Source organism: Sus scrofa, chromosome 2 (assembly GCF_000003025.6).
Source record: "Sus scrofa isolate TJ Tabasco breed Duroc chromosome 2, Sscrofa11.1, whole genome shotgun sequence".
Taxonomy (NCBI): domain Eukaryota; kingdom Metazoa; phylum Chordata; class Mammalia; order Artiodactyla; family Suidae; genus Sus; species Sus scrofa.
This window is the reverse complement of record NC_010444.4, coordinates 72,431,027-72,501,539: the sequence shown is the minus strand read 5'-3', so window position 1 is coordinate 72,501,539 and position 70,513 is coordinate 72,431,027. Positions and strand designations below refer to the sequence as shown.

At 47.2% G+C, this 70,513-nt stretch overlaps 3 protein-coding genes across 5 annotated transcripts; 1 reads left to right on the top strand and 2 right to left on the bottom strand.

The window, feature by feature from the left end:
• On the top strand, positions 1,077–1,391 carry LOC100519295 (cytochrome c-like). The gene has a single exon (XM_003123121.1). The coding sequence runs from the start codon at positions 1,077–1,079 to the stop codon at positions 1,389–1,391; it is 315 nt and encodes a 104-aa protein (XP_003123169.1).
• On the bottom strand, positions 17,655–23,362 carry TNFSF14 (TNF superfamily member 14). Of its 2 annotated transcripts, NM_001260482.1 has the most exons (4): positions 21,992–22,210; positions 20,429–20,465; positions 20,123–20,164; positions 18,604–19,031 (listed from the first exon to the last, which is right to left on the bottom strand). In NM_001260482.1, the coding sequence occupies exons 1-4, from the start codon at positions 22,208–22,210 to the stop codon at positions 18,604–18,606; spliced, it is 726 nt and encodes a 241-aa protein (NP_001247411.1). The 2 variants fall into 2 exon arrangements, with proteins under 2 accessions (XP_013850166.1, NP_001247411.1); XM_013994712.2 differs by lacking the exon at positions 20,123–20,164 and having other exon boundaries at positions 17,655–19,031; positions 21,992–23,362.
• C3 (complement C3) lies at positions 29,918–70,070 on the bottom strand. Of its 2 annotated transcripts, NM_214009.1 has the most exon segments (41): positions 29,925–30,117; positions 30,199–30,334; positions 30,433–30,516; positions 31,163–31,246; positions 31,411–31,500; positions 31,684–31,789; positions 33,376–33,465; positions 33,580–33,667; positions 35,372–35,423; positions 35,544–35,634; positions 35,758–35,817; positions 35,960–36,118; positions 37,161–37,324; positions 39,017–39,173; positions 42,524–42,622; positions 43,620–43,779; positions 44,078–44,153; positions 44,674–44,877; positions 45,774–45,860; positions 45,987–46,053; positions 49,200–49,412; positions 49,503–49,645; positions 56,308–56,393; positions 56,697–56,805; positions 60,336–60,533; positions 60,712–60,783; positions 61,036–61,165; positions 61,508–61,666; positions 62,823–63,029; positions 63,172–63,381; positions 64,035–64,181; positions 64,295–64,410; positions 64,752–64,878; positions 64,965–65,067; positions 65,219–65,309; positions 65,410–65,492; positions 65,611–65,705; positions 67,995–68,065; positions 68,163–68,325; positions 69,005–69,197; positions 69,911–70,047. In NM_214009.1, coding segments are annotated over 41 exon segments (4,986 nt in total). In that variant the 5' UTR covers positions 69,985–70,047; the 3' UTR covers positions 29,925–29,975.

Sequence of the window (70,513 nt, the reverse complement as noted above, 5' to 3'; positions counted from 1 at the left end):
GGTTAAGGATCTGGTGTTGCCCTGAGCTGTGGTGTAGGTTACAGATGTAGCTCTGATCTGGTGTTGCTGTAGCTGTGGGGTAGGTGTGCAGCTGCAGTTCTGATTCGACCCCTAGCCTGGGAACTTCCATATGCCGTGGGTGCACCCCTAAATAGACCAAAAAAAAAAAAAAAAAAAAAGATAAACTTCTGGAAAGATTGAGTAAAGAAAGAGAAAGAAAGCACAGATAACCAATATTAGGAGTAATAAAAGGATTATCCTACATTCATACATAATGTGTCTTACAGTGATTAAAATAAGAAGATTAAAAAACCTTTTAATATACTTGAAAATTTAAATAAATAGAGAAATTTCTAGAGAAACACAACTTGCTAAAATGGATACAAAGAGTAGAAAATGTGAATATTCTTACAAGTATTTTAAAAATTGTCTCTGTAATTACAAACTGTTCCCATAGAACACTACAAGTTTAAAAAGATAAGTGGGAGTTCCCATTATGGATCAGTGAGAATGAACCCGACTAGTGGATGCAGGTTCAATCTCTGGTCTTGTTCAGTGGATTAAGGATCTGTCACTGCTGTCAGCTGTGGTGTAGCTCGCAAACATGGTTCAGATCCAGAATTGCTGTGACTGCGCTGTAGGCCACCAGCTGCAGCTCCGATTCGACCCCTAGCCTGGGAAGTTCCACATACCGCATCTGGGGCCCTAAAATAAAAAAAAGAAAAAAGGAAAAGGGATGTTGGCTTGCCCCTTCTCTGTTGTGCATGGCGAAAGAAGGATTTAAAATTGGGTGATGCAGTGGCGTTCCCGCTGCGGAGTTCCCTTCGTGGAGCAAGGGAAATAAATCTGACTGGTATCCATGATGACGCAGGTTCAATCCCTGGCCTTGCTCAGTGGCTTAAGGATCCGGCATTGCTATGACCTGTGGTGTAGGTCACAGATGTGGCTTGAATCTGTCATTGCTGTGGCTGTGGCGTAGGCCAGTGGCTACAGCTACAATTCGACCCCTAGCTTGGGAACCTCCATATGCCATGGGTGCAGCCCTAAAAAAGACAAAAAAAAAAAAAGATATAAAAATGGGTGATGTTGAGAAGAACAAGATTTTTGTTCAGAAGTGTGCCCAGTGCCATACTGTGGAAAAGGGAGGCAAGCAGAAAACTGGGCCAAACCTCCATGGTCTGTTTGGGTGGAACACAGGTCAGACTGTTGGATTCTCTTCCGTAGATGTCAACAAGAACAAAGGCATCACCTGGGGAGAGGAGACGCTGAGGGAGTACTTGGAGGATCGCAAGAAGTACATCCCTGGAACAAAAATGATCTTTGTCAGCATTAAGAAGAAGGGAGAAAAGGGAGACTTGATAGCTTATCTCAAAAAAGCTGCTAGTGAATAGTAGTTGGCCACCACTTTATTTATTACAAAACTGAAATGTCTTATGACTGCTATTATTATTATTTAGGGCCACACCTGTGGCATATGGAAGTTCCCAGGCTAGGGGTCAAATCAGAGCTGCAGCTACCAGCCTACACTGCAGCCACAGTGACTCCAGATCTAAGCTTCATCTGCAACCTACACCACAACTCATGGCAATGCCGGAGCCTTAACCCATTGAGTGAGGCCAGGGATCGAACCTGGATCCTCATGGTTCCTAGTCAGGTTCTTAACCCACTGAGCCACAATGGGAACTCCCTGTCTCCTGATTTTTATATGTGTACCATATTTAAATTGATCTCACACACTAGAATTCAGATCATGAATAGCTGATGGGATGTTTCTGTTGGATAGTCCTCATTTAAATAAGATTGGCTTGGTGAGTAAATGAATACGGTCTGCTTTTAGAATTTTTGTAGTAATTCTAGTCCAGCAAGTACTATCACTCTTTTCCCCTTCTAAAGAGATGATTAAAATTGAAGAAGGAATGTTAAATTTTTCAGGAAGATGGTGAATACTTTCTCAAAACCTCTAGGAGACTGGTTTTATATTTAGATTTCTATAGCTGGTTATATTAATGGATTTAAATATTGAGAAGATCCCTTCACCGTCTTACCGAACAGAGAAAGATTCGCCTATGCTTCAAGTTGTGTTCATTTTACTATCCTGTTAAGGCAAGAGCTGGAGATAAACTGACAATGTCTACCTTATCTTTTTGGTCTTAACTATGCTGATTTCATTAAAATTCTCTATCTAGAAAAAAAAGAATAAAGCAAAAGGGTTGAAAGGGAAGAAATCAATAATCTACATTATTTGCAGATTACATAATTGCATACATAGAAAAATAAACGACTCTATACACATATTTAATAATTATTAAATAAATTTATTTAATAAATTTATATATATTTAATAGTATATATAAATTTATATAGCAAAGAAATGACAAAATCAAAACATTAATCAATGATGATTTTATGTATTAACAACTTTAGAAAAAGACATTTGAAAACTGTGCTACTTGCAATAGTATCAAAAAACAGCAAATACTTGAGATTAAATCTAATGAAAGCAGGGCAAAAATTCTACACAAAATAAATATATAAAATATATAAATATACACATATAAAACATATAAATATAAAACATTATTGAGAAACTTAAAATCTAAACAGATAGAAGGCTATACCATGATTATGGGTGAGAAGACTTAATATTGTGAAGATCATTCTACAGTGAATTCTACATTAACATCTATTGATCTATAAATTCAGTGCAATCCCAATCAATATCTTAGTAGGGCGTGTGTGTGTATGTTTGCATATGTGTGTGTGTGTGTTTGTGTGTTGGCGGAAATACAAAATAGTGCAGTGCCTATGGAAAACAGTATGGAAGCTCCTCAAAAAACTAAAACTAGAACTACCTTACCATGTATCAATCTTACTTCTGGATAGAAGTTGGAGTCAGGATCTCAAAGGGTTACTTGCACTTCTGTGTTCATTGAAGGATTATTTACAATGGCAAAGATATGGAAACAACCTAAATGTCCATCATCAAATGCTTGGATAAATGAGATGTGGCAGAAGTTCCATTTGTGGCACAGGGTTAACGAATCTGACTAGTATTCACGAGAATGCAGGTTCGATCCCTGTGGGTCAGGGATCTGGTGTTGCCATGAGCAGTGGTGTAGGTCCCAGACATGGCTCGGATTGCTGTGGTTGTGGCTTCACTTAGACCCCAAGCCTGGGAACTTCCATATGCTGCGAGTGCAGCCCTAAAAAGCACACACTCACAAAAGGAAATGTGGTGTATACATACAAGAGAATATTTTTCAGCCTTAAAAAAAGAAATTTTGCTACTTGCTACAACATGGATGAATTTGAAGTAATTACGCTACTTTGAAATAAGCCAGAAAAAAGGACATACACTATGATTCCACTTATGTGAGGGACTTCATAGTCAAATTTGTAGAGGCAGGATATAGAATGGTTGGTTCCAGAGGCTGGGGGATGGGGAGTTATTGTTTAATGGTTACAGAGTTTCAGTTATGAAAGAAGAATGAGTCCTAAGATCTACTACACAGCATAATGCATATGTTAAAAATATTGTATTATATACATAAAATTTTTTAAGTGGGTAGATCTTAGGTTAAATGTTCTTATCACAAAAAAAAAATTAGATGGCGCTCCCATCGTGGCTCAGTGGTTAACGAATCCAACTAGGAATCATGAGGTTGTAGGTTCGATCTCTGGCCTCACGCAGTGGGTTAAGGATCCAGCGTTGCCTTGAGCTGTGGTGTAGGTGGCAGATGCGGCTCAGATCCCGCGTTGCTGTGGCTGTGGTGTAGGCCGGCACCTACAGTTCCGATTAGACCCCTAGCCTGGGAACATTCATATGCCACGGGTGGGGCCCCAGAAAAGACAAAAAAAAAAAAAAAATTAGAAAGGAAGAAGCTTTTAGGGGTGATGGTTAAGTTTATAGCATTGTTTATGGAAATTGTTTTAAGGGTGTCTACTTATCTTCAAACTCATAGAGATATATACATTAAATGTGTACAGCTCTTCTTGTGTATCGGTCATATCTCAATTAAAAATAACTATAAGATGTTTAAACAACTTTTAAAAAAATGAATTTACAATATTTTGTTCCTTTTTGCTTCTCTGAGATAGTTGAGTGGCCTTTGTTCCCTTTGATTAGTAATTTTCTTTTTCTTTTTTCTTTTTTTTCTTTTTATGGCTGTGTTTGCAGCACATGAAATTTCCCAGTCCAGGGGTTGAATCAGAGCTGTGGCTGCTGGCCCATGTCACAGCCATGGCAACATCAGATCTGAGCTGCATCTGCAACCTACACTGCACTGCACCTTGTGGCAATGCCAGATCCCTAACGCCATGAGAGAGGCCAAAGATTGAACTTGCATCCTCAGGGAGGGACACTGTGTCCGATCCTTCACCTGCTGAGCCACAATGGGAATTCCAGTACTTTTAATTTTTGACATAGTATAAAAAGGTTTTTTATCCTAAAATGTTTTTGGTCAAACAGATGTCGTTACGTTTGATGATGCATGATTTTGCATATTTTACACATTCAAAAAAGAATTTACCATACAATCTCCCTTTGACTGCTATTCAGAGAATGGCCTGTAGGGGGTGAGAGTGGATGCTGACAGAGGCTTTTGGAGATGAAAAAGACAATAATGCTAGACCTTGATAGATTGCATTTATAAATTAAAGTGTCTTAAGAAAATGTCCAAAAGAACGGGGTAAAATGTACAATTGCTAAACTGAATGGAGGAAAAAACTGAAATGAGGAAGATCCCAAACAAGGCAAGGAAGGAGAGAGAAAACAATATAGAAAGAAAGGGACAATCAGAAAGTGGATAATAAATCCAGACATATTGTTAATTGAAATAAATGTAGATGGTCTAAATCGGCACTATTTCATACAGTGACCACCAAACCATATGTTTCAAATGAGCACTTTTTATTTATTTATTTATTTATTTGTTATTTTCCCACTGTACAGCAAGGGGGTCAGGTTATTCTTACATGTATACATTACAGTTATATTTTTCCCCCACCCTTTCTTCTGTTGCAACATGAGTATCTAGACAAAGTTCTCAATGCTATTCAGCAGGATCTCCTTGTAAATCTATTCTAAGTTGTGTCTGATAAGCCCAAGCTCCCGATCCCTCCCACTCCCTCCCCCTCCCATCAGGCAGCCACAAGTCTCTTCTCCAAGTCCATGATTTTCTTTTCTGAGGAGATGTTCATTTGTGCTGGATATTAGATTCCAGTTATAAGTGATATCATATGGTATTTGTCTTTGTCTTTCTGGCTCATTTCACTCAGTATGAGATTCTCTAGTTCCATCCATGTTGCTGCAAATGGCATTATGTCATTCTTTTTTATGGCTGAGTAGTATTCCATTGTGTATATATACCACCTCTTCCGAATCCAATCATCTGTCGATGGACATTTAGGTTGTTTCCATGTCCTGGCTATCGTGAATAGTCAAATGAGCACTTTTTAAAATGTGTATGATCTGAATTGAGTGTGAAATGCACTCCAGAATTTGGAAACCTGGAATTTAAAAAGTTCAAAATATCTTACTAATTTTATAGGTATTCAATTCTGAGAGAATAACATTTTGGCTATGTGGTTAAATAAAATATATCAAAATTGAAGTTCCTATTGTGGTGCAGTGGTTAACGAATCCGACTAGGAACCATGAGGTTGGGGGTTCGGTCCCTGCCCTTGCTCAGTGGGCTGTGGTGTAGGTTGCAGATGCGGCTCGGATCCCACGTTGCTGTGGCTCTGGCATAGGCCGGAGGCTACAGCTCTGATTCGACCCCTAGCCTGGGAACCTCCATATGCTGCGGGAGCGGCCCTAGAAATGGCAAAAAGACAAAAGAAAAAATATATATATATATCAAAAGTAATTTCACCATTTTGTTCATCTTTTGATTGTGGCTGCTAGAAAATTTTAAATTACAAAGATGGCTCACATTATATTGCTATTGGACAGCATCAGTACAATACTCAAATTACAAGACAAATATTGTCAGGCTGGATAAAAAAGTTAAAATCACAGGAGTTCCCATTGCGGCTTAGCGGGTTAAGAACCTGACTAGTATCCACGAGAATGTGGGTTTGATCCCTGGCCTTGCTTAGTGGGTTGAGGATGTGGCACTGCTATGAGCTCTAGTGTAGGTTGCAGATGCAGCTCAGATCCCGTGTTGCTGTGGCTGTGGCATAGGCCAGCAGTTGTAGCTCCAATTCGACCCCTAGCCTGGGAACATATGCCACAGGTGTGGCCCTCAAAAGCAAAGAAAGAAATGGAAGAAAGAAAGAAAGAGAGAGAGAGAAAGAAAGAAAGAAAAAAAGAAGGAAGGAAGAAAGAAACGGAAAAAAAGAAATGGAAGAAAAAGAAAAAAAGAAAATTAGTAGCAAGTTGTTTGCATTTAAACTTAAAAGATATTACAAATTGCCAGTTAAGGGCTGTAAATAGCCAGAAAGAAAGTTGATTTAACCCTGTTATTATTGGACAGCATAGACTTTAATGTAGGAAGCCTTCCTTACTTAGAGACAACTAAGCCTCTGTCAGGAAATTATAACAATTCTAAATGTATATGTGCTTAATAATATAGTTTTGAAATAAATAAAGCAAGAATCAAAAGAACTACTCAAACATGTGGATGGTATGGGTTGAGATATGCTATTGATGTAAAATGCACTGCAGAATTGAAGATCTGAAATGAGGGGAAAAGATCTAAAATACCTTACATCAGATCTAAAATACCTTACCTTACAAATGTCAAAGTGGGAGATTTTTTAAGCATCCCCCTTAGCAATAGATACTCAAGCAGACAAACGTCAGAATATGCCAGGAAAGATGAAAACCTCTAATTGGAAAAGATACATGCACCCCTATATTCATAGCAGCACTATCCACAATAGCCAAGACATGGAAACAACCTAAATGTCCATCAATAGATGAATGGATAAAGAAGATGTGGTACATATAAATAATGGAATCTTATTCTGTCATAAAAAATAATGGAATAATGCCATTTGCAGCAACATGGATAGAACTAGAGATTATCATACTAAGTGAAATAAGGCAGAGAAAGAAATATTACATGATATCACTTATATGTGGAATCTAAAAAAATGATACAAATGAACTTATTTACAAAACAAAAATAGACTCAGACATTAGAAAACACACTTTCAGTTACCAAAGGGGAAAGGGGAGGGGAGAGGGATAAATCCTAAGTTGGGAATTTATGATTAACAGATAAAGACTACTATATATAAAATAGAAAATCAACAAGGTCCTACTGTATAGCACAGGGAACTATATTTAATATATATTTAAATCTTGTAATAACCTATAATGGAAAGGAATCTGAAGAAGTATATATGTATAACTGAATCACTTTGTTGTACACCTGAAACATTGTAAATCAACTATACTTCAATAAAAAGGTAAGGACATAGATTTGAACAATACAACTAATAAGTTTGAGCTCATGACCACATGTATGAAACATGCACAGAGCCACTGGAAAATAAGCACAAAACGTTTGGGGAGCTGATTCCAAGGTAAAATGGTGCAGCCACAATGGAAAACAGTATAGTGATTCTTCAAAAAATTAAAAAGGACAAGATTTAGTTTTTTGGGAAGAACAGATAAACTTCTGGTGACATTGATCAAGGAAAAACAAAGAAAATGCGCAAATTAGAAATATTGCCGATACGAAAGGGGACATAATTACAGAGGTGGCTGAGGATTAGGGTAAGGGTTAGAGGCAATAAGAAGACATGAAGAATGATTTTATTCATCAATATGGCATTTACTCGCCTATCATTGTGAAAATGTTAGATAAAATATCCACATTTCCAAAAAATGTAACTTTAAAATCCAAGTCAAGAAGAAATACAAAGTCTCAAGAATTTAAAACTCATCAAGGAATTTGAATGTAACTTTATTTCACTTTATTTTTTGTCTTTTCTAGGGCTGCACCTGAGGCATATGGAGGTTCCTAGGCTAGGGGTCCAATTGGAGCTGAAGCTACTAGCCTACACCACAGCCATAGCAACTTGGGATCCGAGCCGCATCTGCGACCTACACCACAACTCACGGCAACACCGGATCTTTAACCCACTGAGCAAGGCCAAGGATCAAACCCGAAACCTCATGGTTCCTAGTTGGATTTATTAACCACTGAGCCACAATGGGAACTCCTGAATGTAACCTTAAAGCCTTCCGACACTGTCCCCCGCCCCCCACCACAAAACTTTCCCCCAAATAAGGCACCAGATCCAGATGTTTTTACAAGTGAATTCAACTAAATATCTGTAGCTAATAACACTAACCATATGCAAACTACTTCAGAATATAGAAAAAAACACACTCATTTTCTTTTATGAAGCCAACATTGCCTTAATACCAAACACTGACAAGGATAATATGAGTCAGAAAAAACAGACTCTTTACATACATGCAAAAATCCTCTATAAAATATGTCAGTTGAGGAGTTCCCACTGTGGTACAACAGGACCAGGGGCATCTCTGCAGTGACAGGACACAGGTTCAATCTTAGGTCCTGAAGAGTGGCTTAAAGGAGCCTATGTTGCCACAGCTGAGGCATAGGTAGATTTCAATGGCAGCTTGGGTATAATCCCTGGCCTGGGAACTCCATATGCAACTGGGCCACCAAAAATGAAAAAAAAAAAAAATCAATCAGTTGAATACACTAATGTATTTTAAAAAACCAAGTTGGGTTTATTCCAGGAATAAAAGTTTGGATTAACATTGATGAATGTAATTTGCCACACTGTCAGTCTAAAGGAGAAAATAATGTGATATGTTAAGAGATGCAGAGAAAACATTTAATAAAATTTGACATTTATTTATGATTTTTAAAAATCTCTCTTGACAAATTAGGAATAGAAGGGGACTTCCATAATCTGATATAGGCCACCTGAAAAACCCTACAGCAGATTCATCATTAAAAGCATCACTTAAAGATCAGAAGCAAGACAACGATGTCCATTTTAGGGACTTTTTTCACTGTTGTTGTGATAAATACAAACATCTATTGTGAGGGATATACCAGCAATAGATATTAGGAAATATTTTAAAAAGAGATGACATTTCCTATAGCACCAACAAATAGAAAGCACTTAGAAATAAACCTAAAAATGGGACAAAATAGGAATTCTGGTTGTGGCGCAGTGGAAATGAATCCAACTAGTATCCATGAGGATGAGGGTATGATCCCTGGCCTCGCTCAATGGGTTGGGGATCCAGTGTTGCTGTGAACTGTGGTAGGCTGACAGCTGTAGCTCCCATTCTACCCTCTAGCCCGGAAACATCCATATGCCATGGGTGCAGCCCTAAAAAGCAAAAATAAATAAATAAAAATAAAAGCTATTTGCACTGTGTCTTTAAAAAAAACAAAAATAGGAGTTCCCATCATGGCTCAGCAGAAATGAATCTGACTAGCATCCATGAGGATGCAGTTTTGATTCTTGGCCTCTATCAGTGTGAGCTGTGGTGTAGGTCGCAGATGCAGGTTGGATCTGGAGTTGCTGTGTCTGTGGTGTAGGCTGGCAGCTACAGCTCCGATTAGACCCCTAGCCTGGGAACCTCCATGTATCATGGGTGTGGCCCTAAAAAGACAAAAAAAAAAAAAGGTACAAAATATTTATGGAGAAATCATTATTTAGAGACATTAAAAAAGCCCTCAGTAAAAGGAGAGTTATACCATGTTCATTGATTAGATGACTCAATGTTATAAAGATATCTGTGCTTTTCAATTTGATCTACAGATTCAAGGCAGTTCAAATAAAAATCTCAACTGGGTTTTCCATGGAATTGACAAGAAGCATAAAGGACTATACATAACCAAGATCATCCTGAAGATGAAGAATAAGAAGGGCCTTGTCCTCCCAAGTAGCAGGCTTATTATATTTATGATATTAATGAAAGTAGTGCAGTCCTGGTATCGGTACAGACACATCAGCCAACAGGATGGTTTATCATTTTCTGGGCTTCCTCTTGCAAAATAAAAGATGCTCTTGGAGGACTTCCTTGTTATCAGGATGGTGGGCACATGACTACCTATTGCTTCCTCTAAGCTAGATATAAATCTGGAATACAAATTAGCCTCGGTGTTTTCTGTTTGTTTTCTGCTTCTTAGTTACCCAGACTTCAAGCTAAAATTGAAGTGCAACTTATAATAGATGCCTACATATGAGTTCATATTTGTTTTGTGCCAAAATAGGCTGTTACTAAGTTGAGAGTTTCATTTAGAATATATGTGTGTATTCATTTATGCACCATCCATTTACTCACTCTTTCATCTGTATATACATCTATCTATCCAACTGTAAGTATGCCACCATGAATGAGCGGCCTTTAGTGGTCCTGCTCAGCCACGTTGCAGTGGGCTCTTCCCCCAAGCAAGTGATGGGCAGTGACAATTGGCCCCTCCCCCTGCCTTTCCTCTGTATAAATGGAGCCTGAATTCAGACTGAGGCAAGATGGTTTTTTGATTCACTAGTTTGCCATTTTTTCCTTTCTGCTGGCTTTCCCATTAAAGTTGCTATTCCTTGCCCCAACAACTCATCTCCGAATTTATTGGCTTGTTGTGTGGTGAGCAGCGTGAACATGAATTTGGTATCACAACCAACTGACCATCCACCCCTCTACCCATCTACCACCCTCAACTATCCACCACCCATCCATGCTTCTATCCATCCATTCATCCATCTATTCAACTGTCCACTTACCCACCCATTCATCCATCTACCCACCCACCAAACTTTCACCCATGTCCCCATTCCTTCATCCACTCCCTACTCATCTATCCATTTTCCCACCCACCCATCTATCCATTCATCCAAACACCCTCTATTTACCCATCTATTTGTCTCTTTGTATGTCTCTTTATCTATCTGTATGGTTATAGAAAAAGGCTTGCAGAGTTCTCTGTTGACTTAACAGGTTAAGGATCTGGTGTTATTACTGCTGTGGCCTGGGTTTGATCCCTGGCCTGGGAACTTCTGTATGCCATAGGTGCAGACAAAAAAAAGTGAAAGAAATATAGAAAGAAAAGGACACTTGCACAGTCCATTAGTTACTTATTGATGCGTAAGGAGCCACCCAAAGCATAGTGGTGTAAAACAAGTATTTCATCTGCTCGTAATTCTGCAAGTTGGCCTGGCAGAGTGGGGATGGTTAGTTTCATCTCTGCAGACTGGGGGAGGCTCATCCGGGGCTGGTAGAACTACTCAGATGGAATCTTACATCATTCATCTTCCAGGGCTTCTCCATCTGCCCATCCTCTCTTACTGGAGAGCTGTCCTTCCCATGGCCATTTGGAGCTCTGAGAAGCCAAACGTGGAAGCTGCTTGGCTTCCTGAGGACGAGATTCTAGAATTTGTGTAATGCTACTTCCAGGAAGATTCTATTGGTCCAGTAAGTCACATCAATTTGTTCAGCCCTTATGGTTTGAGAACCTATTACATTCTGGTCATAAGAGGTGAACAGAACAGACACATTCCCTGCCCCCCAGGGAGCTTGCCTTCTGGTTCCTGCTCTTGCTGTACAGTAGAGACACCAAATGCACACAGGTGTGAAGCAGGTCTGAGGTCTCCGGCCTTTTGTGGGTGACTTTTCTTCTCTTTCATAATAGGTTGTTTTTCTAGACCCCCTTAATCAAATGGACCATTTTCCAGGATTCAGGTTCTGGGAAGGGGTCCCTGTTCCCTTTCCTCAGCGTCCTGCAGATCTGAGCCACACCACTGTCCATAGGGGTTACCAGATTCCCACTTCTTTGCCCCTTAGAATCTACTTTTGGGGCTCACCCTCCTGATCCATTGCTGCAAGTGCTCACCGTTGCCACTCTGACTTTAATTTCTCTCTTCCAGAAGCGTCTAGTTTTCTTTCTTCCTTTCAAGTTCATCTCTATGTTCTGTTATTACTTTATTCAGCATGTCTGTGAGTTTGTAGTAGGAGCAGAGTCTGTCTGTGTCAATGAGGCCTCCCTTGAAAGATTGTGTTTCCACAAAACATGCTGCGAGGGAGATTTGCATGCTGGAGGTTAATTGCACAATGTTGTCAGGTTCAGCATCTGTGAGGGTGTGAGGGCAGCAAGACTGGGCAGAGGGAATACCTGGATGTGATGCAGTGACAATGGGGGCTCCAGTGGAGCTCGTGGGTTGCTCTGAAGCTGGGGTGACTCTTCAAAATTATCCCTACATATCCCCCTGAGTTTTGGCCAGACCCCAAACCTCTTCATTACTTTCTGCTTCTGGAGATGGATGCCAGAAAGACGCCCTTAGCTTATTCCTGCTCTGCATCACCTCTTTTGTGAAGAAATGAACAGGCAAAGCCAATCTACTGCCTGAATGGGGACGGGGTCGGGAGATGTAAGTAATAATAACATCAAGAACAATGGCCAATATTTATTGAGCACCTAGGATGTGCCAGGACCCACTCAACTAAGTGCGTGGCATGTCTTAATTAGGCCCAGGTAGCAGGGGCAGGTGTATTCTGAGATATGATTTAGTGGGGATATCATTATCCCTATTTTACAGATGAGGAAACTGAGGCAGAGAGGTTAATCACAGCTGCGCAAGGGCACTCAACCAGTCACTGACGGAGTAGAGATTTAGATCAGAAGAAGAATAGGAACAAGATCAATTATTGCTTCAAAATTATTATCCTTCCATGCATGATTATCTTTGAAGCTTCCCAACCACTTGCTTCAGGAGGAGGTTTGTTTTTGTTTTTGTTTTTTCATATTGCACAGCTGCGGAGACATAGACTCAGTGAGGTGACGGGACTTGATCAGGGTGCCCTAGGAGAGCCCCCAAGGAGTGTGGTGAGCCAATCTGCAGGGCCACGGTTTGGCAAGAGTGTCTTGAAGCGGGAGACAGGATGAAGCACGGAGGACAAAGGGTCAGGGATACAGGGAAACTGGCTGGAAATCTTGGACTAGAGGTCCCAGGATAGACATCAATATACAAAGGCTCAGAATCCTTCTCCCAACCCTCATATGAAGGTGCCCAGGACCTGTGAGAGGGGGACCACCTGCACAAAAAAGACACACATGAGGCTGTTCATCACAGGTACTATGAAACAGCCTATGTGTCCATTGATAGGGGAGTAGATAATGAAGTGGGGTCTATTAATAGACTGGAGTAATATGGTAGATTTAGGGATGTGCTTTAGGGCAAGGGCTCTGGAGTCAGAAGGTGGAGAATGAAGATGGAGGATACCTAGATAGAGCATCATCAGTTAACTTCACTCCCTGAGCCGCCGTTTCCTGCTCTGTAGTCAGGGGGAAATATTGGGAGGATTCAGAGAGATGATGCACGTGAAGCCCTTGGCACTTGGAGATCCCTGAGCAGATCAGGTGTCAGTAAGAGTTTCCTGTGGATAAGGACAAGTGGGAGCTTCTGACATTGCTCATCTTAACACCTCTCACAACCAGGGTGGTAAATCGAATGCAACATTGCATCACAGTGGAATGGAAGAAATTAGTGTCCCCCTTGCATGAGTAAAGGCATGATAATCAGATTCTCAGATGCCCAAGGGATGAGGAAGTGGGCCACCCACCAGGTAAGCCGAATAGACCAGCAGAAGCAGCAGCTGAGGGTGAAGGGGGTTTAGAATGGGTAGTGGAGGAGGGCAAGCACTGGTTGAAGTGGCTAGCTTCAGCAGCAGCAGTGGCAGCTGTGGCTCATGCCATGTTCTTCACTTTTCTGGTGGGAATAGAGATCAGCAAGCCTCCTGCAGTAACTTTCCCCAAATGCAGTGAATCTCTTTACAAAATGTGTGGATCCCAGTGGGATGAGGGGTGGACTGTCATGGATGTTGTGGGGGTACCACTCAGATCCCCGCTGGATGAGTCTGCTATTTCTCCTTTAACCAATTGCAGTTGACCCTGGAACATCACAGGTTTCAATTGCATGGGTCCCTGTATACACAGATCTAAGTTTTTTGATTGTTCTTTTGGCTGCACTCTCAGCATGTGGAATTCCCCAGGCCAGGGATCGAATCTGTGCCACAGTTGCAATCTGTGCCACAGCTGTGACAATGCTGGATCCTTAACCCTTGTGCTGCAAGGGAACTTTGTCAGTTAATTAAGCGAGGGGGAAAGTTTGTACTGGATTAGAGATCATAACATATAGAATCAAAAGCACTAAGTCCTGAGTCTTTTCTAGCTCCCGCCCCCCCAAAAAAGATCCCACCTCTAGTGCCTCTCAGGGGAGGTGGTGTATTAGTTTGCTTAGGGTGCTATGGCACAGATTGGGTGTCTTAACAGAAATGCAGTTCTGGAGGCTGAAAGTCCAAGATCAAAGTGTCAGCAGGACTGGTCCCTCCAAAGCCTCTCTGCTTGGCTTATAGTTGGCCACCTTCTCCCTGTGTCCTCACATGCTCTGTGCTCTTGCTGTGCATGTGTGTAAAGACACCAGTCATATTGGATTAGGGCCAACTCCAATCACCTTATTAATTTTCTCTCTAAAAGTGCTATCTCCAGAGTTTCTGTTGTGGCTCAGCAGGTTACAAACCCAGCTAGTATCCATGAGGATGCAGGTTCCATCCCTGGCCTCACTCAGTGGGTTAAGGATCTGGCGTTGCCGTGAGCTGTGGTGTAGGTTGCAGACATGGCTCAGATCCCATATTGCTGTGGCTCTGGCATAGGTTGGCAGCTACAGCTCCAGTTCCACCCCTAGCCTGGGAGCTTCCATATGCTGAGGGTGTGGCCCTAAAAAAAGAAAAAGAAAAAAAAGGGCTAGCTCCAAATACAGTCACAGAGGTATTGGGGGTTAGAGCTTCAATTTATGAATTTGGTTGGGGGCAGAGGACACAATTCAGGACCCATTAGGGGATGGGCAGGAAGTTCTCATGCCCTGCTTGTCGGAAAAAAAAAAGAACCCTGGAAACACGGAAAGTTCCCCAGAGAAGAGGAAAACTAGAAGAGACTTGAGCCCTGCTCCCTGTTGCAGAGAGGCTGCAGGTCCCCCCAAAGGAAATGACTCAATGGTGTCTCTGGGGCAGCTGAAGCCACAGACAGCCTCAAAGAATTTCCTGTGCTTCAACCTGGGCAAGAAATCAGCCTTGTGCGCAGGGTTCGGGAGTAGCAGAGAGAACGGCCCCTCTTGATAGATTACAAGTGCAAAAGCGGAAGGTTGGTGGGTCAGAAGAGACCCTTAATGCCTTGGCATTTCCTAAGCTCCCTGGAATTTTGACTGTCCTGGGGAAAGGAGCCTGTGGGGAAGCTGTGGATAATAAGTTCTCAGCCTCCTGGTGCCAAGGGATCTTTGCACAATTTAAGTCACCCTATGAATGAAAATAAAGCTGAGTTCTTGTGAGCTGACCTTCCTGTCTGCTACACACATGTCTTAGTTTGGGCTCCCACAGAGGCAAATCCTTCCTCTGGAAGGAACACAGCCCTTGCCAACACCTTGATTTAAATCCCACACGTCTCATTTCTGACTTCTGATTTCCAGAACTGCCAGATAACAAGCGACTCTTGTCTTCAGCAGCAATGGGCAACTAGGACAGCCACGAACTCTCATTTTTCTTGAAACTCTTGGTCATCTCAGGCTGTTATGTAGTTTCCCACCTTTGGAACTTGGCAAGAGAGGACGAGAAGGGGGAGAGTTTCCTGCCCCCGGATCTTTGGGTCTTGAGAGAGAGTTGACTGGGGTGGGGGGAGGGTGAAATCTGAAAAGACACCGGAGCACAGGAGGTGAAAGCAGAAATCTAGTAGATAGACTTCTAAGAAGTTGTAAAGTAGGTTGCTGGCCTTAGCTGAGGGCTTCCTGCTCCCACACCTTATCTGAAATCAAGCGGGGGACCAGGGCCCTTGCCACACCAGCCTCTACGCCTGCAGGGTTCTCTCTGCCACCTTTCTCTTCTCCTCCCCTCCCCCCATCTTTCCCTGCCCTCCGTCTCTTCCCATCTCCCACCTACTCCTCTTTCTTTGCCCCTGCCCCTTCTTCAACCCTCTCTTCCACCTCAAGACTGGGAGGCCCCTCCCAGGAATGATCTGAGGCTAAATTTACTAGAGGTTCCAACCCGAGGCAAATGTTCAGTCTGCTCACCAAAGCCACGAAAACAGAAAGATTATGATGTGAATGAAGGAAACTCCAGTGTGGGCTGGGGATGGGCATCTGTGGCTGTCACACCTCCCACCAGCCCACCAGGGGTGGAGAGGCATGAAGCTGGGTGCCCTTGGCGGGGGCAGGTGGGGACGGCATACCTGCCTCAGTCTGTACCTCAGAAACAGGGAGGGCAACAGGAGCTCCTGCCCACGGATGTAGATAAAGATGTGACTCACACATAAGGATGTGACTTGCATGAGATGCCGGGCAGCGGGCGAGTGCCTGACAAATGCTCCCCTTCATAGTTCACTTAGGGCACTCATGCACTTATGAAGCGCCTACTGTGTACCAGGCACTGCACCAAATGGCTTTTTCTTCCTCTGATTTAATCTCAACAATAAACCTAGGAGGTGAGGTTTACTTCCCATTTTACAGATTAGGAAACTGAGGCACGGAGAGGTGATGGGACTTGCTCCAGGTCACACAGCCAGGAAGTGGCAGAGTAGAAGTCGAATGCAGAACCATCGGATTGCAATGCTGGTTCCCTTCACCCCAATACGGGGCAACAATGTCAATAACAATGTCAACAATAATAATCCATTCACTTCCCAGGTCTGAGCTCTCATCCTAGGTCCAGGGAAGTCTGACCTCCTGGGTCCATGCTCATTTGCATAAACCATCTGATTTGTATGCATATTATTACCTGCTCTTCCCCACACACTTTCATGCTCCCAGTTACTCCAAGCTTCCAACTGGCTGTGTAGACAAACTGGCAGTCTCTGCTGGGAGGTCTGAAGTAAGGTCCCTTGGAAGTGTGTGGCTTCTACTTCCTCAGGAATTATGGATGTGAGGGGAAGGCAAATGGGGCATGAGGTGTCTAGTTCCCCCCCAGGCTTCCTGCTGGGTCAGCTGGGTTCAGGTTCCTCAGCTGTAAAGTGGCTTCTGTGAGTCATTCCATCTATCCCTGTGGCCCTGCGAGCCACCCTTCCCCTAAGAAATAGACGGACCCAGGTTCAGAGTCCACCATTTATTTCTAAGACCCGTGGTCATGGGGTCCAGGGCTACTGAGTGAGTCTGGTCTTCACCCCAGGATGTGTACATCTTGGCTAGGAGGAACCTCAGGCTGTGTGTCTGTGTCTGTCATTTGATGCTTTGTGTGTGGTGGGTCCTCCCGTGATGCAGCATGAGGAAGTCTGATGTGATAAGCCTTGCACGGCCTGTGACTATATGGCCCGTGGGGATGACTGAGGCTGTGGTGATGACACGTGTGTGATTGTGCCCTGTGTGGTTGTAATGCAGCATGCGTGACTTGAAGGCTTGCGATGCTGTCTATGACTTGTGTGAGGCGGTGTGCGAATCTGATGCTTTGTGTGTATATGTCTGTGGTTGTGAAGGAATGACTGAGCTTGTGATTCTCTGTGATGCTGTAGCTGTGAAGATATTTTCCTTCTTTCATTTTCTCTTTCTTTTTTCTTCTCTCTCCCTTCTCTGTCCTTCCTTCCCCTTCCTTCCTTTCTTTCTTTCCTTCTCCTTCCTTCCTTCCTTCCTTCCTTCCTTTCTTTCTTTCTTTCTTTCTTTCTTTCTTTCTTTCTTTCTTTCTTTCTTTCTTTCTTTCTCTCTCTCTCTCTTTCTCCTTCCTTCCTTCCTTTTCTACCTTTCTCTCTCCTCCCCCATTCTCTCTCTCTCTCTTGTTCTTTCTTTCTGCAAACATTTTTCAAGTGCCTGTGTGCCAGGCTCTGGCTTGGGTGTCGAAACAGCAGTGGTGTCCTAGTGGTACCTGAGTGCTTAGCAGTGCTGGGATAGGCCAGCTAGTTGGTGATATATATGGAAGCCAGAAATCAGCCACAGTGGGAATATTTACACCATAGCAATTGGCCAACACTACAAAGCATCTCCCCTCCCAGGGGAGCTGGTTGTAGCTCTCCATTTACCAGCACATCCCTGAGCCTGTGTCTCTGAGTGCAACTCCGCGGCCAGGCTGAGGTGTGGCCACAAGCTGGTGGATGAGGCTTGGATACAGTGACTATGACTATGGGTGGGGTTGGGCTGGGCTGGACTTTCCACATGGGTGAGTCTGGATGAATAAATCTACCCACCCTCCCACTCTGCCCACTCTTGTAAGAGTAGAAAGGATGATAAGTTTCCTGTTCTTGGCCAAGTCCCTGGACCCCCCAAGTCCCACTCTCCCCCCCCATCAAAAGTATAAATACCCACCCCACCCCCTTCTTCCTGAATATCAGGCAGATCAGCTTTATCCCTGCTTGGGGGGCCAACAGACCCCCAAGTCTCCGAGTCTGTGGTCAGTGTTGTTCCTGGAGGGGTCTGCAGCTTCCTTTGGTCCTTCGGACATGCCTGCTGGGTCTTCAACCTCTTGGGTCAGCTGGGTTTGGCCCCTCGTGGTCCCCGCTCAGCTCTGCACCTGCTGAATTTGCAGTTTCCCTGGGGATTCTTCAGAATCTTTGCTTGCTGGGGCTTCTGCCTCCCCAGGCAGACCCTCTGAGGTCTGTGCCCGTCGGACCCCTGTTCAATCCACCACTGCCCCTTCCTTCACACCATGAATGCTCCAAAGTAGGACCGTGTGTCATCGCGGAGTTGGACCAGGCGCTCCCCCGGCACGCGAACCACCACCTCCTCCCCGGCATCCAAGTGGACCACTCCGCCCAGGAAGCTGCTGTCCCACCAGACGCGGGGGTTGTTTGCGCGTCCACATGGCGATCGCCGGCTGAGCAGCAGCTCCAGCTCCTCGGGGTAGCGGGATGTGCGCTTGTAGAGTCCGTGGGTGATGGGCAGGCCACCGGTCAGCCCCTGGGGGCAGCCCACACCGCCCAGCTGCACTTTGGAGTAGATGTAATAGTAGCCAGCCTGGGCGATCACCAGGGCACCATCCCGGTAGGTGAGGCCCCTCAAGAAGGCCAGGCCCAGTTTCGTCTCCCACAGCAGCGGGCCCCCGCGCCCTGTCAGGCTGGAGTTGGCACCTGTGGAGGGATATAAAGGGGGCTGCTCAGCGCCTGTCCCACGTTTGCTGTGTGACCCTGGACCAGTCACCACCCTTCTCTGAGCCCCACTAGCACTGGTCTAGGCTGTTTGAGAGCTTTAGATGTATGAACTCAAGTTCCCTTACTTTACAGGTGGGGAAAGGGAGGCACAGAAGGTGGTGAAATCAGTTGTTGTTGTTGTTTTGTCTTTCTAGGGCTGCACCTGCGGCATATGGAGGTTCCCAGGCTAGGGGTTAAATCGGAGCTGTAGCGGCCGGCCTACGCCAGAGCCACGCAGGATCCAACCCATGTCTGTGACCTACACCATAGCTCAAGGCAAGGCGTGATCCTTAATCCACTGAGCAGGGCCAAGGATCGGACCCGCAACCTCATGGTTCCTAGTTGGATTCCTTAACCACTGAGCCACTGGGGAACTCCCTAAAGTCACTTCTTTATCATACATCTTAACTCATTTCCTCCCCCTCCTGTAGGTGGGGAAACTGAGGGCCCCAGGGGTAACTCAGTGACTTGCCAAAATAATCAGTGCTTGCTTGTGGCAGAATACATCCTGGGCCATCAGCCTTATAACGTCTGTGTGCCTCAGGCTCCTTCTCCTTAAAATAGAAATGTGAGGAGTTCCCTTGGTGGCTCGATGGTTAACAAACCCAACTAGTATCTATCAGGACGTGGGTTCGATCCCTGGCCTCTTTCGGGTCTTGCTGTGGGGTAGGCTGGCAGCGTCTGCTCCGATTGGACCCCTAGCCTGGGAACCTCCATATGCCATGGGTGGTGCAGCCCTAAAAGAAAAAATAAATGAATAATGGAGATATGAGCTGTACTCGCTAAGGACTTAATGAATGAACATATATAAAGCACATCACATCGCGTGGCTCAGAGTAAGCCCCGCAAAAGGGTTTATTCAATAAATGCAATTAGAAACTCACAGACCTAGGCAGTGCCTGTGCTCTGGGCAGCGCTGTGAGTAATTACTGTATTAGCAAAGGAATACTCTGACCTGTTGGGGGTGTCTATCTGATCTCCCCAGGATGTGCTGATCCCCACCCCATGCCAAGACATGGGGTCCCCCTCACCTGTGAGGTGCGCTGCCGGATTGGCCTGCTGGGGCCTCCGCTCTGGGGAGAGAGGGTCAGGGGTCAGAGGTGAAGGCAGTGAGGGGGTAAGGGCCAGCCTCCCAGAGTGCGAGGTCATCAAGTCCACCTCCTGGTGTCAACCCCACCCTTTCCGGAACAACCCAAACTTCTGCTTCTCCGGCCTGAGGGACGGGCGTCTGTGGGGTTTGGGCTGGTTGTGCAAATCACATTGGGCAATGGGCTGAGGGGGTGGGGGCAGCGTGGGAACGATCCCACCCCCTTTCCGGGACCGGGACCCTGACTCACCTTGCATCAGCTGCTCCCAGGATCCTGCACCTCTGTCCTGAAAGTGCAGAGCAGCCCACGGTGAGCATCTGCAGGGCCCACTGAGAGACACATGCAGACATGCACACAGACACCCTCCTCAGACATATCCAAGGCCACGTGCACGCTTCCCCCTCGCCCGGCCCCCTCACCCCCACCGCTCAGCTCGCTAGTAACCACCCAGTGCCTGTTTTCCTCTCTGTAAATGGATGCATGAAAAGTGCCTGCTGAGGATTCAGCACATTTACATATGAAAAGTGAATTACAGCCCCTGGCACGTAGCCAGCGCCACGGAAGGATTTATTAAAAAAGTGCTATCAAAGACACGTGGACCCCCGGATGGCTGGACACTTGGACCTAGTTGCTAACCCATGGTGGATGTGGACACATGACACTGGGCCCAGATCTGGACACTTAGGTGACATACCAAGACACGGGTGGAGGCAGATACATGGAAGCACGGGTTTATGGAGCCATGTGGGACTGTGCACAGAGACCCTTAGAAGTGCAGACATGCAACGTCAACGCACATGGGCTGTCGACGGGCTAGAGTGTAGACATGTGGGTCCACGTAGGCAGGAGAGCGGCACAGGTCCACATGGGCCTGTGGCCATCAGATCCAGCCATGAGGAGAAAGGGCTTGGAAGCACAAAAAGGCCAAGACCATGTGGACACATCGTGGGACACGCAGACCTGCAGGTCTGGCAGACAGACAGGCAGAGACCTCCACAGCCAGCGGGAAACTGAGGAAGAGATTTTCATAGACTTGGACAACATGGACTAGTAACAGCCCCAAAAAAGGGTGATCAGGGTATGGCTGATAACAATCAGCCATATCAGAATGTGGTTTCCAGGGGTTACAGACCACAGAACTGTGTTATAAACATTCAACTTAAACATAAACTGTGTTTCAACATTAAATTAGATTTTATGTGTTCCCACCACTAGAAGAAATGGTAATTATGTGACACCATAAAGCTACCATGGCAACCCAATTTTTTTTGGGGGGGTGCATATGGAAGTTTCCAATCTAGGGGTCAAGTCAGAGCTGCAGCTGCCAGCCTGCACCACAGCTCACAGCAATGCTGGATCCTTAACCCACTGATGGAGGCCAGGGAGCCAACCTGCATTCTCAAGGATATTAGTGGGGTTTTAACCCACTGAACCACAATGGGAACTCCTGCCATGGCAACCCTATTGTAGTGTCAGTGTATCAAGTCATTATGCTATACACCTTAAAAATCGCACAATGTTCTATACCAACTATATCTCAATTTTTTTTAAAAAAAATGTCAGTTCCCATTGGTTGAATGCTTGCTGTGGGCCAGCCAGGCACCCATGCACATTATATTTTATTCCCTATGAGGACACTGATTATCAGGCCCATTCTACAGATGAGGAAATTGAGGTTCAGAGAGGTGAATTAACTTACCCTGGGCTGCTCTTAGTCTGTCTTCTGTCCTGAACACACACACACATGCACACACGCAGAAATGCACAGTGACACAGGGGACCCACCGGCTTCAGGACCCCAGTACCACTTACCTGCAGGGGGTGGGCCATGGCCTCCAGGCGCCAGTGCAGCTGCAGCAGGAACCAGCCCTGGATGGCCAGTCCGGCTGCCAGCAGCAGTAGCAGGAAGCCCAGACCTAGCCGGGCAGCGCTGCAGGGCTGTCTCTGGCGGCTGCGCCCCAGCCTCGTGAATGGGATGTCCGTCTGTCCATCCACCACGAACACGGAGGGCCGCACGACTGTCTCCTCCATGCCAGAGCGGACGAGGCCAAGATGCCTGGGGCTGGGCTGGCAAAGCTGTGTCCTGTGGGCTGGGAGGAAACCACGATTGCCCAACCCTCCTGGGCTTCTCGCACTGCAGACAGGCGCCCGTGGGTCCCTGGGGCTGCCTTTAGAGCTGGGGCTCAGCCCCTCCCCTTTCCCCACTCACCCTCTTCTTCCTGTCCCCAAACCCCTGGCCCAGCCCCATCTCACTCTCACTCATAAGATCTCTCACACCATCCTGAGGCACTTGAAGATGTGACTCAGGTGGAGGCGGGAGAAGGAAGGCCCCTGCCCTCCCTTCTGGCCTTGTCATCTGCACGGTTACCATATAGTTATTGAGAACCTCCTGTGTGCCAGGCACTGTTCTAGGTTTGGGGGCACAGCCGTGAACAAGGGAGACCAAAGTGCTTGGCCTTTCGTAGCTCCTAGTCTGGCAGGGTGAGGAAGGTAAGCCTAAGAAATGTGAAAACACTATAAAGTGTTTGAGACGGTGATCAGAGCAGTGGGAAATCTATGAGTGGTTTGTGTGTATGGATGTGTATACAGGTGTGTGCATTGTGTGCAATGCATTGAACATGGGTATGCTATGCATGTGTGCATGCAGGTGTGTGTATGCAGGTGTGTGCAGGTGCAGGCATATCTGTGCATGTGCTTGAGTGTCTTGCATATCTGCATGCACCTGTGTGTGCATTCATGCACGTTTTGATTGCAACTCACAGTCAGAGGGCGGAACCAGTGTCCACCCAGTAGCAAAGCTCAAAGCCTAGAGTCATCCTGAACTCCTCCCTCTGCCCTGTCACTACATCCTACCCTCAATAAGCCCCCTCTTTTTAATCCTAAATGTCATGTATTTTTTAATTAAAGTATGGTTGATTTACAGTGTTGTGCCAATTTCTGCTGTACAGCAAAGTGACCCAGTCATACATTTGGATACATTCCTTTTCTTATCTTCCATCATATTCTATCACAAGTGATTGGATATTGTTCCCTGTGCTGTACAGCAGGACCTCATTGCTTATCCATTCTAAGTGGAATAGTTTGCATCTGCGAACCCCAACCTCACATTCCAACCCTTGGCAACCACCAGTCTGTTTTCCTTGTCCATGAGTCTGTTTCTGTTTCATAGATAGGTTTGTTCATTTGTGTCATATTTTAGGTTCCACACGTAAGTGAAATCCTATGGCATTTGTCTTTCTCTTTCTGACTTACTTCACTTAGTATGAGAATCTCTAGTTGTACCAATCTTGCTGTGAATGGCATTATTTTGTTCTTCATTATGGCTGAGTAGTATTGTTGTATATATGTACCACATCTTCTTTATCCATTCATCTGTTGATGCACATGTAGGTTGTTTCCTGTCTTGGCTTTGTGACTAGTGCTGCTATGAACATAGGGGTGCAATCGAATTGCAGTTTTGTCTGGATGTTTGCCCAGGAGTAGAATTGCTGGATCATATGGTAGTTCTGCATTCAGTTTTCTGAGGAAATTCCACACTGTTTTCCATAGTGGTTGTACCAATTTACATTCTCACCAGCAGTGTAGGAGGATTCCCTTTCCCCACAGCCTCTTCAGCATTTGCTATTTGTAGACTTATTAATGGTGGTCATTGTGACTGTTGTGAAGTGGTACTTCATTATGGTTTTGATTTGCATTTCTCTATTAATTAGTGATGTTGAACATTTTTTCATGTGCCTACTGGTCATCTGGATGTCTTCTTTGGAGAAATATCTATTTAGGTCTTCTGACCATTTTTCAATTGTTTTTTTTGTTTTGTTTCAGTTGGGTTTTTTGTTGTTGTTTTTGAGTTGTATGAGTTCTTTGTATATTTTGGAGATTAAGCCCTGGTCCACTACATCATTTGCAACTATCCATAGGTTGTCTTTTCATTGTTGTTGTTGTTGTTGTTTTTAATGATTTCCTTTGCTGTGCAAAGCTTGTAAGTTTGATTAGGTCCCATTTGTTTATTTTTGGTTTTGTTTCTATTGCCTTAGGAGACTGACCTAAGAAAACATCTGTACCAGTTTAAGTCAGAGAATGTTTTGCCTATATTCTCTTCTAGGAGTTTTATGGTGCTTTGCCTTATGTTTCAGCAAGCCCTTTGATTCAACCTCTAAACCAGATCTCAAATCCAGCCACCTGTTTCCATCCCCACTGCTACCACCCTCGCTAAGTGCTTTGGACTGAATGTTTGTGACACCCCAAATTGATTTATTGATGCCCTAATCCCCAGTGTAATTGTATTTAAGGGTGGGGCCTTTGGGAGGTGCTGAGGCACTAGGGTAGAGCCTTCCTCAATGGGATTAGTGCCCTTATAAGGTGAGATGTGAGATATGCCCTCTCTCCCTCTCTGCCATGTAAGGACACAGAGAGAAGGAGGCCATGTACAAGACAGGAAGAGGGCTCTCACCGGAACTCAGCCAGGTAGGCACCCCAATCTCAGGCTTCCAGCCTCTAGAACTATGAGAAATAAATGTCTGTTGTTTAAGCTACTCAATTGGTATCTTGTTATAGCAGCCCAAATGGACCAAGACACTAAGGCACCCATCACTGCTTTGCTTGGACTGTTGCAGTAGCTTCCCAACTGGACATCCTGCTTTATTTTTGCCACCTTATAATTCATTCTGTAGTGAATTCTAGAGCTGGTGTGACTTTGCTTATTTATTTTATTTTATTGAGGTAAATTCATACAATATAAAATGAACCATTTTAAAGTGAGCCACTCAGTGTCATTTCATGCATTTACAATGTTGTGTAACTCTATCTAGTTCCTAAGAACTTCAATGCCTCAAAAGTAAGCCTTATAGAGAGTTCCCTGGTGACCTGGCAGTTAAGATTCCATGTTGTCACTGCTGTAGCTCAGGCTACTGCTGTTCCCTGGGCTGGGAACTTCCACACAGCATGGACACAGCCATACACACAAAAAGCAAGCTTTATAACCATTAAGCAGTCACTCCTCAACCCCCAACCCTACAAGACCCTGGCAACCACTAGTCTATCTTGCTCTATGCATTTACATGTTCTGGACATTTAAAAAACAAACAAACAAACAAACAAACAAACATACCAGTGGTCTTTTGTGTCTGGCTTCATTCACTGAGCATAATGTTTTCCGGGTTCATCCACATCATGGCATGTGTCAGTGCTTTACTCCTTTTTAAGGCTGCATAATATTCCATTGTATGGATGGATTACATTTTACTTATCCATTCACCCATTAATGGACATTTAAGTTATTTCTGTCTTTTGGTCATTATGAACAGGGCTGCTACAAGCATGTGTGTGCGTGTATTTGTCTGGGTACCAGGTCTGAATTCTTTGAGGCAGATGTTTAGGATCAGAACTTCTGGCATCAGCTTTTTAAACACATGTCAGCTCTCTTCCATGTTTAAAATTTTCTAATGGCCTCTCATTGAGCTTATGGGGGTTAGTAAATTAAGGCTCATGAGCTAAATCTTGCCAAGCTCCTGTTTCTGTACAGTCACGGGAGTTCCTCATGATGGCTGGCCCATTAGTGAGCTGTGGAGTCACAGATGCGGCATCTTCCTCTGGCTCCTGTTCCCCATTTTGATCCCAGAGGCCACCTCCCTGGCCAGCAGCCAACACTTGCCACTGTCCACACCCTGTCCTGGTCACACTGGCTGCCACCTACATGTTGGAGTGTCCTCTGTCAGCAACTGCTGGGCAGTGAATGGATGCATCTCATTCTGGGATCTGGTGATTCAGCTTGTTGCCTCAATTCCAGCCAGCTCATCCATATGAGGCAGATGGGCTTCAGGAGAGAGAGGTTGGCTAGGATCTAAGTATCACTGGAGCAGAGAGAAACTGGCCTGGGTGGTCACCTTGTCCCTCTCCACTGGGTCTCCAAGCCTCAGGTCCACCACTCTTCATCCATAGAATATCCCCAGCAGCTGGGCAAAAATCATGCCCTTCATCCCGGAGGGCCCATCCCCAGCAAAAGGGGCATATGCAGGGTGGAAGCTTCCTCTCATTTTGTACGTACCTTCACAATATCCTTGATTTTATCTCTCAGTCCTCAAAGGCTAAAATATTTACTATATGGCCCTTTAGAGAAGAAAGACTGTTCTCTGAGCTAAGAATAGACACTAAGCGGTCTTTACTGTCTTTTTGGGGTGGGATAATTTTGGCCTCCTGGTGGCATATGGAACTCCCAGGCCAGGGATCAGAGCCACAGTCACAACCCAGACCTACCTACGGCAATGTCAGATTCCCAAACCACTGTACTGGACCTGGGATCGAACCCATGTTCCAGTGGTTCCCAAGATACTGCTGATTCCATTGCACCACAGAGAGAGCTCCTTTTTTGGGGGGTTGGTCTTCATTATCATGAAGCCCTTGGCACTCTAGTCACTCTGCCCCAGGCATCTAGGGCACTTGCTGTTCTCTCTGGGTGGAGCAATCCTTTCCAGAGCCCCCATGATTGGCTCCTCTTTGTCATCTATGTCTTGACCGAAGAACCCCCCCCTCCTCGGAGAAGCCTTCCCTAACCATCTGTATTAGAAAGGGTTTGTCAGATAAATAGAACCAATAATATATCTTTATCTCTACCTAATAGGTATCTATTTATCTATCTTTCTATCTATCTATCTATCTTTCTATTTATCTTTTAGAGAGAGAGAGATTGGTTCATGCAATCTTGTGGCTTGGTAAGTCTGACATCTGTAGGACAAGCCAGCAGGCTGGAGATTCAGTTAAGAGCTGATGTTATGGTCTTGACTCTAAAGGCTAGAAACTCAGGAAGAACTTCTATGCTGCCATCTAGAATTCTCTTCTCCTCAGGAAACCTATTTTTTTCTCTTCAGTCCTTCAACTGATTGGACAAGACCCACCCACATTATCAAGGGTAATCTGCTTTTGTTTTTATTTATTTTTTTTTTTGCCGTGCTGCAGTATGTGGAAGTTTCTGGGCTGGGGATCGAACTCAAGCCACAGCGGTAGCCCAAGCCACAGCACTGATAACACAGTCCTTTACCACTAGACTACCAGGGAACTCCAAGGGTAATCTGCTTTAAAAGTCAACTAACTGTAGGTGTGAGTCACACCTTTAAAAAATCCCTTCAGGAGTTCCCATTGCGGCTAAGTGGTAACAAATCCAACTAGGATCTATGAGGATGCAGGTTCAATCCCTGGCCTCACTCAGTGGGTTAAGGATCTGGCATTACCGTGAGCTGTGGTGTAGGTCGCAGATGCAGCTGTGATCTGGCATTGCTGTGGCTCTGATGTAGGCCGGCAGCTACAGCTCTGACTTGATGCCTAGACTGCGAATTTCCATATGCCGTGGGTGCAGCCTTAAAAAAGCTAAAAAAAGCAAAATAAATAAATAAATAAATAAAATTAAATTAAAAAAAATTAAAGAGTGAAAAAAAAAATCCCTTCATAGCAACATTTAGACTGGTGTTTGACAAAACAACTGCTCACCACAGCCTAGTGAAATTTACACATGAAATGAGCCATCCCTCAATCCAAGGGAGTTGCTGGTGGCCCCATCACAAGCAGACTTCCTCACGTTGCCTATTCTTTCCTTTTTGGACACCCTCATTGTCTGAAATCAAATCCATGCTGTCTTTGCTGTTCACAGCCTAGAACCATAGGCACTCAAAAAACCCAACACCCCATGCATTAAAGAAATAAAGAAAATCAATTCCAGGGCAGAAGGAAGGGGAAGTGAGCAAGAAACAAAATGAAAAATGGGATATAAAAGAAGGTGGGGGGTGGGGGGGAGTTCCCCTGGTGGATCAGTGGTTAACGAATCCGACTAGGAACTATGAGGTTGCGGGTTCGATCCCTGGCCTCGCTCAGTGGGTTAAGGATCCAGCGTTGCCGTGAGCTGGGGTGTAGGTTGCAGACACGACTTGGATCCCGCGTTGTTCAGGCTCTGGCGTAGGCCAGTGGCTACAGCTCCTATTCGACCCCTAGCTTGGGAACCTCCATATGCCATGGGTAGGGCCCTGGAAAAGAAAAAAAGACAAAAAAAAAAAAAAAAAAAAAGAGGGCAGGGGGCCCTGGCAGATGTCAGCAGGGACACCTAGTGAGTGATGAGGATCTTGAGTCTCCCCTTGATGGGGGTCTCTGGCAATTGGGGGTTGGAGGGAGTGGGGGTGGGCTGTGAGTGGATTTTCCCTGCAATCCTGGAATTGGAGGTGGGGGTTTCCAGGACCTGAGTTCTTGAGGAGGGGGGCTATGCTGGGGTCCACGTTCAGAGGGATTTTCCCGTGATGACCTGACCCAGAGCCAGAGCCTAGATCCCACCCTCAACAGTCCTCAAGGGGTCACAGGTGGAGTTAAAAGAGGCACTTGGGGGCCCTTGACTGCCAGTGGCCTCACTCATCTGTGCCTACTGCCCCACCATGAGTTTCTGGTGAGGCTGTAGCCACAATAGCCCCTGTACGCCTTCCTTAACTGGTGACTCATTCTCTGGCTCCCTCAGGGCTCTAGCCGGAAACACCACCACCCCCTCCCCCTCCTCGCAGAGCCACCTCACACAATCCTACCAGTCTGTTCAGGCCCATTTAGAACGTGGAAACCAGGAAGATGGGGCAAGTCCAGAGAACGGCAGATGACATACAGGTGAGCTAGAAAATGGAGTGAGCGTTGAGTTGTGTTGTGGATGAGGTCAAACGGGATGAAGGTGAGGTGGCTGGTAAGGATGCAGGTGAGCATGAGGGTTAGAAGGCAGAGCAGGACCAGAGGGTTCTGGTGCTGGTGAAGCCACAGGTAAAGATGCAGGGGAAGGAATTCCCATTATGGCGCAGCGGAAATGAATCTGACTAGGAACCATGGGATTGTGGGTTCGATCCCTGCCCTCGCTCAGTGGGTTAAAGATCTGGCGTTGCCATGAGCTGTGGTGTAGGTCGCAGACATGGTTCAGATCTGGCGTTGCTGTGGCTCTGGTGTAGGCCGGCAGCTGTAGCTTCAATTAGACCTCTAGCCTGGGAACCTTCATATGCTGTGGGTGTGGCCCTAAAAAGCAAAAAAAAAAAAGCAAAAAAAAAAAAAAAGCAAAAAAAAGATGCAGGGGAAGATGCAGGTGAGAATGTAGCTAAGGATGCTGGTGAGAACACAGGAAAGAGACTAGAGAGGGATGTAGGCAAAGATGCAGTTCCTCACCCTGAGGAGGATGCAGAGAAAATACAGGTAAGGATACAGGTAGAAAGACAAGGTGAGAATAAAGGAAAGAATGTTGGTAGAGATACAGTTAAGTTTACAGATTAAGATGTAGGTGGGGGAAGCAGGGAAGATGCAGAAAATGCAGGCAGATACAGTTGAGTGTGCAGGTGAGAGAGGGTGAAGATTCAGCTGAGACTATTGGGAAAAGCTCAGGTGAGGATGAAATAAGGAGGTAGGTAAGCAAGGTGGTGAAAGCTCAGGTGAAGGGACAGTGAGCTGCTGGGGAGGATGCAGGTGAGAATGTAAATGAGAATTTGGGTAAGGATGGGGGTGCAGGGGAGATGCAGGGGAAGCTGCAGATGTACTGCCCGCTAGGTGCAGGTAAGGCAGGTACATGCACTTGAGGCCAGGAAGCCGGGTGAACTGCTGGAGGGGATGAAGTGGGAAGCAGGTGGAGTTTCAGTAGGATGAACCTGAGCTGTGGGTGAGGCAGTGGCGGGATCACAGCTGCCTCTTTTCCCCTCTCAAAGACCTTCAAAAAAAAAAAAAAAAAAAAAAGACCTTCAGATGTGGGGGGAAATGTGAAAGATAACTGGAGCTTTATTGGGTAGACTGTGGGGGAGTGGCATCAGTTGGGGCAACCAAAGACGACCATGTTCTCAGAGAAGTTGGCCAGGTCCTGGCACTGTTTCTGGTTCTCCTCATCTTGGCATACATCACCATCAGGCCACAGCTCCACCCAGGTGTCCTTCCCAATGATGTAGCTGATGCTGGGGGAAAGGGAGACAGGTCAGGAGGGGGAGGGGAGGGGCGGGGGGGCGGCCTCACATAGGTGCAGGGCGGGCACTCACTTGGGTTTCTCTCCCCACAGGTCGGAGGAGACTCCCCACACAAGGTAGTGTCCCCCCTCCTTTAGTTTGAGGGCTTCTCTGCATTTGATGTGGCTGATGAACCTGCGCTCCTGTCCAACCTGCACTTCATCGGAGCCTGGAGGGGAGGGAAAGGGAAGCTGAGCTGGCGGGGGGGGGGGGGAGAGGGAGACAGAGGGGGAGGCCGAAAGAGAGCAAACAGAGCACCGGGTTCACCTGATTTGATGATCTGCTCGATGACCATGATGTAATCGTCAAAGTCATCTGACAGCTCCTTCTTGAGAAGTCTGGTCTTGTACACTGTTGAGGGCAAGGAGGACAGCGTGGGTCCTGGGCTGGGTTGACCCTGGGGTGCCCTCACCTGGGCCTATGGCTCCTCTCAAGCAGACACATGCAGGATCAGAGCCAGGCACCCTCCAGTTCCTATCTGCCTCCCCACCTCCACCCCGGAACACAAACAGCCACACCCCCAGCCATGCACAAAATTACACAGCGTCCACAACCACCGCCGTATACACCTCGACAGCCACTCCTCTCCACTGAGACCTACAATCATCCTCTCATATAACCAAGACAATGATGCACAAACACAACTACAGTCCCAAAGGCAGCCAAGCACACAAACTAGAGCCGCTCACCACAACAGTCACAAGCACAACGACAGCTACTCCCACAATCACCATCTCAGACAAATGCGCCTCCCCACCAGACAGCCATGTACACAACCATAGCCACTCACAACCACCTTCTCTCACACACTCCCACATACCCATCCCACTCATGACCAGGGTTCCTCGTGCAATCACAGCCTCTCACAACACAAAACATACACACACAGACACACACACCAGTCATCCACAACCATAGACACATGCAGCCATGACCACACCTGCCAGCACACCTGTTGTGCACACATGTCACGCATGCGTGGACCCCACCCCCTCACCATAGTCCACGCCGGGCTCGCAGGCCCTTTCCAGCCGGTCGTCCAGGGTGACCTCCTCTTCGTCATGGTGCATGAAGCAGTTCTCTGCAGGGGGTGGCGAATGGATGGGGGACGTAGTCTAAGTTTAGTTTCTTGCTCTGGGCCGGCGGAGCTCTCGGGTCACACACCGTCCCCGCCCTCCCTGGGAGCGGGGGTCGGGGTGGGGTCTCAAGTGGGCGTGGCCACCCTCCTGGCGCCTGCGCACCCACCCTCAGCACAGCGACACATTTCTTTGTGGCAGAGTTTGTTTAGCATCCCGTCCTCCTTCTCGGGGTGGTAGAACCGGGTGCAAGACTCATCTGTGGGCAGAAGTGATGGGGAGGGGTCAGCCTTCTGTCCCACCGACAACACCTGGGGGTTCAAGTTCCCAACTCCAGTCCATCAGACTTGTGGACCCTGGGTCCCCAACCCTGGTACCCTCAGGGCCCTAATTCCCAGATCCGTGGGACCCTAGGACCCCAGGCTCTGGGATGACTGCTCACCCAGGTTGTAATAGGAGTACACCTTGACTGACCCAGGCTGTATAAGCCCCACATTAAAGTACTGGTGAACTTTGAAGGATATACAGTCCTCCAGGGTGTGTGAGATCTGGGAAGAGAGAAGAAGCTGGTCAGGAGGGCAACATGGGAGGAAATCCATCATGGGGTCCTGAGGGTTCGGGCAGTGGTGGAGAAACTGAGGGACCAAGGATGGATATGAATGGGGAAGATGGGGAGGGGGTAGGAATCTTTGCAAAAGGATTAATGAGCAGTTCAACAAATTCCTTTTTTTTTCCTCCAAGGCTCATGCCTAGATTACACTTCTCAGCCTGTTTTCAGTTCTGTGTGACCATGGGATTGAGTTCTGGCCCACAATTGCTGTCTATGTCCTGATACATATTCTATGGCTAACAAGACAGCATGAGATTTCTGAAAGTTGCTAAATGAGTACCTCTTAAAAGTTTTCACCACTCATACACATTATAACTATGTGAGGTTCTGGATGTAACTATGTTTATTGTGGTAATCATTTTCTAATATATATACACATAAAATCATTATACTGTACACCTGAAACCTACACAATTTTACATGCCAATTAAATCACAATAAAGCTGGACAAAATAAAAGGAAGGGAAGGAAGGAAACAGATATACATACATATGTACATACACCTATGTATATGTGAGAGATGTATATTTGGAGGAAAAGGCTAACAATCAGTGAATTTGGGTCAAGGGTATATGGTGCTCCTTCACTGTGCTCTGAAATTTGGAAGGTTGAAATTATAAAAGTTGAAAAGTACAAAAAAATTAAAATACAAAAAAGATATTAAAAAAACCCCATCTCCTGCACAATCTGCTCTTCTTCTAGAAAGACTGGATCCAGCAGAGGATTCCAAAATCCTAGGGATTATAGAATCTCGAGATGGAAGGTACTTGGACCCCTGAGTGACCTCATGAAACAGAAGGCCTCCCTCATCCCCTCCCATACCGACTGGACTTTACATGAACGAGAAATCCAAGTCTCTTATGTTGAAACCCTTATGTTCTTGGGGGGTTTTATTATAGTAGCTACTGTTACTTATGCTGACTAATACAGGGTGAGGGTCACTGAGGGTATTGGGAGTTAGCAGGGAAGATATGAAGATGGGGGACGGAGAGAAATAAGCAGGACAGGGAAGGAAGCTCAAATCATGTTAGAGATAAAGAGAGCAAGAGAAAGCTAGATGGAGAGAAATTAAGAGGGGAGACGTGCAGAGGTTGGGGAGCAAGGGAAGTCCTTTCTCTCTACTGGACACTTTTTTTTTTGGAAACCATATATATATATATATTTTAACCCCGTGATGGTTTAAGACTCTAATGAGAAGAAGTTGGAGGAAGCAAGTGAAAAATCAGGTTAGAACATGAGTGGTCCAAAGGTGAGATGCTATAGATGAGTTGAACACTTTGTTACCCAGGTTGACCACCTTGTTGATCACTTGCTGACCTGGGATGACCACCTTGTTGACCCAGGTTGACCACCTTGTTGACCCAGGTCAACCACTTTGTTTTCCATGCCCCTTTCTCCCATGTCCAGCAGCACAGATCCTGTATCCCCCAGCCCAGAGCTGGTCTGACCCACAGACAAAGGCTAGTGGAGTGGAGAAGGTAAGGCCAGCCAAGTAGGGGGTCAAGATATCAAAGGAAGCCTTACCTTGTCCAGGTAGATGATGAGGGTGTTTTTGTTGGAGAGGGCTTTGTTCAGCTCATACTTAGAGATGTATCTGTCCACACCAGTGCTCAGCTGGGAAAGAGTGGGGCTTGTGAAAATCCCTCCCGCATCCCCCTCCCTCCAGCTTCTTCCAGACCCCAGGCTCCTTCCCATGGATCCCAGCTCCTGAGCCCAAGACCTTCATACCAGTTTGAGGTCTTCAGTATCAGGAGAGAAGCCAGTCATCATGGATATATCCAGGATTGACATAGTGGCATCCTGGTTTCCAAGGTACCTGGATGGGGCAGGGGGAGAGGAGTTGGGCCCCAGGGTGGGGATCAGTGCCTGGACAAGGGAGTTGTATCTAGATCTCACATAGCAGCATAGAAAGATGTTATACTTTAGGAAACACTTTCCCAAAAGGAATAAAGAAAAGGTAGCATAATGGTCAAGGTGATTAATTGCTCAGGTTCTAGAGTCCAACTGCTTGGGTTCAAATCCCAGCTCTGTGTAATATTTGATGAATCACTTGACCTCTCTGTGCCTCAGTTCTAGAAAATGAAGATAAGAATGTGGCCGGGTCTCACTTTGTATGATTCTATTACCATGGTCTAGGTCAATAATATCCCCTAGCACTATGGTTCAGGTTTCTTTTTTCTTCTCTTTTTCTTTTTTTTTTTTTTTTTTTTTTGTCATGCAGTGACTTGACGTGGTATCTCAGTTTGCAGACCAGGGATTGAACCTAGGCTGCAGCAGTCAAAGAGCCAAATTCTAACCACTAGGCCACCAGGGAACTCTCACCATGGTTCAGATTTCACGGTATCACTTGTGAGTAATTACATAAAGTACAAATCTTGTTGCTAGCTCATCACTCCACTAATCACTACGTAAATAACAGATGCACATCACAGCCAAGGACCAATCACTTTACTTCTTTCAAAGTCCATCAGTGACAGGTCCCTGAGCATCATTATTCAGTTCACACTCAGGCAGCAAAGCGTGTAGTTGTGTTACTTCTCAGTCTTACAGTGAAAAAACCACGTGGCCTTTTATGAAAATGGATACCTGAAAAAGGGAATTGGTCCACAAAGATAAAAGTGCAGCAACGAAATGAGGAGTGATAACACTGGCAGTAAAATTTGAATAGAACATAAATGGAGTTAGAGAAAAAATTAGCAGACCTCGGGGAGGTTGGCCCAGCTGCCTTTTGCAAGACTAGCTCTGTGGCTGGAGGAACTTAGTGAGGCAAACTTAGCAACATAAAGGAGGAAAGTGGTTGTGACAAGGAGGATGTCGATGTCCCAGAGGATGTGACACTGGCAAGAACCATGACACTGAAGGGACTCTTGGTTATTTCCTTGACACTGGAAACTCAAAGGCGTAAATGGTGGAAGCTGACTCAAACTTGGAAGGGAACATGACAATTCACGATGGCATAAAAAGATGCTGGCTTGAAATCAAAAGTTATACAAAGAGAAGAAAGGGGGCACTGTCCCAACCGCAGTGCTTTGTTTGTTTGTTTGTTTTTGTCGTTTTAGGGCCGCACTTGTGTCATGTGGAGGTGCCCAGGCTAGGGGTTGAATTGGAGCTACAGCTGCCAGCCTACACCACAGCCACAGCAACACTGGATCTGAACCGCGTCTGCGATCAACATCCCAGTGTACTCAACAAATATTCATCTAACTACACTTGCATTTCTCTAGGCCTTTGTAACTGGTGGGAGGAGAGTTTTTGATGTTGTGATCCAAATTCTTAAAGGTCATGGAATAATTGTAACTTCATAGATAAGATCGATTGGCACAGCCTCAGCTTACATGGTCATTGCCAGTCTCTCAATGCCATGCATCATGAGAAACTCTCTGCCTCCTGTGGGTACTTAGCACAGGACTAGATGTAAAATACACTCGCAGAAAGCATTAGGCATCACAGTTATTATTTGTAAGAAGTCTTGCCAGAGACAGGGGCTGGCCAGGATGAACCCCAATGAGCCATCTCTTACCTGGTACAGATGTCAAGGACCATGGAGCTCTTGGCTTCCTGAGGCTTCTTCACTAGAAACACAGAAGACAAAAGGGTGGGAGGGAGAAGTTCCTGGGTTCTGATCCAGGAAGGAGGAAGACCTTAGAATGGTGTGGGGAGGGGTCGATAGATAGGGTCTGTACACCTTTTACCTGGTTCAGGGGCTGGATGTATGGAAACCTTGAGGTCAAACTTCTTGCAGGTGGTTTTGCCTTTGGTCTTGGCGTGGTACATGGTCACCACCTGGTGAGATGGGAAGGGAGACAAGGTGTCAGCCCACTTGACTTGGGGAGGAAAGGGTGCCTCGGGGGCAGAGGAGTCTAGGAAAGGCAGTGAGTCCAGCAGGTATGGGTCCTCGTTTCTTACCGACAAGGTGCCTTGCCCTTTCCCTTCAGCTATTAATGTGAATCTCTCATTTTCTTTTGTCTGCAAGGAGTGGGGAGAGAGAAGAGAAAGCATTAGGAACAAAGCCTTCCCCTGGCTGTGATGGTCTTTTGCCCTCCCTTCTGCCTCCTTGCAAATTCACATGGAGGTTGAAAATGATGAGGGTTTGGTCAGGTGGCTGTACCTCTTCTGACCGCAGAAGGCTAGCAGATTCCCAGAGGATACGATGCCTGACTGGAGCGCTGCGGCTGGGCAGGTGGATGGACACATCCAGGTTCAGATCCTTGTGATCAGGGACATCCTTCTGGTATTGGGCCAAGGCTTGGAACACCATGAAAGTGGCCTGTTACCCATGACAGAGAAAGAGGGTGAATCTGGGCAACAAGAAAGTTGTTAGACCCCACTGAGGGATGAAGAGTCTCAGATCAGAGCTGGGGCCCTGAAACTGTGGCCTTGAACCCACCCATTGTGGCCTTCAAGAACAAGATCGAGGGTTGTTGGCTACTGAGGACATGTTCTAGAACTCTCTGAGTGAGAGGGGTTCAGACAAGAGCTTGGAGACATGGGGAACATGTCTAGAATTCACCAGAAAGGGCAGACATAAGACTGAAAGTCTAGCCACAGTGAGAAAGTAGTCTAGACCCATCTAGAGGAGAGCATCTAAGACAAGAGTCTAGAAGTGCTGGGAATATGTCTAGAACCCACTCATTAAAAAAGAGTAAAGTTGGGAACACTGAGCATCTGATTTGGAATCCCAAACACTGAGAATGTGATTGAGAGCCCACTAGAAATAAAGGGGGCTAAAGAACCCATGGTCTAGAACCTACTGGGGGCTAGAATAGCTGAGACCCTTTTCTAGAACTCACAGTAAGACAGGGTAATATTGAGAGCCTGAAGGAGCTGAGAACATGGTCTAGATCCCACAAGTGAGAGAAAGAAGCTTGGATAATGGCCCAGAACAACTAAAAATCCAGTCTAGAACCTACCAATGAGACAAGGTAATATTGGGGGTCTGGTGAGATGAACAGGATCTAGAACCTACCAGTGAGACAGGATAAGATAGGGAATCTGGTGGAACTGGGGAACCAGGGGGAGAGAGAGGCTCACATCTGAACCTGAGCCCTGAGAACATGACCTAGATGTCAAGAGGGAAAGAGAGGCTCAGAACACAGCTTGGAGCACTCAGAATGTAGTCTAGATCCAGAGATGGGTTTATAAGGGGGGAAAAAAAGATTTCTCAACTTCATTCCAACCATCCTGGCTTATGGGACAGAAGACCTACCTCTCTTGGTCTCAGTGCCTACTCCAGAAGGCTAGTGGGAGGCCAGAAGAGGTTGGGATGCAGGTGCCTGGGGTGGAGGTGGGGTGGGGGTGGGGCTACTTGCCTGGGTAGATCCATAGCCACCTCCGTAGTATCTCTGCTCATTGAGCCAGCGCACAATAGGAGGGACAGAGTCAAAGTCTTTGACTACCAGCAGAGCCAAGAGGGCGTAGGATGTGGCCTCCACATTGTAGAGCTTCTGGCCAGGTTCCTCCCAGCGGTTCCTTTCTGCAGAGAGAACCCCCACTCTCAATGCTCTGTTCAGCCTGTAAATAGCTCAGAGAAAGCTCAGAAAAAAAATAAAAGACTCATACTGGACTTGGTTTTCAAGTGTCCTGGCCCACATTCAAGACCCTCAATCTGCTGTCTTCTGCCTTGCTCTCTTCCCTCATCAACCCTCACTCCTCCATTTGAATTCTCAACTGCAGCCCCACTGCAGGAGATTCCCTAAACTTGCTCTTTTTTTTTTTAAACCTATGAGCCTTTGCATATTCTGTTCCCTCTACTTGGAGCAATTTTTCTCCATCTACCTGTGGTTAATTCTCACCCCGCACAATTCAGCTTCAATGGCACCCTAAGAGGAAGTGAGGCCCTTCTTCCTCCTGTCCGTTAAAGCATCCTGTGCTTCTACTATCCCAATGCTATAATGTTCTACAGTAATCTATTAATTCATTTTCCCTCCTCAACTGAGGTGTGAGGCCATAATGGGAAGGGCTGCACTGTATTCACTGTATGTCACAAGTGCCTAAGAAAATACTGATGGCAGAGGCTGTCACTAAGAATCATACCCTCCTCTTCCTGGGCACAGAGTTGGACTACATCTCCCAGATGCCTTTGCAGGTAGGTATGGCCACATAACTAAGCTTTGACCAATGGAATGTGCACAGCAATGATGGGACCCCTTCCATGTTTGGTCCACCTCCCTTGCACAGTCTTCCTGACTATTTCCCCCTCAGCTTACATGGATGGATTCTGAGCGGCAGAGCTATGAAAAGATAGAGGCCTAGATCTCTGCATCTCTGTGTGGAGGAGAGCCGGCCACCACCAATAAATTATTCTTGTGTTAAATGACTTTTGTATATGTTACATTCCATTACTTGAGATATGTCACATCAGTGAGTGCAAACATGATACAGTGTCATCAGCTGGGACCAAAAATTAAGCACTCACTCTGTGCTAGGCACTGTGCTAAGTTCCCTATGCTTTCAGATAATGATAATATTTTTAACAATATTGAAGGTGGATTCCCTTTGTGGCTCAGCAGTTAATGAATCTGACTAGGATCCATGAGGATGCGGGTTCAATCCCTAGCCTTGCTCAGTGGGTTAAGGATCTGGCATTTCCGTGAGCTAGGTTGCATATATGGCTCGGATCCTGCATTGCTGTGCTGTGGCATAGGCCAGCAGCAGTGGCTCCAATTTAACCCCTAGCCTGGGAACTTCCATATGCGGCAGGTGTGGCCCTAAAAAGACAAAAATTAAAATAAAATTAAAGGCACTAATGGTATCAGTGACAGAGCTCTTACTGTGTGCTAGACTCTCTTCTACTTGCATTATACATTTAATCTTCATGACCACCCTGCGATGTAGGTATTAAGATGAGGAAACTAAGGTCCAGAGAAGTTAAATGACTTGTCCAAGGTCAGGCAGTGAGAAAGTGGCTGAGTGGGGTTTCGGTTTCAGTCTGCCTGAGGTCAGAGCCCATGTTCTTAATGACACCTCACTGCTGTCATGAATTATGCAGTGAGCCTTCCTGTGTGGTTTACAATGAGAGCTTTTCACCTTGTAGAGCCATCCAGCCCAGCTCCACTTGGAGATGCACATCCCAGTGCAGCTTAGAGGCATGCATCCCAGCTTGAGAGGACCACCCTCAAACCCTAGCCATGCACCCCCTTCTTTATCTCTCCAGGCTGCCTCTTACCTTTGGCTGTGCTCAGAAGTTTGTTGAGGAAGGGCTCATCCAGCTTGTCAGATAGAGCCAGGGCATAACCAGCAATGGCCACAGTATATGGTCTTTTTAATTCTAGGTAGTAGTCTGCGAGGAAGTCTCTTGCCTTATTGATGCTGCGCAACAGGCTCTATGAGAAAGAGGATTGGGTATTCTGATCAAGTGGGCGTTGCTGCCACAGAGAACTAGTAAGGATCACACAAGCATCACTTCCTGGGCGCCAGGATGGTATCTGTCCTTGGGACCTGCCTTGGATCTACTACCTACTTTTGAAGTTTTCTCATTGTGAGCTGCTTTGTTGCTGAGTACCTACTATGTGCTGGCAGCGGGGATGGGGGGGGCAGTCTGTATACCCCATGGTGTGCTGGTGAATGTTTAACAATCAGCTCTCCAATGGAGGCATGGGGTTGGGGGAGGGGTGCTCCTTTATGCATCACCAATTACTGTGGTGTAAAAATTCTACCATGGTCAGTTTTAAGCTACCAATGTGAAGTCCCTGAACATGGAGTGGGGTAGAGATGCCCCCCGTAGGCACTCGTGAGCTAGTGTGAGCCAGATTCAGCTCACCAAGGGAACACTTCTTATCTGAGAGTAATCACCATCATAGCTAGCTCTTACTATGTCCCAGGCATATACTTGCTCACTTAATCTCATAATATACTATGAGGTAGGTATTATTTTCATCATTATCCTCCTGTCAGAGAAAAATGCTGTGACCCAGAAAGATAGGGGTTGGGGGAAAACATAATTTGAAGGGTTTGTCATTTCTATGATGTCAATATTATCATGGCTGCTTTCAATCCATCAATCAACCCACATCATTGAATGTAGATTTGGGAAGAGATGGGCAGTAGTTCAACATTACATAATATTTCCACTATACAAGTACAATACACATAAATTCTCAAAAGAACCATGATAAAAGATAGCAAAATGTTTAGGAAGTGATACATTTTAAGTGTTTACTACCTGCGTTTTTACTTTTTTTTTTGTCTTTTTTTTTTTTTTTTTTTTTTTTTTTGTCTTTTGTCTTTTGTTGTTGTTGCTATTTCTTGGGCGGCTCCCGCGGCATATGGAGGTTCCCAGGCTAGGGGTCTAATCGGAGCTGTAGCCACCAGCCTACGCCAGAGCCACAGCAACGCGGGATCCGAGCCGCGTCTGCAACCTACACCACAGCTCACGGCAAGCCGAATCGTTAACCCACTGAGCAAGGGCAGGGACCGAACCCGCAACCTCATGGTTCCTAGTCGGATTCGTTAACCACTGCGCCACCACGGAACTCCTTTTTTTGTCCTTTTTTTAAAAATCTTTTTTGTCTTTTTAGGGCTGCACCTGAGGCTTATGGAGGTTCCCAGGCCAGGGGTCTAATTGGAGCTACAGCTGCCGGTCTACACCACAGCCACAGCACCGCCAGATCTGAGCCGCATCTGCGACCTACACCACAGCTCATGGCAACGCTGGATTCTTAACCCACTGAGCCAGGCCAGGGATCGAACCCGAAACCTCATGGTTCCTAGTCAGATTAGTTTCCGCTACGTCACGACGGGAACGCCTGTTTTTACTGTTTAATGTTTACAGTTTTTCACTGTAAGTTTATAATTTAATTTAATCACGATCGTGTTTAACAGCCAGCTTGCAAATTCCTGGAAATTTAACAACTGGTTTTACAGATTTTACACGGATGGGTTCAGCATACTCCTGATTTAAATGCCAGCAGTCGGGTTCCACAGCCTATGCCATACTTCATTATAATATGTATAGTAAAAAATGTTATATTACAGTAGAAATGATCCTTTTGCCTGCCCAGGAATCTCTTCTACACCTGTCGATGACTGTTGTTAGAACACCTCACTTCCACTCACAAGGCCGCACCAGAAGCGCACATAGTTGCCCACTAAGACCTACTGCCTCCCTCAGCTGATTGGTCCACAGGTGATCACCTGACCCACGGTGAGCCAATCAGAATCTGTCACTGAGATTCTGCTGCTGGTGCTTTGGTCTATTTCCCCAAGGAAGACAGTTTGGCCAGGCAGGCCGGATGGCCAGGAAAGTTGAATTATTAGGCAAGAAGGGAAGGAAAGATATGGGAGGACGTGAAAAACGAAGCATTCTGGCAGAGTCCCTGAGGACTCTTTTATCGTTGCACTTGATAAATTCTTGGATCCCTAAAATAAATACCCTATTTTTGCATAATCTGGGTCACACTTGTGTTCCATCTAGGACAATGCAGAGAGTCCTAAACAATACAAAGACCACCATACCCGTTTTACAGATGCACACATTAAGGCCTTGAAGGGGAAGTGCCTGAGAGTCAGGCTTTGAAGTCACTTCTCTCTGACATCCCCACCCCTACCCCGTGCCTAGTCCTAGTGTTGTCTCATTTCTACTATAATTTCTCTCAAATCTTCCAGGTTGGAACCAGGAAGGCCTGGGCCCTTTTGGGCATTAAAGGCAACGGCCCCTCCCCTCCATCCCTTTTCTGGGGTTCTGAGGAGGTAGAAGCAGCTGGCTGAAGATGAGAGCCTGAGGTTCCCCTGTAGGGAAGCTAAAGTCAAGCAACCCAGCCTCAAAATCCCAGGGCAAAGCAGATGGAGTGATTACAGATTCTCCAGAGCCTGTCTTTTCAAACTTCTCTGCTTCAGAACCAAAGCCAGAGGAAAAGGGGACAGTGAATAGTCAACATTTTAAATCCCTTCCCTTTTGGGATCATGGACTCCTTTAAAAAAATACCCTGAAAGACCCTCTAAACTAAGGAAATGGTCTTGAGGATTTTTTTTCTCCTCTTTTTAAGCTCTGTGTCTTGAGTTTTCTCTAGGGAAGCAGCAAGGAGGCATGTGGAGGAGTGCTGTGGAAAGCAAACTGAGAGGACTTCTGCTGAAATTGGCTATGACTCTCTAGAAATGGGAGAACAGGCGGAAAGGACCTGATCTTTGATCTCTCTGTGCCTCAATTTTCTCTCTCTCTCTCTCTCTTTTTTTTTTTTTTTTTTTTTTTTGTCTTTTTAGGGCTGCACCTACAGCATATGGAGGTTCCCAGGCTAGGGGTTAAATAGGAGCTATAGTTGCCAGCCTATACCACAGCAACACAGGATCCGAGCCTCGTCTGTGATCTACACCACAGCTCACAGCAACGCCAGATCCTTAACCCACTGAGCAAGGCCAGGGATCAGACCTGTGTCCCCATGGCTACTAGTCAGATTCATTTATGCTGAGCCATGATGGGAGCTCCAGTTTTCTCTTCTAAAAACTGGGGATAATAAGGGTAGCCTGTCTCTTGGGCTGCTACAAGGATTACAGGACTTAAACATGTGAAGCTTTTAGGTGAGTATCTTAGTTAATGGCTCGATAAATGTTAGGTACTCTTATGGCCACTGTGATGGTGGTTGTCACACTGGGAGGACTGGAAATGGCCCCAAATCCATACCTCACCTGATGTGTCCTGAGCAGGGGAGGGGAGGAGGGAGAGGCAAGGGACACTTACATTGACCTGTGGTTCACAGATGTCTTTAGCCTCCTGCAGCGCGATGAGAACAAAGGCTGTCAGGGACACGTCTTTCTCCTCAGTGTTCTTGAAGCCACCCTAGAGGGGAAGCAGGAAGCCCGGAGCGGGTGAACATCATGTCCCCACATGCCCACCACCCCCCTGTAGGATCAGCAGGTCAAGGCAGGGCTGGGTCTCTCCCCAGGGTCTCCCCAAGAGGGCCAAGCTCTTTAGTATCCATTCATTCATTCTGCAAATGTTGATGGAGCTGTGGATAAGATGGTGGGAGAAAACCAGACCCCAGCCCAGCCCTCATGGAGCTCCCTGTCTAGTAGGGGAGACAGACATGAGCCAACCAGGTCATCCACAGATATATAATTACAAACTGATGAGTGCTGTGCAGGAGAAGTGGAGATGGCATTGAGAATGGACAGTGGAAGAGTGACTCAGTCGTGGAAAAGTGTCTCTGAGGGGTGACAGATGGAACCACAATCTGAAGAGTGAGTAGGAGTCAACTCTCAAAGAGGGCAGGGGTTAGCAGGTTAGGCAGCAGAAACAGCATGTTCAAAGGCCCTGTGGCTGGACAGAGCAAGGCTTCTAGCAGTCCAGGTAGAGTGTGAAGGGGGGCAGGAGAAAGCTGTGTGAAAGCCAGCAAGGTCAGGCTAAGGCAGCAACTCTCCAACTTCAGCACACACCAGCATCAGCAGAGATGTGTGTATATGTGCGTTAAAGCTCCAATTTCTAGACGTTGCCCCTATTGTTTCTGATTCAGTGCCTCTGGAGTCCATCCTGAAAATGTGTATTTTTAACAAGTTTGCAGGTGGTGCTGATGCTGCTGGCTTGGGGACCACACTTTGAGGACCACGGCTCTAAGCAGCTCTGTGACCTGGGAACTTTCCTTTTGCACCGGATCCTGCAAGTCTTTGTTTTTTGCAATGGAGGAGTGGCACTCCCAGCTCCCTTATCCCCTGTCCCCTGGCACAATGGATTGGGCCATGGGTGGATGGTGGAGTCTTCCTCCCACCCCCCCACCCCGCTAACCTGTGATGCTCAGATGCCCCTCTCCCCCTGCCTGCTCTGAGTCCCTTCCTCTTACAATCATTTCTTGGTGTATCACGGGCCCATTCTCCTCGAAGACTCCATCAGGCTTCTGCTTCTCCAGGATCAGCCATTTGACGGCCCCACAGAGGACCTGGGAGTCGATGGCGATGAGGTTGGCTGCCATAGCGAAGACCTTGACCACATAGGCTGTCAGCCTGCGGACACAGAGCATGAGCCAATTGGCTCTGGGATCCGAAGACTGCATCCCAGCCAAGCAATGAACAGAGAGAGGCGGGGCCTGGCCTGGTCCGCCCAGTTTCTCTTCCCCAAACTCAGGACCCGGTGTGGCATGCAGGCCACTCATCTGGCTGGTGTTTTGACTTCGTGAGTAGAGGGGTCAAGTCGCACAGGGCTGTGTGGGCGAGGCCAACCTAGACCACCTGAGGCCGGGATCCAGGCCCTGCTCAGGGAGGTGCAAGGCTAAGGATGGGCAAGCAGATCTTGGAGACTCACCAGGTGCTGGACAGCCGGTCCTGGAAGGCGGCAAAGGCTGAGTTCTTTTGTCTGAAGGCCAGTTGCTGGGTGTACCCTGCCGAGAAGGGAGAAGTGTCAACAGAGGCTGAGTGGAGGGGGTGGCTACCATGGGTAGGCCAGGGAGGGGAGGGGCTTAGAAAGAGGATAAAGATTCTGTGAGAGGTGGGACAGGGGTACAGAGAAGAAAGAGAGGGTTCTGAGCAGGGGACAAGTTTGGGGTGGGGAAGGGGAGCTTAAAGTAGAAAGTGGGAGGATCAGATAGAGGAAGGGAAAGGAATTCTTGGAGGAGAGAGGGTTCAGAGACAGAAGGGCTCTCAAAATGGGGCAAGAAGGCCTCAGTGGCGGGGGGGGGGGGTGGACTCAGAGAGGAGCAAGGGGGTGGTCTCAGAGGAGGGGCGGGGCCCCTGGTTGGAGGGGGCTCAGAGGGGTGGTGCCTATAGAGGGGCGGAGTCTCTGGTTGGAGAGGGCTCAGAGAGGTGGGGCCTCTAGAGGGGAGGGGCCTCTGGTTGGAGGGGGCTCGGAGGGGCGGGGTCTCAGGGGCCTAGACAGCTCAGAGGAGGAGGTGCGGCATATACCCTTCTTGATGAGCTCCAAGGCTTCCTGCCTCTTCTCCAGGCCGAACTTCTCCCATTGTTCGGTGCTGTCCAGGTAGTGCACAGCGATGACTGTGGGCGTCATGCCGATCATGTTCTGCTCCCCACAGCCGGAGGGGGTTTGGATGAGGTGCTTCAGCCGGTCCCCGTCGATGGCATCCTCTACCATCTGGGCCACCGGGGTCCCTGCAGCCAGACGGTAAGATGGCATTCAAGACCAGGGCTGCCCCCAGCATTTCCAGACTCTGACCAGCCAGGGCCAAAGGAGTCAGGGACAGCTGGAGGGTATGTGATGGGAGGAGCTGAGCAGCTGGAGGGGGATTCTGCATTTGCGGAGTGGTGGGGGTGAGCTTGTGCTTCACAGGGGATTTCCAGTCCCTGGTTCCTCTCGTTACACACCAGTGGTAACATAATTCCAGTAACAATAGTCAGGAATATTTATATCGTGCTTAATGCTATTTGCTAGGCTCTATTCTAAGAGAACACTGTATAGTATCTCATTTAATCCCACCCAACAACCCTTAGGTAACCATACTGTTATTTGCCCCCGTCACAGATGAGGGAACCAAGGGTCTCCTCCCAAAACTTTACACCTTACAGGTTGCAAGGTGCCTTTTCAGATCTATCTTGTCCCTTCTTGCCCGAGTTCCCCATCCAGGGCAATCAGATCCAGAATTTCTGCTCTGGAACTATACTGCTTCTTATTTAAATTTCTTTATCAGAGCTACAATGATCTATCTTCTTTGCAGAACAGATACTGACTCACAGACTTTGAAAAACGTATGGTTTCCAAATGAGGCAGGGTGGGAGGAGAGGGGATGTGCTGGGGGTTAGGAATGGAAAGCCTATAAAATTGGGTTGTGGTGGTCGTCGTACAACTATAAATATAATAAATTCATTAAAAAATAATAAATTTCTTCATCAGCAAAAGCTATTGGCTGAACTAAATAGTGCCTGGAGCCTTCCTGAAGCAGATCAAAGAGAAATTCTAGCTGAAGAGGAGGAGGGATGAGATGGAACTGGGCTCATGCCCCCCCAACACAGTTCTGGGTCCCCTGGGGTCGAAGCCAAGGGCCTCTCACCTTGCAGGAGGATCTTGGTCTCTGACTCCGTGTCTGGGACTTGGTCGCTGAGATCCGCAGGTGGGATTTCCTCTCGTTGCACTCCCTCTGCCGGGAGAATGGGAGACACCCATTGCACCAGCCCCCTCCCACTCTTACCCTGCCTCAACCACCCCCCTCCCACCCTACCCTGCCTCAACCACCCAGCCCTCACCCCTTCTGTGGCTGACTCACGTTGGCCCTTATGTTCTGGATCCAGTGTGCGAGTGACCACAGTTTTGTTGACTCTCATTCCTTCTGGCTGGATAGTGTTGGGGGCAGGGGGAGTCCCGTGAAGAAAAGGACAGACAGACAGACAGCTGGTCAGCGAGGCATTGTTCTGGGGATTACTGTAGCATATGCACGATGGCATCCACTAGATCTTAGCTGTGTGACTGGAAGTCACTTACTTCACCTGTCTGTGCCTCAGCTCTCTTCCTTATAAAGACATAATATAAACATCTACCTCGTACCCATTGTTGTATAGATTAATAATAAAATTATAAGTTAATAATGACCTAACAAAATCTATAGAAATCTTCCTATGTGCCTAAAAGATTTCTTTACTGGGGTTAATTCATTTAATCCTCACAACGACTCAATGGGGTGGATACTGCTATTATCACTTCCATTTTCAAGATGGGGGAACTGGGGTACAGATGGATGAAGTCATTTGCCCAAGGTCACATAGCTAGTAGAACACAGTGTGGATTTGAACCTGAGAGTCTGGTTCCAGAGTCTGTTTTTAACCCAGTGCCTCTCAATAGGCTAACTAAAATAAAAATAAAAATTGTAAAATAAAACAAATAATTTAAAAGTAAAACAACATTTTCAAATAAACAAATGAGAATAAATAGTAAAGAAAAAAGAAATGAGGAGTTCCTGTTGTGACTCAGGGTAATGAACCTGACTAGTATCCATGAGGACCCGAGTTTGATCCCTGGCCCTGCTCAGTGGGTTAAAGATACGGCATTGCTATGGGCTGTGGTGTGGCGTTGCAGATGTGGTTCGGATCTGGCGTTGCTGTGGCAGAGGCGAAGGCTGGCAGCTGAAGCTCCCGTTCAGCTTCTAGCCTGGGAACTCCCACATGCTACAGGTGTGGTCCTAAAAAGACCCCCCTCTCACAAAAGAAATGAAAGGATTCACACAAGTATTTAACATAGTGCCTAGCACATAGTAAGGGCTCAGTTAAAATCAGAACTGTCTTAATTAGGATCAAAGGCCCACTACAAGCCCTTATGTGTCTACACATAAATCTCCATGGTGGACGGTGGCTGTTTTTGTCTTCCTAGAACTCATTCTCCTTTCACCTGGTAGTAATTCCCAGATTTTCCTTTGCAGACTAAGATGCCTCCAATGGTGTGTTGGTAAATATATAACATCCAGCTTTTCAGGAAGAAAAGTTCCTAATTTGTAGTGCTGCCAATTTCCTTGGTGTAAATATTCCCAACATGGTGATTTTCAAGCTACCAGCCACAGTGAGTACAGAATTGTGAAGTGATGGGCACACTGGCTTTTGGGAGCTGGGCAATATAAACTCTAACAAAATCCTGGCTTTCTTCTCACCAGTGCCCAAGCTGAGCCATATAGAAACTCAAGGCAAAAGGACAAATGTGTGTGGAGTTCCCATCGTGGCTCAGTGAAAACCAATCTGACCAGTATCCATGAGGATGCAGGTTCTATCCCTGACCTCACTCAGTGGGTTAAGGATCTGGCATTGCCATGAGCTGTGGTGTAGGTCACAAACTTGGCTCAGAAATGGCGTTGCTGTGGCTGTGACATAGGCCAATGGCTCCAATTCGACCCCCAGCCTGGGAACCTCCATATGCTGATGGTGCGGCCCTAAAAAGACACCCCCCAAAAAAGAAAGAAAAGAAAGAAAAATATGTGCCCCAAAATATATACTTTCACATATTTTTAATGGTTAATTTTATTCCAGAACAGTAAAGTAGTTGAAAAAAATATGAGTTTGCTTTTATTAAAGCCAATAAAGAAAAATTATAATAAATTCTGGTTTGGGTATAAACAAAATACTTCAATGGAAAATCACTCTGTCAATTTTAATACACTTGGTTTTCAATGTTTCAATATTTTTTCAGCTACTGTAATGTTTTTGGGGAAAATTAACCATTTAAAAATACATACAGGCACATTTATGGAGCAACTCATTTTTCTTCTGCTTCAGGCTCCAATATGGTTTGCCTTGACACTGTCAGATCCTGTCTCTATTTAAAATTTTGATATTTTGTTTGTTGTGAGGGTTTGGGGCATTAATTTTGATTTCTTAATATATTGCATTACTTTTTTTGTCTTTTTAGGGCTGCACTTACAGCACATGGAAGTTCCCAGGGTAGGAGTTGAATTGGAGCAGCAGCTGCTGGCTACACCATAACCACAGTAATGCCAGATCCAAGCTGCTTCTATGACCTACACCACAGCTCATGGCAATGCCAGATCCTTAACCCACTGAGCAGGGTCAGGGATCAAGCCCACATCCTCATGGATTCTAGTCAGAGCCACAACAGGAACTCTTGAATTAAATATTTTTGTTACCGCTAAGCCACAACAGGTACTCTTGAATTAAATATTTTTGATCTTGTTTATGATCTCACATTTTGCTTTAAAACGTTACTAAAAGATGATAATACTTTTATTTTTATTGTTGATTTTATCTATTATATGTTTAATCATAGGACATGGAAAAGTAACTGTTAATGCATATTTTAAGGTAAGAATCATAGGTAGAAATAGACGTTTCCTCTGTTCTAGCATTGTATGTTATGGCTTTATAATATTTGTTCTGTGAAATATGCTTTCCCAAGATTTTTTTTTTTTTTTTTTTGCCTTTTTCTAGGGCCGCTCCCTCGGCACATGGAGGTTCCCAGGCTAGGGGTCTAATTGGAGCCACAGTCGCTGGCCTACACCAGAGCCATAGCAATGTGGGATGCGAGCGGTGTCTGCGACCTACACCACAGCTCATGGCAACGCTGGATCCTTAACCCACTGAGCGAGGCCAGGGACCGAACCCAAAACCTCATGGTTCCAAGTCGGATTCGTTAACCACTGAGCCACAATGGGAACTCCTCCCAAGATTTTTAGTCAAGAGAAAACTCCTCTGCTGAAATGTGTTACGAAATGTCATATTTGACATTAAACTATATTTTAACGAAAAAATATCATTGATCTCTGTTACTAAGCTTTGGAGTGTCCCCTGAAATTCCATGCCCAAGGAGAATGCCTCACTTGCCTCACCCTAATCCCAGCCCTGCTTCCAAACTTCCGGAACTCCTAAATTTTCTGAGAAGTACTCCGTATTCTTAGCCTGGGTCTCCAACCTGGGTTCACAGCACAGGAAGACAGGAGTCTTTCCTGAAGGACAAGGGGCAGCAGGTATCCCCAAAGACTCACCACGACCTTCAGGGTCTTCTTGACACCATCACTGATGAAGTGGTTGTAGACGGCGGCCTTGACCTCCACCTCCTGGAGGCCAGTCTTCAAGGGCACAATGATGTAAGGCACGGGCACTGAGGACTTGGCTGGGACCGTTAGAGTCTGTTGGTGGCGCTTCTTGGCGGTGGCCAGGCTGCAGAAAGCTGGATTGTAGAGCAGTTCCACCCTGACCTGCCAGGAAGAGGGAGTATCAAGTCAGGAGAGTGTGCCATGGACCCTCCCTCCAAGCTCCCCATCATGCCTGTCACACTAGAGGCTCACCTTGAGATCCTCTGCCTCCCTGTAGTTATAGAGGATAGCTCGGATCTCCACCTGCTCATTGCGCACAACGGAGTAGGGGAGACGCAGATCGATGAAGAAATCTTGCTTCACCACAACCTCATAGGGGTCAGCCACGCAGATCCCTGCCCAGGTGGAAACAGAACACAGCGTCGGTGGTAGGGGGCAGGGAGGGTGGGCTGGATCCAAGTTCAGGTCCAAGTTCCTGACCCTGCCAATATCTCAGGGCTCACCCCTGACCACAAGAGCTGTCCCAAGCTCCGCCTGCCCTGGCAGAGCCCAGAGACACATCATTAATAGTGATATCTTACAGGTGGTGGTGGTGGATGGGAGTTGCTGTGAGAGAAATTCTCATTTTCTTTGTAATGTTATTCATAGGTAAATATGCAGAAGGGAAGAAGGCAAGCATAACTGAAGGTTCTGATCTGTGCTCTCCAAAATGATGACTGTAAGTGGACCCTGGGCACTTGAAATGTGGCTAGCTCAGTTGAGAACTGGATTCCTACTTTTATTTCGTTTTAGTTAACTCAGATTTCAACTTAAAAACCAGGAGTTCCCGTCGTGGCTCAGTGGTTAACGAATCCGACTAGGAACCATGAGGTTGCGGGTTCAATCCCTGGCCTCGCTCAGTGGGTTAAGGATCCGGTGTTGCCATGAACGGTGGTGTAGGTCACAGATGCAGCTCGGATCTGGTGTTGCTGTGGCTGTGGCGTAGGCCAGTGGCTATAGCTCCAACTGGATCCCTAGCCTGGGAACCTCCATAGGCTGCAGGAGCGGCCCTAGAGAAGACAAAAAGACAAGAAAAAAAAAAAAAAAAGAAAAGAAAAAACACTGTGCAGGAGTTCCCATTGCGGCTCAGTGGTTACAAATGCAATTAGTATCCATGAAGATATGGATTCGATCCCTGGCCTTGCTTAGTGGGTTAAGGATGTGGCATTTCCTCAAGCTGCAGTGTAGGTCACAGACATGGCTCAGATCTGGTGTTGCTGTGGCTGTGGTATAGGCCAGCAGCTGCAGCTCTGATTCAACCCCTAGCCTGGGAGCCTCCATATGCCGTGGGTGCAGCCCTAAAAAAAAAAATACCAAAAAACAAAAACAATGTGCATCGTGAATATACTAAAAACCGCTGAATTGTACACTTTCAAAGGGTGACTTTTGTGGTATGTGAATTAGATCACAATTTTGTTTTATTTTACACTTTTTTGGCTGTGCATATGGCATGTGAAAGTTCTTGGGCCAGGGATTGAACCCATATCACAGCAGCGACCTGAGCCACAGCAGTGGCACAATGGATCCTTAACTGCTAGGCTACCAGAGAACTCCTGTATCTCAATTTTTAAAAGGATGCTTGATTCAGTGACTGGATAACTTTTTAAAGAATATTTACAGAGTTCCCATTGTGGCACAGTGGTTAACGAATCCGACTAAGAACCATGAGGTTGCGGGTTCAATCCCTGTCCTTGCTCAGTGGGTTAAGGATCTGGCGTTGCTGTGAGCTGTGGTGTAGATTGCAGACATGGCTCTGGCGTAGGCCGGTGGCTACAGCTCCAATTAGACCCCTAGCCTGGGAATCTCCATATGCCGCAGAAGTGGCCCTAGAAAAGTCAAAAATACAAAAAAAAAGAAAGAAAAAAGAATATTTACAACAACTTGGGTACACTTTCCTTTTTAACTGTAAATTTTATGGATGGTAATTACAGATCAAAGTATTTCTAATGAAAAGCTAACATTCTAATTGAGATATCAGTAAGTATAAAATACATGGCAGATTTTGAAGGCTTAGTACAAATAAAACTAAAAGATATCACAATTTTGAGATTATTAATAGCTTATTTTAAAATATTAATGGATTTATTATTGTAACAGTATCAGTGTGATAGTGGTTTTGCAAGTTTTTACAAAATGTTGAAATAATAATATTTTGGATATATTTGTTTGTTTTCTCTTTAGGGCTGCACCTGCAGCATGTGGAAGTTCCCAGGCTAGGGGCTGAATCTGAGCTGTCACTGCCAGCCTACACTACAGTCACAGCAACACCAGCTTCCAGCCCCATCTGCGACCTATGCAAAGCTTGAGGTAGTGCCGGATCCTTAACACACTGAGCAAGGCCAGGAATCCAGCCCACATCCTCACAACACTAAGTTGGGTTCATAACCCACTGAGCCACAATGAGAACTCCTAGGATATATTTGGATTAAATAAAATGTATTATTAAAATTGATTTCACCTACCATCCCTTCTTTTTGGCTGCCCCTACAGCATGTGGAAGTTCCTGGGCCAGGGATCAAACCCACACCACAGCAGGGATGGGCTGCTGCAGTGATGATGCAGGATCCCTAACCCACTGTGCCACAAGGGAACTCACTCACCTATCCCTTTTTTACAGGGCTATCAGAAAATTTTAAATGACGTTTACAACCTGCATTATATTTCTAATGGACAGCACTGATTTACATTGTAAAAATTAGTAAAAGTAAACCTTAACTAAATTGAAGTAGGGAAGGCCTGTAGAGGGAGCTCTAATGCTCCACCAAGCAAGTCAATTACCCCAAACAGGAAGATGTCAATTACAGATCCCAACAGGAAGAAGCATCAATTACAGACCCCAAAGGAAAGAGAAGTACCTTGCACTCCCAAATAGGAAGTGAAATTTACTGCAGCAGGAGGAAGGAAGACTTTCTTCCTGCCCAGTAAAAAGCCCAGCGAATGAAAATACTGTAGCTCAGCCAAGGAGATCCTCTCCCACCTGAATTGTTATTTTCCTCCAATGATGAAATTTGTATCTTGCGATTACTCTCTTGCCCTAGACTTCATTCTATTAAAACCTTCCATTTTTCACAACTCCTCTGAGTATCTCTCTGCCTGCCAGATGAGACGCTGCCCAATTCATGAATTGTTTAATAAAGCCAATTACATCTTCAAATTTACTCCGTTGAATTTTGATAACAACCTTGATCAAAAATGATGCTGAAAACAATGTTATATATGACACAAAAATTACCTGATCAAATGCAAGCAGAGTGCTGATGCAAGTGAAACTGCACAAACTGTTAACACATTATTAATAATGTTACACTAAGAAATCTATTAAGATTTGTGCATTGTTCTTATTCTTCAAGAGCAAAAAAAAAAATTATAATCAGAGGCTTGAACAAAATCCTTATTTCCCAACCTACTGTCATTTACTCATCACCCTCGGGGTGTCTGATTAGTCACTGGTGCTCCTTACCATTTCTTACTTACTATTTGTTTTTATAAATTTTTCTAAACTTAAATTTAATTTAGGACATGGGTGAGAAACCAGGTTCTTGTGCTATAAATAAGAGTGTCCTCAAGGAAAATAGAATGATTGTGTTAAATATTGGTTAGCTTATGCTGCCTGAGGAAAGCTAGACCCCTTGCTCTCTATTTGAAAGGAAAAAAAGGAATTAAAAATGGAAAAGACTGAAGAAAACCATAATTTGAATGCACCAGGTGTTCACTGCAGTGCTACTGACAATAGCCAAGACACGGAAGCAACCTAAGTGTCCAGAGGAGTGGATAAAGAAGATGTAGTACAGATACATGATGGACTATTACTCAGCCATTGGTATATTTTTTTGCTCAGTTGTTTCTGGAATCCTAAAACGGTTTTTAAAAATCTCTTATTTTGGGAGTTCCCGTTGTGGCACAGTGGTTAACGAATCCGACTAGGAACCATGAGGTTTCGGGTTCGATCCCTGGCCTTGCTCAGTGGCTTAAGGATCTGGTGTTGCCTTGAGCTGTGGTGTAGGTTGCAGATGCGGCTCAGATCCCACACTGCTGTAGGCTGGTGGCTACAGCTCCGATTCGACCCCTAGCCTGGGAACCTCCATATGCCACGGGAGCGTCCCTAGAAAAGAAAAAAAAAAAAAAAAAAAAAAAAATGAGATGAGAGAGAGTTGATCTTGAGAAGAGAGTTGATGTTGAGAAGATGTCAGGAATTTAAGGGAGTTCCCATCCTGGCTCAGTGGTTAACGAAGCTGACTAGGAAGCATGAGGTTGCAGATTCAATCCCTGGCCTTGCTCAGTGGGTTAAGGATCTGGTGTTGCCATGAGCTGTGGTGTAGGTTGCAGATGCAGCTCGGATCCTGAGTGGCTGTGGCTGTGGCTGTGGTGTAGGCCAGCGGCTACAGCTCCCATTAGACCCCTAGCCTGGGAACCTCCATATGCCACGGGTGCGGCCCTAGAAAAGCCAAAAAAAGGGGGGGGGATTAAAAAATCTCAGGGCTCAAAAAAAAAAAAAAAAAAAAAAAGCCCAGGAGTTCCTGCTGTGGCAAAGCGGGTTAAGGATCCCTGGTCTTGCTCAGTGGGTTAAGTATCTGGTGTTGCAGTGAGCTGTGGTGTAGATCAAAGACGAGGCTCGTCTGGTGTTGCTGTGGCTCTGGCATAGGCTGGCAGCTATAGCTCTGGTTGGACCCTCCATATGCCGAGGGTGCAGCCCCAAAAAGACAAAAAAAAGAAAAAAAAAGGAAATGAAAAAAAATCCCACAGGGCTCTCTGATATTCTGCCCCTCCCCAACAGGGAACATCTGGCAATGTCTGGGGACATTATGGATGTCACAGCTTGGGGGATGGGTAGCTACTAGAATCTAGCAGGTAAAGGCGAGGAATGCTACCCAACATCTTATATTGCCCAGGGCAGCACCTTACTACAAAAAAATGACCCAGTCTGGAATGACATCAGACATCAGTGATGAGATTGAGGAATGCTGGTGCAGGAAAGAACTTTTCCAACGTTCTCGCATATACAAATCCTTCAGGGATCGTGTGATAGAATAAACATTCTGATTCAGCAGGTTGGAAACGACCAAGATTGTGAACAAACTCTCAGGTAAAGCTACTTTACCAGATTGCAACTGGTCCAGGGAACATGCTTTGAGGGGCAAGGATCAAATAATGACTTTTAGTTTTTTTTCTTTTCCTTTTTTTTAGGGTCATTCCTGCGGCATATGGAAATTCCAGGGCTAGGGGTTGAAACAGAGCTGCAGCTGCCAGCCTACACCATAGCCACAGCAACAAGAGATCTCAGCCACATCAGATCCTTAACCTGCTGAGCAAGACCAGAGATCGAACCTGCATCCCCAGGGACACTGTGTCGGTTTCTTAACCCACTGAACCACAGTGGGGCCTCTGGTTTTCAACCTTTTCCCCCCAATCTCCAGGAACTTTTTTTTTTTTTTTTTTTTTTTTGTGTATAAGGAAAACCTCACACAGAATCTCAGTATATGGAACTATCCAACAGGCAAATATGAAGATGCTCTGATTTGAAGCAGGGATGGGGGCCTCAGACCAGAACTGCACTGAGTGATTTTGGAATCTCAGGCAGGAAAACTATGTGCCCTGTGTATATAATTTCATCTGCCATCATCACTTGTTCTAGAGAAATTATCAGAAAATTGCAGTTCCTCCAGTTGAAAACGAGATAAGCAAAGAAGCAGATTTTGAAAATCCTGAAGCCGGGAAAGTAAAATGATAGTAAAGTATAATTTAGGATAAATGATAACTAAACAAACTTACAATACAGTGTATTAAATTCCGAATTTGCTATAAAGAAAATACATCTCATGTTGTGAGTTTTAATACACCTATTTTTTCATATTTTAATGTTTTCAATTTTTTTTTTCCTCTTTGGGGCTGCACCCGCAGCATACGGAACTTCTCAAGCTAGGGGTTGAACTGGAGCTGCCCCTGCCGGCCTACGCCATATCCAGAGCCACAGCCACACCAGATCTCAGCTGTGTCTGTGACCTACATCATTATCATTTATCTTGATGACTGAGTATTTTGGCATCCACTTAATTTTGCCCTCGAAGTCGGTGCCTCACTCTTCCTCTCCCCACTCTGAAACCTACTATAAATCATCTATATTTGGATAGAGTTTTTCAGGGCCTCATGCCGGGCTCTTGATGGCCAGGGGGCAAGAGGTGGGGGAGTGCATCACATTTACACCTTTTTTAATGTGTTTCAAAACCGAACCACCAGTGTTTCAATCACTCCTCTCACCCTGCTTCCTCTTTTATTTTTTCTTAATCGCTTTACCCACTATCATGGAAACATCACCCCTGAAAAATGTTTGTGGTTACAAACTATTCTGTACGATACTATGATGGTGGATGTATAGCATTAAACTTTTGTCCAAACCCAGAGCATACAACACCAAAGAGTGAACCCTGATGTCAGCTATGAACTTGCCGTGATAGTGACATATCCCTGTGGCTTCACTGATGGTTACAAAGGCACGGTGCTGGCAGGATGTTGATGATGAAGGAGGCTGTATGTGTGGTGGGGAAAGGGGTATATAGGAAACCTCTACACCTTCCTCTCAACTTTGCTCTGAAACGAAATCTGCACTAAAAATCAAGTCTATTTACAAAAAGCACTCTGCGGGAGTTCCTGTCATGGCTCAGGGGTAACAAAACTGACTAGTATCCATGAGGACGAGGGTTCCATCCCTGGCCCTGCTCAGTGGGTTAAAGGATCCGGCATTGCCAAGAGCTGTGGTGTAGGTCGCAGATGTGGCTCAGATCGGGCATTGCTGTGGGCTGTGGCTGTGGCCCACAGCTGCAGCTCCAATTCAACCTCTCGCCTGGGAATCTCCAAATGCAGCCATAAAATGCAGCCATTAAAAAACAAACAAACAAACAAAAAACAGGGGGAAGAGTATCAGCCAACAAGAAACAGAGGATCTCTTGGGATGAAACGAGACAAATGCCTGAGGGGTCTGGGTTCCCACCCTCCTAAGGACTGGGCCACCATCTTCTCTCACCTTTCTTGTCCGACAAGCTCACAGCCAGAATCTCCCAAGTGGTGATGGAGTCTTTTAAAAACACATTCATGGTCTTGGTGGAGATTCTGGTTGGGGAGATGAGGGGGAGCAGTATTAGGAAAAGACGAGGTTGAGCATGGCGGTGGAGGGTGGGGGAGGGAGGAGCTGGTAAGGAGGGGGCCCCAAAAGACAGGATGGAGGGGGGCTGGGGGTGGGCATGTGCAGATAGCCCAAGACTTGATTTTTCTAGGTTGGGTTGTGGGGTTCCACAACGAAGAAAAGAGGGGGACTCCAGGTACCTGCAAATTCAATGTCCAGTCTAGGGTGATGAGAGGGGCTGGCCCTGGGTGCTGGGGGCGGGGGTTGAAGCAGGGTCATCCCAGCCTTACCCATTTTTGTCTGGTTCTTTAAACTCCTCAATGGTCCACAGCCAGCTCTCGGGGAACTGGCTTCTGGAAATGATGTCTTCCTCTGGGATTATTTCTTCATCCAGGTCACCTTTTGGGGGAAGAGGGGAGGAGGGGAACAACCCAGGTTTGGAACAGACTCACTTTCTCGCTGTCCCCTTTTAGACACGTATCTCTACAATCCCCGGAGGGATTCCTAGCTGCCACACACCCATGACCATGTGATCACTTCCAGGGACCCCAGGCCCATTTGACTCTGGGGGCTCCTTCTTCCATAAAATATATGGGAAACCCTATTTTACAACTGTGTTGGCATAAAGGCAAAAATAATCCAGGCTGAATTGTATTGATTTCTTTCCCTTCTTTGGTTTTTGAGGGAATGAAACCTTTGCACGGAAGACCCTCCAGAAGCATCCTGGGCCCTGAGTACCATGCCTGCTGCTGTGTCTGATGGTTAAAAGTCCTTCCTGAAAGCAATGGGGTGAGTTGAAAGATTCCCTGGACTTTGATGGAGACTGCTGGAGAGGAGGTGGCCTTTAAAAGCCAGCTTGACACCATCAGCAAGCTGGGCGGGAACAGAGTTCAACCCTGGCTGGGCTTTCCTCAAAAAAATGATGAACAGATTTTATTTTGGCTCTGGGTCTGCCTTACAACCAAGTAGGTGGAATTCCAGAGATGCCTAAATCCATCTGCGCTCTGGAATAATCCATCAAAGTGCCTTTGGGGTACTGACTTTTAATCAATCCTCTGGCTCACCCCCAACTGGTTAAAGTAATGACACAATGTTGAAAAAAATCCACGTATGTGTAAACTGTACCCCTCTAAATCAGATGTTTTGTCTAAATTTCCTCCTTGCAAAAAAACGTTCCTCTTTGCAAAAGAACATCTTGGGTCACTGGAGCAGAAAGCAGCACGCCTAGTTATAAAGTGCAAAGAGACTGAAGATCCTTTGCTCATGTGTATTGGGAATCTTTTTCTTTTTGGAGGGCTGCAGGGGCTGCTAGCTTTCCACTACAGGAATTTAGAAATGTTTGCCCATTTTGGCAATCAATGGCTGCCTTTGAGAGGTGGGTGCTTTTTTGTAAGGAAAAAAAAAAAGGAAGGAAAGAAAAAGAGAAGAAAGGAAGGAAGAATGAAGGGATGAAAGGAGGGAGGAAGGAAGAAAGAAAAGAAAAAAAAAGTACGGTTGTGTTTGAAAATCATACATTACAATATAAGGAATCCACCCCTGTTGTCTTAAAGGCTAAGTGAACACTGATTTGGAGGGAAATCTCTCTTGACTTGAATTTTGCCACTATCTGATAGTTAAAGAGAAGTTTTTAAAAATAACTAAAAAGGAATAAAGAGGACATTTACAATGGAGAGACCCGGCAGACATTAGCTTAATCAGGCAATCAGGGTACACATCACCAAAGAGTGGGATAAATCAGTACCCTTTGTCACCTGAAATGGTGCACCAAGAAGGACACGATGTCTCTTCCGTGACAGTCCTGCCAAAAATGCAAAACCTGAGTGCTGTCATGAAGGAGCATCAGGCAGACCCAGATGGTGGGACAGTCCCCAAGATCTCAGTCTGTGTACTTCGTATCCATCAAGGATGTGAAAGTCACAGAAAGAAGAAAGTGCTCTAAAGGTCAGACAGGTCCAAGGACACTGAAGAGACCCAACCAGAAAACACAGCCTGTGATTCTGGACAGGATCCTTTCCCTATAAACGACAAAAACAAAAACAAAACCTCAAAACCCCAAACACCAAAAAACAAAACAAAACAAAACCCTGGCAAAATTTGAATGGTGATGGAGGATTTGAGGGTAGTAATGAATTAATGTTGACGTCCTAATTCTAATGACTGCACTGTGGGTTTGTAGGAGAATGCAGGCATACCTCAGTTTATTGAGTTTTGCAGATACTGCATTTTTGAAAAACAAATCAAAGGCTTGTGACCTCTGCGTTATCAGAGGATGGTTAACTTTTGTTAGCAATAAAGCATTTATTTTTTACTCTAGCAATTTTTTCTTTGAAGTATAGTTGATAGCAGTAAAGCATTTTTTAATTTTTAAATTTTTTTTCTTCTTTTATTTTTTGGCCATGCCCACGGCATGCAGAAGTTCCAGGCCAGGGGATTGAACCCCCATCAACAGCAGTAACCAGAGTCACAGCAGTGACAATACTGGATTCTTAATCTGCTGAGCCGCTGGGAAACTCTGATAGCAATCAAGTATTTTAAAATAAAGGTATGTACATTTTTTTAAACAATGCAGTTGCACAGTTAATAGAATATAGCATAGTGTAAACATAACTTTTATATGTACTAGGAAACTAAAAAATTTATGTGACTTGCTTTATTAACATGGCCAGGAACTGACTCCGAGGTCTGCCTGTATCTTTTTTTTTCTAGAAAACACACACCAAACTATTTGGGGTGTTGGAGCTGGTGCAGGAGGGAAAACTTTTTTTTTTTTTTTAGGGCCACACCCACTGCATATGGAGTTTCCTAGGCTAAGGGTCAAATCAGAGCTGTAGCCTCTGGCCTACACCACAGCCACAGCAATGCCAGATCTAAGCTGAGTCTGCAACCTACACCACAGCTCATGGCAATGCTGGATCCTTAACCCATTCAGCAACCCACGTCCTCATGGATACTAGTTGGGTTCGTTATCACTGAGCCATGATGGGAACTCCCAAGGAAGAAAGTTTTTTAGACTGCATTTTCAATATTTCTCTAAGTTTAAGACTGTTTAGGAGTTCCCGTCGTGGTGCAACAGAGACGAATCCGACTAGGAACCATGAGGTGGCGGGTTTGATCCCTGGCCCTGCTCAGTGGGTTAAGGATCTGGTGTTGCCGTGAGCTGTGGTGTAGGTCACAGACATGGCTCGGATCCCGCGTTGCTGTGGATGTGGTGTAGGCTGGTGGCTACAGCTCTGATTGTATCCATAGCCTGGGAACCTGCCACTGTGAAAGTGTACAAGTCTTCTATGGTTTTTAAGCAAAGATATTCTCTTTCATTACTTTTCGTCTCTTGTAATTGACCATGTAATTTCTCTCAATTTAAAGAACTACTCACACTTGACTCTACCCAGGGAACCCACTTTGGTCAACACAATTCCCAGTGCCCCGTGAAAGTGACAGGAGATATGAAAGAAATGTTCCAGTGGCTTATGAGAACCATCACAATGACATCTTAGCATAAAATGAATAAGAAGAGAAACATGGACAAGTTAGAATGAACTAGTCCTATGCCAAGTTCATCCAAATATTCAATTTCGACAAAGCCCATCCTGGCACAAAAGTCTTTCTCTAATTGACATATTAAAAGATAATATCAAAAAAAGGGGGGGGGGAGACTGGTCCACATGGGTCCATCAGCCTCTCAGAAGATGGCAGTGAGGACTCTTATCAGTTCTGTAAATGCCACTTTGTGATGGAGACCATTCTAGGTGTTTTTGTTTCTGTTGCCTTTTTTAGGGCCGCACCTGTGGCATAGGGAACTTCCCAGGCTAGGGGTCAAATCAGAGCTCCAGACAGGGGTCCTCCTTCCACTCAGACAGGAGCCTCCTCCTCTCTCAGGCAGGCATATCCTCCCGCCTTGGACAGGCCCTCTCGCCTGACTGCGGACTTACTCCTGGCCAGCCCCAGGGGCTTGTTGCGGCTGTGCTGCTGCCGCAGCTTTGCGATGTATTCGCAGCAGTCCAGGAAGGCCTTCACGCAGGCATCACCATGCTGGATGAACTGAGCCCGGCGCTGGCACGAGAACTTCATGGGGTTGTCCCGCATGCCATGCTCACAGCATCTGCGCAGCTCCTTGCTGTACTGACCCACTGTGGGAGCATAGACCCCCCGGGAGTGCCCTCAGTCTGGGCCTCGAAGCAGGAGGCACCCAAAACTGGCCTCAGGGAGAACTCCCCCCATGGCCAGGCCCTCCCCCTCCCTCTCCAGCTGAGATCCCCATATGGGCAGTTGATGAGGAGGAGGGGGGTGAGGGCAGAGGGTTCCCACGTTTGTCCATCCTTTTCTCCATGAGCTGCACGGAACGGCGTTTGCGGGCGGCTGGTTTCGGACACTCAAGATCTGAGGGCAGGTAGACCGGGAATAAGATGGGTTAGGCACCTACTGTGTATCCTTGGTTCCCCCCACCCCAGGTAGCCCGTAAGGTCGGGGGAGGGGGTTTATTGTTCCCAATGGACAGCTGCAGAAACTGAGGCTCAGAAAGCAGTGACTTGCTGGGTGGTGGCTGAGATGGGACTTGAATGCCCAAGATCCCAGGATCTGGGAGGTGGAGGCACTGTCCCTCCCTGGACCTGCCTCTGGCTGCATCCTCACCTGCCCTCTGGGGAGTCTGTAGGCCCTTGCTGCTCTTGAAGGCCAGCCCTGCATCTGTGAAGACGCCGGCAAAGTCCTTTCCACTGCCTGGTGTGCAACCAATGTCTGCCTTCTCCACGACATCCCAGATCTGCCGGGTGAAGCGGGGAACCAAAGCAGGGTGGGACCAAGCCAGCAGTGCCTCCATCGAGCCACTAACATGTCTATCCAGCCCCATCTCCATCCTCACCTTGGTCCCCCATGAACTGTGTCCATTCCCAATGACCATCCCCAACTTGGACCCTGGTCCATCCACATTCTCATCATCATCTTCAATTCAGCCCATCCCAGTGTTGACATACATTCATCCCAACTACTACACTCAACTGACACTCAAACCCATCTGCTCTCCCTGGCACCGTTCTCACCTCAACCCAAAGCCATCTCCCACCCAACCTCAGCCATGTGGGCAGGGCAGGGGTGGGGTGCATACCTTACGCTGGGTCAATTTGTTTTTCTTATTCAGCACAAACACGCCCTTGTCCACGGCCACCAGCCCCACTCGGGCCCCTCGGTCACCCTGGATCTCCAGGGTCATCTGTTGCCCAGGCCGATGCTGCTTGTCTTGCTTCCCGCCACCTTTTACCACCAGCTTGGGAGGGGGAGGGGAAGGGGTGAGAGAGAAGTCAGCCCCGCGAGGCCCAGGTCTCAGGCAGCCGAGGACAGAGGAGGTCCTGGGCTGGACTGAAAGGAGAGAGGCGGGCAGAACTGGCATCAGGCAGAAAGTCAGGAAAAGAGAGCATGGAGTTCCCACCATGGCTCAGTGGAAATGAAACTGACTAGTATCCATGAGGACACAGGTTCGATCCCTGGCCTCACTCAGTGGGTTAAGGATCTGGCACTGCCATGAGCTGTGGTAAAGCTCCGATTCGACCCCTAGCCTAGGAACCTCCAAATGCTTTGGCTGCGATCCTAAAAAAAAAAAAAAAAAATAGGGTAAAGCAGGAGCAAGAGAGATACTAAGAACAAGCTTCCAGTTACAAAATAAGTAACACACGAGGATGGAATGTACAGGGTAGGGAATATAGTCAATAACCAGGTAGTATCATTGCAGGATGACACAGAGGAACTAGAGGCATCATACTGGGCATTTTGAAATGTGTCGAAATCTAGAGCCACTCTGTGATGTACCCGGAACCAACATAGCATTGTAGATCATTGTAGGTCAATTGTGCTTAAAAACAAACAAACCAACTCATAGCAAATGAGATCAGATTTGTGATCACCATCAGTCAGGGGAGGGAGCCTTGAACAAAGGTGGTGAAAAGGTCCAAATTTCCAGTTATAAATCAGTACCCGGGATATAATGTACAACACAATACACGGAATGAGTATTGCTGTACATTATATATGAAAGTCATTAGAGGAAATCCAGAGCTCTCCCCACAAGGAAAAAAATACACTGCCTATTTCTTTAATTTTGTATCTCTGTGAGATAATGGATGTTACCTCAACTTACTGCGGTCATCATTTCATGATGCATGTTAAGTCAAATCATTACACTGTACGCCTTAAACTCATGTGCTATGAGTCAGTTGCATCTCAAAACTGGAAGGAAAAAAAACAAAAGCTCCCGAGACTGAAGCAGAGAGGGGAGAAAGGATGAGATGGAAACGGAGAAAGGAGAGGCAGGAACCCTAAAAATGGGAGAGGGATGGATTCAGAAGGTTGGAAAGAGGCAAGGCAGGGAAAGCGCTCGCCAGGTGGAGTGTCCCCAGCTGGGCACAGAGCACTGTGGGGAAGCTTACCGTGCCCACACATGAGTCCTTGACATCCACCCATACGGAATCGGCCACCACCTCCCTCTGGCCATTGGCAGCAATCAGGGTGTAATAAGCCACCAGGCGGAAGGAAGGGATGAAGTCCGTCGTGATGGTCAAGGGCAGCACCACCACGACCTGGCCAGACTCGCGCGGCTGGCGTCCCACCTTCAACAGCTTGCCCTTGTTCATGATCTGCCAGTGGGGTGGAGGTGGGGGAACAGGTGGACATAAGGATCGGGAAGGTGAGAGGGAAGATGGGGGGATCTGGGGGGGGTCTCCCGGGGGCTGCCCGTGAAGTGAGGGGGAGGGGCTGGGGTTCTAGGAAGCCACGAACCAGGTAGGTAAAGTATCGGATCTTGTCTTGGTAGCCGGGGTCCGTGCGCAGGTGGAAGTTAACATTGAGATTCTCCCCTGGCTTGAGCTCCACGCGGGGCACAGAGAGGTGGAGGTAGTTCTTGGAGTTACCCTGGGTGTTGTAGGGTAGGACGTGCATGGTCTTGGTCGCTTGTCGTGCAGCTGGGATACCGTCCTTCTCAGTGCGTACCTGTACAGGGAAAGATGGCTGTGAGCTGGCCCCCCACAAATGTCCATGTCCGCATCCCCTGGGGACCTGGGAAGATGGTTTTATGTTGTAAGAGGGACTTTAAGGGTGGGATTAGGTTAAGGCTGGTGAAGATAGGGAGGACATGGGATTATCCAGGTGGGTCCAATGCCATCGCAAGTCTCTCTATAAGATGTCTAGTTCCCTTCGTGGCTCAGTGGTTAACAAACCCAACTAGGATCCATGAGGATGCAGGTTTGATCTCTGGCCCTGGGATCAGTGGGTTAAGGATCTGGCGTTGCCATGCGCTGTGGTGTAGGTCACAGACGTGGCTCAGATCCTGCCTTGCTGTGGCTGTGGCTGTGGCATAAGCCGGCAGCTGTAGCTCTGATTGGACCCCTAGCCTGGGAACCTCCATATGCTGTGGGTGTGGCCCTAAAAAGCCAAAGAAAAAAAAGACCTTTAGGCAGAGGGCAGCACCCTACCATGCAGAGGAGAAACTTTCTATGCAAATGAAGAACCTCTAGGTGGATGCAAATGAAAGAACCCCACTGGATGCTCAGGACAGGATCCCTTTGTGCAAATGTCAGGACCCCATGCTACAGAATACAGCCCCCACCTCCTGATGTGGGGTCCCGAGGCTGGCCTGGACTCACGGTGATGGGCAGGGAATTCCGGTTGTCGGGTGTGTTGATGCTCAGTTTGGCCACACCGTCCTCCTGGGTTAAGGACCTCACTTTGAAGTCCTCAGTCACCACCGGGATGTGGCGGGCAGGGGAGCCGTCGGGGTTCGTCACATACACCTGTGGGTGTGGGGTGGGTGGAGGGTGTTCAAGCAGCCCCAGAAGCATGGTTGTGCTCAGGTACAGCACAGGTGGTAGTGGGGGGGACATTGCAGCCCAGCCCCGGGTCTCACCATGAGGTCGAAGGGCATGGCGGGTTTGAAGAACTTGGGGGTCTTGGTGAAGTGGATCTGATAGGGGGAGGTCACGATGGGGATCCCGGTGCGCTCTGCCTCCACCATGTCGCTGCCTGAGGGGGGCCAGCCATGAGGGAGGGCCAGACTGCCCTCCTCAACACGGACCCCACCTTCCTCAGACTAGGTCTCCCCCATGAACTGGATCCCACCTTGATTTTGGGCCTCCCCCCTCTGACTGGGCCTCCCCCCTCAGACTGGGTTTGTGTCCCAGCCTAGGTCTCCCCTGTCAGACCCGACCCTGCCTTCATTCTGGACCTCCTCCCTCAGACTGGACACACCGCCCCCCACCAGACTGGGTCGCCCTTCATTCTGATCCTCTCCCCTCCACTGAGCTGCCCCTCTCAGGCTGGACCACATGGTGGTACGGAGCCTCCGCCCTCAGATCGGGCCTCACCTGAGTTCAGAATGACAGTGACAGATACATATATGGATTTTCCCACCAAGTCATTGACACTGGAATAATGTACTCCATTCAGCAAGACCCCTTGGCTCAGCGTGGCTTCCCCCGTCCCATCAATGATCTGGGGGAGAAAGCGAGGGCTCAGGGAGGGGAAGGGCTTCCGAGGGGGAGAGGAAGAGTTACTCAGAGGGGGCCACTGTTAGGTACCGGAACACGGGTGAGGGACTGAGACAATGAAATCCTCTGGTCACCGTCCTGGACCCCAAAGATGACGAAAGCTGTTCCATCCACACTCTCCCCGTACAAGAACCTGCAAAGTGGGAAGGGGTCTCAGACTCCCCCGGTCCTGAAAAGAGGAGTCTTCCCCCAAATGTCCACTGGCCGTGACGAGCCCCTCCCCCTCCATCCCTGCCCTATCCCTTGACCTTCCCTCTCCCCAGGCCCTCCCCCTAGACCCTCACCTGGCAATGATGTTGACAGTTAGGCCATTTGGGTCATCGATGTAGTAGAATTTCTCTGAAGGCTCCACTTGGACCTCAAAACTGGGCAGCACTATTGGGGGGGAGCAGATGGTATTCGTTCGGTGGGGGGGGTCAACGCTGGGTCCAACATTATGCACGCCCCCCCCCCCCCAGCTCCCTCCTCTTCTTACCATATTCCTTCACCTCAAACTCAGCAGAGAAGACTTGCTGGGGAGCATCCTCATAGTGGGCTCGGATCTTCCACTGCCCCATGCTGTGGGGGAGGCAGGCTAGTGAGTCCGCCAGGTCTGGCAGCCCCCCCACTCCCTCTCCTGGGGAGCCCTAAAACACACGACCACTCCACCCCACCCCTGCTGGAGGGCCCGACCTACTTGACCAGCTCTGGGATGTTCCAAGACAAAGCCAAGATGCCAAACTGGTTGTGGGATGACAGGGAGTCCCGTTTGATGTCAATGCCTTCAGGGGTCTGTGAGGAGACAGGAAGGGAAGTGGCTCTTCAGAGACCAGGCTTAGCCCCTTGGTTCTCCTCTGTGTCGTGTCTACAGGGGCAGTGGTTAAGAATGGGCACCCAAACCAGGTAGCCTGGGTTCCTGTCCCCACTGCACCACTTACAAGCCTGTGTGATCTTGGGCAAATTACTTAACCTCTTTGTGCTCAATGTGAACCTCTTGGAAAAAGGAGATAACTACAGCTCCTGTGTCACTGGTTTGGGACCTGTTAGTGTAGGCAAGTGCTTGTGATGATCTGTGTCGCTCTGAAGACTAGTAATTACTAGAATTTATCACCTCCTTTGATATAGGACCCTGGGCTGAGCATTTGATTTGTAGAAGGCACACATCACTGCCTACATTCACCTTTTTGACCTGCAAGAATAGCAACTTCGTGTGGCTCAACCTAATAAGTATATGATTTCATTTGTTGCCAATAGCTAAACATCAGGAGACTTCAAAGAGAAATCTGATTCTCTAGCTTCTCTGGCAAGTGGAGGTAATTGTGGATATGTTCTTCCCAATGGCATGAGGTGACGTTCAATGGGAGTCTGGCAGCGCCACATCTTTAGAGGAGGGTGTTCTCTGTTTTCCACCATCACTAAAGTGAGCACACAGCCTTCAGAACCCGCTCCTTGGAGTTCCCATCGTAGTGCAGTGGAAACGAATCCAACTAGGAACCATGAGGTTGCATGTTCAGTCCGGCATTAAGGATCCGGCATTGCTGTGAGCTGCGGTGTAGGTCGCAGATGTGGCTTGGATCCTGCCTTTCTGTGGCTGTGGTGTAGACCAGCAGCTGTAGCTCTGATTGGACCCTAAGCCTGGGAACCTCCATATGCTGAGGGTATGGCCCTAAAAAGCAAAAAACAAACAAACAAAAACCAAAAAAACCCCACACACATACTGATACCACACACACACAAAAACTCTGGTCCTTGTTAGGTTTGCCTGATTTCAATAAATACAAAGATCCCACAAGGAGGACAGGCCCCATTCCTCCCCTTCCTCCTCCACTTGTCTTTCTCTCCCCATCACTCCCTGCTTCTCACTCCCCTCTCCTTCCCTCCCTCCCTTCTTCCAGTAAGTTTTTATTTACCCTACTACCCGCCAAACTCTGGGCCAACAGATAATCCCTTTCTGAACAGAACTTAGGTTCAGTGCAGATTGGGGGAAGGCGCAGTTAACAAAGGAATAGGTCCCACAAAAAAAAACCCCAAAAAACTTCCCATCGTGCTTCAGTGGTTAACGAACCCAACAAGTATCCATGAGGACTTGGGTTTGAACCCTGGCCTCGCTCCCTGGGTTAAGGATCCTGCGTTGCTGTGAGCTGTGCAACTCAGATCCCACATTGCTGTGGCCTAGGCCAAATCGACCCCTAGCCTGGGAACTTCCATATGCTGCGGGTGCGGCCCTAAAAAGATAAAAAGACCAAAAAAGGGAGGGGGGAAATAACTCCGATTTATAAGATGCCAAAAAGAGATGGCAGGAAGGCAAAAAAGGGAGTGTGTGTGTGTGTGTGTGTGTGTGTGTGTGTGTGTGTTCTGTTGCAATTTTACAGGGCGCTCTGACAAGCCTCACTGTAAAATTGGTACACTGGTGACATTTGAGCAAAGACTTGAAGGAGGTGAGGGAGCAAACTGTGTGGATATTTGCAGGAAGAGCATTTGGGGGGGAGGGGGAACAACCCCTGCAAAGGTCTTGGGGCAGGACTGTGCCTGGATTGTTGCAAGAACGGTGACGAGGCCCACGTGGCTGGAGCGGAGGGAGGAAGAGAGAGGGAAGAAAGGAGGGTGGGCAGGGTGCGGGAGCAGGTCTTGCAGGGCCTTGAGGCCCGTGGGGAGGACTTGGGCATTTACCCCAGGAGCGGGGAGCCCTGGAAAACGGCAGGCAGAGGAGGGGTGGAACCTGACTCAGGTGCTCCCACGCGCCCTCTGGCGGGCAGTAGGCGGAACAGACTACATAGAATTAGTACCTGTCGTGTCAGTCTTCAAATGAGGAAACTGAGGCTTGGAAAGATGAAGTGACCTGTCCAGATTCACACAGTGACCAGGGACTTATCTGGAGCCGTCATCCACGGTAAGCATCGCTGGGTCCCCGCCTCTCTCCCGATCTCTCTGTGTGCCCTTACGTTTTTGGGGTTTTGTTTTTTGCCTTTATGTCTCTGCTGCTGGGCCTTTGCCGGAATCCCTTTCTCTGTTTCTCTCTCTCTCTTTGTCTCTCCCCGAGTCCCTGCCCTGGGTATGTCTGGGGCCCCAGTCGGCTGGTACCTCAATGGTGACGACAATGGTCTGGCCCACGGGCAGCAGCTTGTGGTCAACGGTGAAGATCCGATAGAGGACTGAGCAGTGGTGGGAGAGAAAAGCAGAGCCGGGTGAGGCCCTGCCCCTTCCTCCAGCCCTGCCCCTGGCTCTCTGCAGCCACCCTCAGCCCCTTACCCGTGGAGCCTGGGGTGTAGATAGTCTTGTCCGTCTGGATGAAGAGGTACCCGCTCTGAAGGCTGACCAGCACCACCTTCTCCACCTGGACGTTCCCAAAGAGCGCCTGAACGGTCACGAACTTGTGCCCCTTCTCTGATTTGAACTCCTTGCTGGCCGGGATCTGAGCAGGAACCAGGGGATCACTAGGGGCCAAGACCCCTTGCCCACCATCCAGCCTCTAGGACTTCGGCTGGGTCCGCACCCGCCCCTCCTCGCAACAGAGCCTGCTTGTCACTTCTGGTCCTCCTGCTTTGCCCAGGTTTGGGGAGAGAAGAGGTACTCGGGGAAGGGCCAAAGGGCAAGAGAGGGGGTAGGGAGTCAGAGGGAGGGATGGGAAGGGGGATTCAGGCAGGGGGCTTAGCGGAAGGAGGGCTCAGAAGGGGTAGGGGGTTCAGAAAGGGGAGGAGACTCGGAGAGGGGACGGGTTCTAAAAGAAGAAAGGACTTAGGGAGGAGGGTTGGAGGGGAGGGGTCAGAAATGGGGAAGGGCTCAGACATGGTGGGGCTTGGAAGGGGGCCGGGCTGAGAGAAAGACGAGGGCTCAGAAGGTGGGGACACTCAGAGAAAGACCGGGATGAGAGAGTGGGAGGGGGCTCCAAAAAGTGACCCGGACTCCAAAAGGGGAAGGGCTCCGAAGGGGAGGAGACTCAGAGGGGCGGGGTTCAGAATGGAGACACTCAGACAGAAGGGGCGGGGCTCAGGCAGGGTGGGTGGGGCTCAGAAAGGGAGGAGGGGCTCAGCTACCAAGAGGACTCAAAGAAGGGGTGGGGCTTCAGCGGTCCGGCTGTTGAGCGCGCCCACCTTGATGTTGACGGTGCTCAGGTAGTTGTTGGCGTTGTTCAGCGTCGTGGTCTCGCTGGACAGCACCTGTCTCTTGGCCGGGAAGTCATGGACGGTGACCGAAACCCGAATATCCCCTTGCCCTTCGTGGGCCTCCAACACCACCATCTCCTCACTCTCCAGACGCAGGACGTTGGGGGTGATTATGGTGTAACTGCGGGAGGGGAGGACGAGGCGTAGAGCTGTCATCCCAGGGGCACGAGATGCTAGGCACCCCCAGGGTCAGCGCTCTGCCCCAGCCCCTAGCCCTGCGGGGGATCCGATGACTGGAGGACAGCTTGGGGGCTTCAGATCCCATCAATTCCTGAACCTCAAAATCAGAACCAATTCCTCCAAGACGATGGACTTCCAAGCCCACAATCAAACCCACAAATTCCAGAAGTCTCAACCCTTCAATCTTTTTTTTAATCGTTTATTTATTTTTTATCATTTTATGGTCGCACCGGATCAGCGACCCTGGCCTCTGCAGTCGAATTCTTAACCCACTGCTCCAAGGTCAGAACTCCTAAATCTTTAAATACCTCAAGTCTCTAAATACCCAAACCCTGGAACACCCTAAACAGCCTCCTAAACCTCTAGCACCCCAGACCTATAAATACAACCCAATCCATCCCCTCAGCCACATACATCCAAACCGCATCTCTGAAACTCCTAAATGCTAAAACTACAAACTCCCAGATCCTATGGAGTCCAAACTTCTGAGACTCACCCAACCCCAACTTCTGAGACTCACCCCAACCTCATCACAAGCCACAGAATCAACCAGCACCGTACATGCACCCTAAACCTGCAGAGACCTATACTCACAAGTGCCCACTCCCAATGCAGAAGCAGCCTTGTTTGGGGGTTGGGGTTGTGATTACTCACATGGGATCCCCCAGGGCTAGGGGGAGGCTGGTCAGGAGCAGCAGCAGCAGCCTGGGACCCGAGGTGGACCCCATGATGGAGGGACGGTGGAGGGACAAAGGGACAGAGGGAAAGGACGGGGGTGGGGGGGAAGTGAGCAGAGGCTGCTGGAGGCTGCCTTTTATCTGGCAGCTGCTTTTCCCCCTCTTCAGCCCAGCCCTCCACTCCCTGTGGCCTCCCCCCTCCCTGGGGCTGCCCCAGATTTCTCAATGTCATTTCCAAAGTTTTTCAATCTGTGTGGCCATCACAGTCCTGGGGAAAATAACCTAAGGGCACGTCCTCCTGCAACAAGAATACAACAGCCTCCTGCCCTGGCCTCTCTCATGGTCAAGGCTGGCTGGTGAATGGGGACCTGTCCCTGCTATACCCACTTTGTAGTGGAGGAAAATTATTCTCTCTTCCCCAGATAGTGCCTGCCCCCCTTCCCCGATATCTGCACCTGGCTCTCAGTCCACTTTTGGCCATGCACTTATTAACCAAACCCTTCCTGTGAATTCAAGTCGATGCTGGCAGCAAGAGTCCCACTTCCAGAGTCTTCCATGCTGGGGTGGGGGTGGGAGACAG

Bases quoted from the DNA above. Each gene is read 5' to 3' on its own strand.
- C3 (XM_021080819.1), bottom strand. From the start codon at position 69,984: ATGGGGTCCACCTCGGGTCCCAGGCTGCTGCTGCTGCTCCTGACCAGC. The intron at 64,879-64,964 runs GTACCTAACAGT...TTTCTCCCCCAG, and splicing joins AGTCCCTCACCCGTGTTCCG to ATCATTGATGGGACGGGGGA. The intron at 33,466-33,579 runs GTATGAAGGTCT...ACTCTTTCCCAG, and splicing joins ATACTGAAGACCTCAAACTG to CTGAGCACTGGTGTGGACAG.
- TNFSF14 (NM_001260482.1), bottom strand. From the start codon at position 22,210: ATGGAGGAGACAGTCGTGCGGCCCTCCGTGTTCGTGGTGGATGGACAG. The intron at 20,466-21,991 runs GTAAGTGGTACT...CTGCACTTTCAG, and splicing joins CCATGGCCCACCCCCTGCAG to GACAGAGGTGCAGGATCCTG. The intron at 19,032-20,122 runs GTGAGGGGGACC...ATCCCTCCACAG, and splicing joins TCCGGCAGCGCACCTCACAG to GTGCCAACTCCAGCCTGACA.
- LOC100519295 (XM_003123121.1), top strand. From the start codon at position 1,077: ATGGGTGATGTTGAGAAGAACAAGATTTTTGTTCAGAAGTGTGCCCAG.